Below are 72089 nucleotides of genomic sequence, written 5' to 3' on the forward strand. Positions count from 1 at the left end.
AGACTTATTAGGACTTATTAGATGTAGGTCTAGACTAGGTAAGTCACTAGTAGACTCTTACATTATTTTAGTTAGATCTAGAACTAGAGACAACATCTAGGGTTATTAGAGTGATTAGAGTAGAGCCCTAGAAAAGGATAGATAATCAAGTAGATCTAGAATAATCTAGATCTAGTCAGTAGATTTATATCTAGTAGTAACAAATAAAAATAGATATAGTAACATTTGAGTCTAGGTCATTAGAAAACATTTTAGTTAGAATTCATCATTTAGGAGTTAGAACTATTGATTTCAAACAAAGGACATAATTATGAATTAAAGGTTTTCTTACTTTTAATTATAATATTTACATCTATTTATAAGAAGCATGCTATTGTTGTTTTTAAAGTAATATAATTGAAGTTTTATTTATATTGCGTACAGTATTGCTAACAAACGCGTTTATGTTCCACATTGGGGCCCAAAATTCCACATTTTCAACCTGAGTGTTCCACATTCTGGGTCTTGGGGGTAGGCATGTCTGGTGATGAACGCATGCCAAAGGCGATTTTTTCTGCCGAGCTTAAAGGAGCCCCCTTAAAATGCTATAAAGATCAAATCAGGTCCCATTTTGTCCTCACCAGCAGATGGCCTCTGAAAGAGCAGCGGGAGAGCTCTAGTGAAACAAAGTAGGGCCTTTGCCTTAGACAAATTAAGACCTCCCCCACCCTCCAGGTCTTCGACTTTGCATTAGAGGTGTCAAAATATGTAGGTCGCATCTGGGTTTGCATGGTTTTGTGGAATACTGCACACGTCCTTAATCTTTCAAACCAAAGACCTTATGTCCTGTTGAAGTGAACATAGAGTGGGGCATGAGTTAGGTGACTTTCTGTTTGTGTTACTTTGATGCCAATAATAAATGAACATTTTGACCTGCCAATAATAGGGACTGTCATGACTACTGTACTTGATAGCCTATGCCATGTATTCACCTCTCCTTATAAGATTTCTAACTTAGGTTTAGTCTGTCTTGTAGAGATGCCATGAGTGTGTTTCCCATAGATCTGCTATGTAACTTAGGTTTAGTCTGTCTTGTAGAGATGCCATGAGTGTGTTTCCCATAGAGCTGCTATGTAACTTAGGTTTAGTCTGTCTTGTAGAGATGCCATGAGTGTGTTTCCCATAGAGCTGCTATGTAACTTAGGTTTAGTCTGTCTTGTAGAGATGCCATGAGTGTGTTTCCCATAGAGCTGCTATGTAACTTAGGTTTAGTCTGTCTTGTAGAGATGCCATGAGTGTGTTTCCCATAGAGCTGCTATGTAACTTAGGTTTAGTCTGTCTTGTAGAGATGCCATGAGTGTGTTTCCCATAGATCTGCTATGTCTATGTGCAATCTTTTCACCTCTTTAAAACTGTTTTTTGTTGAAAAAAAGTCACCAGACCAGAACATATTGTACTGAAAATCCAGGTTGTCTTTTTTCCTGTTCCTTTTTTTGTTTGGTGCAAGTTTTTAGTCCACTTGTCAATTTCATTAGAGCTTAAGCACCCATTAGAGCAGGCAACTGTGTTGTGGTTGCCTAGGTTGAGGCTGTAGTTGATCAGTGATGCACAAAGAACTTTTCTATCATGAGGCATCCATACAACAGGCTAATCAAGTTGGACCCATATTGTTGTCTCCCTTGTTGTTTTAGCAGTTTCTTCTCAGAGAAACATTTTCTCTTAGATGAAGGGATCATGAGTTGCCAGGGTGCCATGAAGGGATCATGAGTTGCCAGTGTGCCATGAAGGGATCATGAGTTGCCAGTGTGCCATGAAGGGATCATGAGTTGCCAGGGTGCCATGAAGGGATCATGAGTTGCCAGTGTGCCATGAAGGGATCATGAGTTGCCAGGGTGCCATGAAGGGATCATGAGTTGCCAGTGTGCCATGAAGGGATCATGAGTTGCCAGGGTGCCATGAAGGGATCATGAGTTGCCAGGGTGCCATGAAGGGATCATGAGTTGCCAGGGTGCCATGAAGGGATCATGAGTTGCCAGGGTGCCATGAAGGGATCATGAGTTGCCAGGGTGCCATGAAGGGATCATGAGTTGCCAGGGTGCCATGAAGGGATCATGAGTTGCCAGTGTGCCATGAAGGGATCATGAGTTGCCAGGGTGCCATGAAGGGATCATGAGTTGCCAGGGTGCCATGAAGGGATCATGAGTTGCCAGGGTGCCATGAAGGGATCATGAGTTGCCAGGGTGCCATGAAGGGATCATGAGTTGCCAGGGTGCCATGAAGGGATCATGAGTTGCCAGGGTGCCATGAAGGGATCATGAGTTGCCAGGGTGCCATGAAGGGATCATGAGTTGCCAGTGTGCCATGAAGGGATCATGAGTTGCCAGGGTGCCATGAAGGGATCATGAGTTGCCAGGGTGCCATGGTTTCTCTCTCAACTTTGATGAGGTGAAGGAATCTTACACATTACATTTGGTACCAACTCTATTGCAGTATCATAGTTAATTATCCCAATCTGAATTTTCCTTCAGGGATAAACTTCATCTGCCTCAAACTCCCAATAATTCTCTGTCACTCTAAGAAGTTTCACTCTAATAGGCACAAGTAGATCAGGTGCTAGACTTTGTTGTCAGAGTTGGGGAGTATAATATAGCTAATGGCAGCTTATCTGACACTCCTGGCTTTGACAACATCTGAAAGCCTAAAGCCATCTGTTTAAAAGCACTCTATATGTATGTTTAATGAGACCAATCAAAAAGTGTCTGCTAACTGATGTATAGTGAGGTTCATCTTTGCCTTTGTATTTCACAGTTTCACAAAGGTGTCTATATGTGTATCAACTATTAGCATTTAAAACACATTTTTTTTTTAAATGGAACTAGACCCATTTTATGGTATTTTTATGCTTTTTTTTTTTTAATGTAGGTCTTTACTTATTTAACAAATGTCAAAGTATGTATACATTTCTGTTGAGAAGTTGTGAAACCTACAAAACTAACAACTTATTCATTAAATGTTACTAAATTATACATACTAAATTTCAAGCATCTTTTTTTTTTATTCACTAGTGATATTTCTTTTTTCAGTCTTTAGACTTGGATATAGAAACTATCACATAGAGACTATCACATAGAGACTCACATGGAAACTCACATGGAAACTATCACATAGAGACTATCACATAGAGACTATCACTATTCTAATTCAAATTTCTATTTTAATAAATAAAACAAGAAAAACATAAAAAACACTTATTTTGATAAAAGACAATACCTCTTTAGACAACTTAGAGAGTGAGAACAAATCCTGGTGACATGAATGTATAGATCTACTGCATCTAAACCCAGTAATATTCCAATGATAGGCCTTTAAATTTAGACTTGGACAATGTCCAAAATGTTCCTTGAACATTAATTTATTAAAATATTGAATAAATGTGGATTATCTGAAGACATACGATCCATTCAAGATAAATTGTTTCTAGTTCTCTAGCCAAATTTATTTCTTTTTATATCTGGAAAAAATTATACCAGTCAAAATAGAGTTTTCCCAGTGTGAACACAGAGCTAGTAATTCTTTTCCCAATGATGTAAATCAACTGTCATATTATTAGGACACTCCTTAGGGCTGTTTTCTACAACCATGTTCACGTTTTTCCTAAAAGTTTCGGCAAAGGTACAAGTTGAATAGAGGTATTGCCAAAAAATTGAATACCAAATATTGCCACCAAATTGGTTTTATTTTGTCTTGGCAATTATATACATATAATTTATTTTTTATTTGTATTTTGTATATATGATTTTAAACAGGCTTTTTGTGACATTAGTTAACTAACAAATCTTCTGTGAAAAAACCAACTCACTGTAGATTGTTTCAATACTTTACAAGTTGTTTATCCACTACCTTCTGTCACTAACCTTAGACAAAATATGAAATGAGCTACATTGACAAACTGTCTATAGCCAAGACAAAAAGTATTTAAAGCCTTAGGAATGAAATTGTTCAGTTGGAGATTTTGTACCTGCAGAGGGAAGAGAGATAGCAGAATACAGGAAATGTCCTTGCCATATTTCTATTTATAGCTGATTTGTTTGTTGTGTTCATGCTTATTTTGTATTCTGCAGTTGACAAATAAACAAAACTGTTGATTTCAATGTATTGAATACATGTTTGTTTTTGTAGGGTTTCCTAAACTTTGTTGTGGGCTAATCTAATTTGACTTGACTTCTATAATCCTAATTACTTCACATTAGCCACATAACATTACAAGTTAACAATATACTTAATAACGACTTTCACTGTTATAACATGACACCTTTATTTTTCAATGGGAAATCTGTCCAGTCGTCACTAACGTTGCTATTTCTAACTAACATCCAAAACAGCCTACTTCTATACTATCGCCATGTTGCTCTCTAGTCGCCTAAGTCTGTCTACTACGTCATTAGTCTGTCTTACTACGTCACTGTCGCTAAAAACAATACACACTATATTTGTCTAACAAAACTAACCTACTCTCTAATATAGTACAAAACAATACACACTATATTTGTCTAACAAAACTAACCTACTCTCTAATATAGTACATAACAATACACACTATATTTGTCTAACAAAACGAACCTACTCTCTAAACTAGTACAGAAGTTTTTCAGCAATGGAACACAGATTGGGAAACAGAACACTATTATTTGTTTAGATTCTACAAGTCCCTGAGTGGTTGAACATTCATCAGGTCACTGTTGGAAGGGATAGAGCCTTAGAGGATGCCACTTTGTGTATATAGTTTTGCTTATTTTACTGATTCTTCTGTACCTTGAAGAAGGTAAGGCAAAGTGGCTGATTAGTTAGGTGCTTGACTTCCATACCCAGGGGTCCTGGGTTTGAGTCCTGGTAAAAGATTGGGATTTTTAATTTCGGGATCCTTAAAAATTAAAATTGTGGCTTTTATATAGCGCTACTTTCATGCTTATAGCATGCTCAGAGCGCTTCGGTCAAATCTCAAGTTGTGGAACAGTTGGGGGGGAGGGGGGGTAGTATCTAGAAGGTTTTTCCGTGCTGCCTTCAGGCGCTCAGTAAACACAACTCTGACCCGAGTCGGGTGTCGAACCTCGAGCCCCCTTCATAGGTAGCCAAGCCAAGTGCACTTAGCCTCTCGACCACCCTTTTGGAGTAGTGTGCTTCCAAGTCCACCCAGCTCTAATGGCTACCTGACATTAGTTTGGGAAAAGTCAAGTCAGTTGGTCGTTGGGCTGCCACAGATGAGCTAGGGTTGTAAGGGGAACTTACTCTCTGGACCTTGAAAGTCTTGAATGTTTTCCTGGAAAATCATTATTAAAATTGGCTATGAATCCTTTCTCCCTGCTGATGTCCCCTACTCTGTACCTTCATCAGGTCTGGACATGAAAGTCTCTGGTCCAGTTATAAATCTGTTCCTTACTTGGCTTATCTCTAGGTCTTGTGTCATTCAACAAAGAAGGCGGCCATACTTGATCAATGTTGAAGCTCAATAAAGACTAAATGGAAGCTATAAGATTGGGATTGTGCAAAGTAAATTTGCCTGTGGTACACCATTTACTAAATGAGCAAACTTCAAGCTGTTCTGTTCTCATGATTAATTGTAGATATCTTGGACTTGTACAGGTGTGTTGAGTCTCTTCTAATGGTTTCTATTCTGTCATGTACACACATGGAAAATCAATCAATCAATGCACAAATCTGAGTAAAACAGAACTTGACTTAGCAATGTATCAGGTGTGTGACCACATTTGTTCATCTTTTATCCATGTGCAATACTTCATAGTGTAGCAATAGGACTGTCAAAGAAAACAAACACATAAGGCAATAGGACTGTCAAAGAAAACAAACACATAAGGCAATAGGACTGTCAAAGAAAACAAACACATAAGGCAATAGGACTGTCAAAGAAAACAAACACATAAGGCAATAGGACTGTCAAAGAAAACAAACACATAAGGCAATAGGACTGTCAAAGAAAACAAACACATAAGGCAATAGGACTGTCAAAGAAAACAAACACATAAGGCAATAGGACTGTCAAAGAAAACAAACACATAAGGCAATAGGACTGTCAAAGAAAACAAACACATAAGGCAATAGGACTGTCAAAGAAAACAAACACATAAGGCAATAGGACTGTCAAAGAAAACAAACACATAAGGCAATAGGACTGTCAAAGAAAACAAACACATAAGGCAATAGGACTGTCAAAGAAAACAAACACATAAGGAAGCAGCATTAAAAAAAAACATTTATTTCATAGTGAACTTTTTGTTGTAGGTAAAATGTGGTATGTTAGGACAACAGTTTACAAAAATACATGTCCAGAAGTGAATAAAATTATTTTTTTTTTCCAATTCCGAGACATTGCAAGGAGAGATATCAAAGTAAAACAGCCAAAAGTAAATACAATAAAAGCCATGGTCCTGACACTAAAGGTTTGCCAAAATGTAGCAATCTATTTCTTTTAGTGTTTAATATTAATGTTAACATAAATAGTGAGGCTATTTTACTTTGACTTACAAATACAAGAATACAAAATAAATACAGATATGGTCAAAAGTAGAAGCAATACATTGGAGTGTCTAAGCAAACAAGAAATGGCAAAAATAAAGTGCATAGAGTCAAAGACAAAAGATGACTAACAGAACATCCACTGCTTGATGTCAACTAAAATTGTTTTCTAACAGAATGCTATTCACTAAGACAGGCTGAGTTCCTTTAGCCATGACAGAAACCAAAAGTTGACAGAATAGAATCAGTTAGTGAGCAGATTAGACAAAATCTACTTCATTCTTCTGTTGACTCCAACTGGTTCAAGAGATATGAAATCTCTATTCTATATTTTTTGCAGGGAGCCATGTGGTTTCTCAACAATGACATTGAGATCTTTGGTGGAAATAACACACACACAAATCAATAACAAAAAAAAATGTTCATTAAAAAAATAGAAGAATAAAATGTTGTTTTAAAAAGATTTTAAGAAATGTCTTATTTTTTACTTGAGCAGGTGGCCATTTTGTTTTTTGAGGGGTAAAACTGCAATCTGGTTTAAGTGACTTTCTGGTCATCTGAATGACTTCAAATTTGAACAGGAAAATAACGAACAGCGTTTCTTGAAGTTCTTCCTTCATTTATCACAGAATCAATCTGAGAGTCCCAGCCACTAAGTACTGGTCAAATTCTCTGTACAGACATGAAGGACTCTTTGCTCATTCAACCAATGTGTAGCAAATAGACTGGCCCAGGGTTCACTAAGACAAGAACCAAAGTTGAATACATTTCAAATCTATCCCCCATTCATGGTGAACATCATGAAATCATAGAAATATAAAGAACGGATTCTCCTGTATAATAAAGCTCAAATATTATTTTTAAAAATTTTATTTTGATTCTTGTACTTACAGCTACAAGTTAGCCAATAAGAAAATTTTAAAGCTTTAAATAGTTTTGGTCTCAATGCTATCCCCAAAAATGTTTCATTGAATTTTAACAAATGAAAACAGAAATTAGTTCCATGGATGAGTTCACTTGCATGGAATGGCTTAATCACAGCACGGGAATTATGGCAAAATATGACAAAATATAATTTCTAAATAATTACTGAACTACCACACCACCTGAACATTCAAATCTCAGACCACAGCCACCATTAATGATCAAATAGTGAAAGAAATCAAACAAGGTAAGAGCATTAGAGCCAAAAAAATAAACTCAATGTGAAAGGAAAGCTGGCTAGACTGTACTCTAAACAGTGTCATCGAATCAATTGAATCCAATGAAAGTCAAATAGTGAAAGGAAAGAGGTCCTAAGCTGGCTAGACTGTACTCTAAACAGTGTCATCGAATCAATTGAATCCAATGAAAGTCAAATAGTGAAAGGAAAGAGGTCCTAAGCTGGCTAGACTGTACTCTAAACAGTGTCATCGAATCAATTGAATCCAATGAAAGTCAAATAGTGAAAGGAAAGAGGTCCTAAGCTGGCTAGACTGTACTCTAAACAGTGTCATCGAATCAATTGAATCCAATGAAAGTCAAATAGTGAAAGGAAAGAGGTCCTAAGCTGGCTAGACTGTACTCTAAACAGTGTCATCGAATCAATTGAATCCAATGAAAGTCAAATAGTGAAAGGAAAGAGGTCCTAAGCTGGCTAGACTGTACTCTAAACAGTGTCATCGAATCAATTGAATCCAATGAAAGTCAAATAGTGAAAGGAAAGAGGTCCTAAGCTGGCTAGACTGTACTCTAAACAGTGTCATCGAATCAATTGAATCCAATGAAAGTCAAATAGTGAAAGGAAAGAGGTCCTAAGCTGGCTAGACTGTACTCTAAACAGTGTCATCGAATCAATTGAATCCAATGAAAGTCAAATAGTGAAAGAAAGAAATCAAACAAGGTAAGAGCATTAAAGCCAAAAAAATGCATTCAACTCAATGTGATAGGAAATAGGTCCTAAGCTGGCTAGACTGTGTCAATTAATCAATTTAATCCCTTTTGTCAGAGAAATGAAACAGGAGCAATGGAGTCTAGCAACTAAAATTGATCTCTCCATTGAGCAGATGTGTCTCTTGAAGCTGCATCAAGTTTTGGAATGGTTGAAGAAAACATAAATAAATGTTCAGTCCATACACACACACACACACTTAAACAAACACTCCCACAAAGTGGAACTTTTCTTTCCACCCATTGATTAGAATTTGGCAACACATTTTGAAAACTGAAACTTTGATTTTTGTTTCACAATGAGACTTGAATGTTTTCAAGGTGATTTTGATTTGACCACATGTGGTTTGAATACTATTTTGATTGATCAACATCAACGTTGACTCAATTTGATATTTTTAATTCATTTACAACAATGTTGACCTTAGTTCACAATCAAATGCTGTTCCCAAAGCTAACTAGTGTTCAAGAATCAGTCTATAGAAACTAAAAGCTGGTTCCTTCTACTAGATGTGGTCATTTGAAAGTTACAATGACAAAAAAAATCTCAGTCTAGTTTTATCCTTCTCATGGATACCCTTTCACAGCCAACCTCTTTCTGACTACAGACTTGAGAGGAATGAAGTGAAATACATGAAAAGACATCCAAATGAAGGTGTACCCACAGGGTTTGAACAAGTTTGGACATACAATCTGTGAACAATAAACAGTCAGCAATAAATACCTAGATGGACTCTGTTTTCAAGTGTTGCTTTTTCTTTCCCACCAAAGTTTTGATCAACCTCTGACTCAAGTAGAGCCAATAGTTAAAAAACACATATCTATGAAATAGCATGGCATGTGAACAAATCAAACTAATTGTGTCTCTAAAGCTGTACAACAAACTGTAAGTTCAAGTCTAGTTTGAAAATATAACAGACAGAGAAAACAACTCAATACATTCATTACACAAGCACAAAACAAACTAAGGAATGAGAGTAATGTGTCCAGTTCAAGTCAATCTTCCCACTATTTTAACCCATACAATGAGAACACCCCTTTCCTACAAAATAAATTACATTCTTTCAAAGTCATGTGATGTTGACAGTATTTTGATGGAGAAAAAATAACACAGACTTAAAATGAAACAGTTTTGTAGCTCCAACCTCTTTTGTTTAAAACCCAGCTTCACAAAAGTAAATAACCAAAGAACTAGTTGTGTTGGTGTATAGAGTCAAGTCAAGAAGTTCATGCATTATTGGAAGAAGTCGAGTCAATGTAAAGTTTATGTCTAGTCTACATCATTATTTAGTGCAGTCAAGTCAAGCAAATATCCATGTCTAGTCTCAAATATTTAACAAAGTCTGAAGTGTGTATCATTGTCAAAGCGTTTGCTGAAGTGAAGTTTTGAAGTAGTCAATGTCCAAGTGTTGGCAAGATCAGTTTATGCAATAGTGAAACTGGGTGTGAGCAGACAACACAATATATTTTACATACATTCTGAATATCAATATAATATATCACAAGAGTTACAGTGAAACAAAAAAATAATACAATAATGCTCATTCTTAAGATACAAACATAATAGTTTTTACAGGTGATATGAATTGAACATCTAATTGCATAGGTCAAAGTTCATGTGTTCCACAAAGTGATGACCTAGTGGTGTCAAGACAATGAGTTGAGGAAATAGCACATGAGAAGGAGTTTTAGATTGATATTTGTACAGGACAGTTGCTTCTGTTGCATTGACCACTGCAATGATTGCCCCAAGTTTGTCATGAAATAAATAAACCTCAATGAAATCAAGAGACTGAAATGAAGTTCACACACTGAATGGAACACAAGTCTCTAAATAGCACAGTGTAAGCTTAGGGAAATAGGGTGGACAACTCTGCTGACTTTCTTTATTAAGACTGGACAAATATTGTTTTTTTCTTTGCACTGTCAGGGTATGAATCATTGATTTGTTTCTTTCTTCACACACAACAAACTGCTAGAGATTAAGCACAAATTTAATTTCCATGAAAATCACTCGCGTATGACCAACATTTGGTTTATTTAGTGTCCAAACATCACCCTAAGTGTTAGTTTGAGCAATAGATGACAAGATGAGATGGATTGAATATCATTGGCATTATAACATTCTAAATTGTGCTCAACATCATGAAGTCTCACCCTAGTGCAAGAACACAAAGAGATAATACAATCTAATAGAAAGAACTTAGTGTTGGACTGACTCCTAAAAGACTATAGCTTTCAAGTGATGACTTGCTTATTATGCTAAACATCAGAATAAAATTTGAAATAGTAAGCGCCATAAAACACTTGACTTTTGCTTCATTACCTAGAAGTATTAAAAAAAAAAAAGATTTTGTCAAGCCATGTAAAGCTGTTTTAGTAGCTAAAGGTTGACATTGACTCTAGAAATGTCACAATAAAGTATTAGGCACAAACTGTGTAGAACCCAGTACAGCTACACTACAATAGATAAGCACACGATGACATAAAGTCTGTAACAGTTGCAGTCACTTGGACAGCTCAATCTAGGTGCAAACAATGTTGACATTTTAACATAAGAACTTTGATAAACATTATTTCTCTAGAAACAATATACAAGAATAATTAGTTTACAATTTGAAATGATCAATGTCATGTATCTCAACAGGCAAAGGGAGATAATGTTCTGGTTTTGACAGCACTCTACTACTCTGTGTACACACACACACACACACGTCAATCTAAGGCACAACATTGCAAAAATCGTATCATCAATTCTGTCATAGAGCTTCCACAACGCAATTTGTATTGAATAGAACCATTTAGAATCAACAACAACAAGTGTAAATGAACTTAATTCTCTTTCAAATGTTTCATTTTGAATACAATTTTACTTCCAGAACAAAATGTCTTCTTAAAGTCTGTTTGGGAAACAAGACAAGGTACTGCAGGGAAACTGTACCAGTCACATCCAACTACATTTTCTGGCATTGTCTATTTATTAAATGGAAATCAAATGTTTTACAGCTGCTGATGGACCACAATGAAATATATTATTGAGATCATATTTTTCTGAATGAGACATTTAGAATAATGCCAGAGTGCATCAGGCACATAGAATTAATGTCCACATTTAGTCAACATTCAAGTAGATTCCACATGAAATAGATTCTATTTTTCTATTGAACTTGTTCCTCTTGTTTTTCCAAATAATTTTCAATGTATATGCCAACTCTAAAGAAACTAGTTTATGTCACTGATAGTTATAATAATAATCATTATGATTACTTTTGCATAGCACATTTTCCATGCTCTTATACCATGTTCACTGTGCTTTGGTCCAATCTTAGAACAGAATTTGAGTGATATTGATTTGTAGCACAGGATCTGGCCAACATTGTACTGCACCAAAGTCTAGAGCACAATTTGTGTACAACAATGTACCAGACCAAAGTCTAGAGCACAATTTCTGTGCGAGTCCAAGCTTTCCAGACATTTTTGTACAATTGTTCTCCCCAACTCTTTAGTAACTTGAAATATTCAGAGACTGAAAAACACAAAAATATTTTTTCAATAATAAATTTTTAAAAAAATGGAACAAATACAAAATGTCAACAAACAAATTCTGGACAGTTTTGAGAGATATGTGTCACTTGTAAGTAAATGTCATTCAAGCGTTGACTAAGACTGCACTAGACCAATGGATATACAGCATGTCTCATTACTTCCAAGTTACTTAAGGAGACAAAAATTCTGTTTTGTTCATTTGTTTAATTTTGTCTAAATATTGAAAAAAGTACTTCCGTCTGCACCACAAGTTGGTATCTTGAAAGTATGAAATAGAGAGAGAGAGGCAGAAAGAGAGAAAGAGAGTGAAAGAGAAAAAGATAGCGTGAAAGAGGCAGAAAGAGAGAGAAAGATAAAGAGAGAAAGAAAGATAGTGAAAGAGAGCATGAAGGAGAGGCAGAAAGAGAGATAAAGAGAGATGATGAGTAGTCAGCATTTAGTACTATGAATTTCATAAATATCCAGGGGAATAATTCACTGTCTTTATGAAATCTGCCAATACAATCTAGAGCAGGGGAGATTGTGTTTTGCTTCTTGAGTAAATTAATAGGCTTAAAAGAAACAGGAAAAAACAAAACTTAATTGTCTAATAGTCCTTCAGCAGATGTGACTTGATAGGTCACCATATTGATGTCCGTTCATATAAAGCCATTTGAATCGCTGTTTGACATGACTAAATGTGTAATGTAATATTTCAACAAATAGTATTAACCTCTACAGATGAACATTAGGAAGATGCTCCACTTGGTCTGGAGTTTATATTCAACAAATAGTATTCACCTCTACAGATGAACATTAGGAAGATGCTCCACTTGGTCTGGAGTTTATATTCAACAAATAGTATTCACCTCTACAGATGAACATTAGGAAGATGCTCCACTTGGTCTGAAGTTTATATTCAACAAATAGTATTCACCTCTACAGATGAACATTAGGAAGATGCTCCACTTGGTCTGGAGTTTATATTCAACAAATAGTATTCACCTCTACAGATGAACATTAGGAAGATGCTCCACTTGGTCTGGAGTTTATATTCAACAAATAGTATTCACCTCTACAGATGAACATTAGGAAGATGCTCCACTTGGTCTGGAGTTTATATTCAACAAATAGTATTCACCTCTACAGATGAACATTAGGAAGATGCTCCACTTGGTCTGGAGTTTATATTCAACAAATAGTATTCACCTCTACAGATGAACATTAGGAAGATGCTCCACTTGGTCTGGAGTTTATATTCAACAAACAAACCTTGAAGCAGATTACATGTGGATGTGTAAATATAATTATGATTGGAATAACCTTTGGTTGTCTAAACTTGAAATGATTTGAAAAAGAACTAGAGATCAACCAGGTGTCAAGACAGAATGAATGTTATTAAAGAAAAATATTTGAAAACTAAGCATTACAGAGTGGAAACAGTGAGCAGCAACAAATACAGAAATATGAATTCAAAACCAAAAAGCACTTTCTGACACAACCTACAAGTGAATGAATGGAAAACAAAACATTGCAAAGCATTTCTTGGAAATAGCAAATAAATGGACAAGATCAAGACTGGTCCACCTATGGGTCATCTATTTGGTAATGCAGGTTTCAGCATGACTATCAGAAGCTAGAGCCTGTCACATTCCTAATCCTCCATACAAAACAAATGTGTGTGTGGGTGAAAGTTTTGCCAACATGTTGGAATTGTTTGGCCAGATAACATTGTTATGTATCATTAGTATTCATATTGTAAGTATTATTAGTATTCATAAGTATGGAATCAACTGATTGCTATGAAAATATGGTTCATGTGTGAACCTGGCCTAATAATATTGGAATAAATGAATAATAATCTAATTGATGGTTGATATGAGAACAAAGGGGTTGGTAAATGGCCAAAATCTTATTCATGGCCTTTGCGTTTAGCATGTCTTTTTTAATGCTTACAAGATTACCTCATGGTCTGCTAGAGGCTGGTGTGGACAGTATAGAAGCTCTACTACTGACAGCTGCACTAGGATGGAACCTATCCTGCATGGCGATCTTTTTTAGGTGAGCTTAAAGGAGGAAGGCATAAAAAAGGTGCCCCTAGAAGCACTACAAAGATCAGGCACCATTTTGCTCTCACTGGTATAGAGAAAAGCAGCTAGCAACATATGAGACATATCTCATGAAAGTGGACACTCATTTGAGACCCCAAAAAGGGTTCTTGCCAAAAACAGGCACAGATGACGAAAAGAAAACTTAAAGAATTCAAGAAACTATTGGAATCAAAGTGCTAGACAAAAAAGATTTGTAGACACATTCATCACAGCCCCCTTCCCTCACCTATGTCTGCTGGTTAAGCATTAATGTTTCATTAATGTAAACTGATATCCTCAGATGTGTGGGTAACTCCTCCACCCCCTGAACTGTATAAACAAGACTGTTTAAACCATCTGTTGCCATACGTTGAGTGGTGGTCTTCAGTAAGGCAAACCTGGGGATACAAGAGAAAAGACAACATTAAAGATAAGATCAATTAAACAAATAAGAACATGAACAAAGTAAAAGACTAGTCCAAAGTACTGTGATAGCATGAACAAATTAAAAGACTAGTCCAAAGTACTGTGATAGCATGAACAAATTAAAAGACTAGTCCAAAGTACTGTGATAGCATGAACAAATTAAAAGACTAGTCCAAAGTACTGTGATAGCATGAACAAATTAAAAATCTAGTCCAAAGTACTGTGATAGCATAAACAAATTAAAAGACTAGTCCAAAGTACTGTGATAGCATGAACAAATTAAAAGACTAGTCCAATGTACTGTGATAACATGAACAAAATAAATACGACCAAACAAATGTTTGTTTACTTCAACAGGAACTATTGATGACTTGTAGAAACCCAAAATATGTTTGGAAGATTGGACTTTCATAAGCTCTAAGTCCAAAATTAAAACAAAGTAATATGTATCGAAAAAAAAATTTAAGACAATTTCTTATTTGAAATCTTAACACCTAATTTCAAATCAAAATTATTTGTGACACAAATCTAAACTCAAAGAAATGTATTATGCTTTTCTCATGAGAGTCTCAATCAGTCCAATTATTTCCATTTTTTAAAAAACTCTTTTAAGTCAGTTTCAATACAACGACTTAATTAGCTAAACAGTGTTGACTGTGTTGCCCTCACACAACCTCAACAGTTACATACATGTTATGTACTTGCTTACAATACTGAAACCTAATCCAAGCAATCTGCTCTCTATACATCAAGGTAATTAAATGTATCAATCAATACAATGTTGCTTTGCCAAGATTAATGAGTCCAGCCCTGAGTGTAAGGGGTAGAACATTGCATCAGAAGAAATAAAACAAAACTGTATGATCAATTCTGATCTTGACTTAGATGTGCTTACCAATCAAAAGTTAATGTGCTTACCAATCAAAAGTTAATGTGCTTACCAATACAAAAAAAAAAGAGGGGGGGAGACAAATTCAAAGATGGGTGTATTAAGTATTAAGCCTCAGCAGATACTGGGAATACAAGATTGTTTTCCATCTCATGCCAAACTTCTCAGACAATAACAGTGAGTAGAGGGGTGGGCTGGGTCAACTTGTTTTATGGAGGGCCACATCCAAAACATTTGTTTTTTAACCAGGGAGGTCACACATAAGTTGTAAGTCTTTATTTGGTACAATTGGCATCATAGGAACATACAATAATAATAACTGATGTATTGACTAAAATAATTGTCATTCATTTCTCTATTTGATAGTGTGAAAATGCAGCTAAAGGTTTAAGAAACAAAAATATAAATGCCTTCCACACACATATACACAAAATTGACTCTAACGTAATATAAATACAAAACATGCAAAATAACAATCACAGCCATGATTTGGAATCAAATATTTAAAATAAAATTTCAGAAATCCTACACAACTGGCTTTGATGTAAGGTTAAAACTTGTACATTTTGGTGGCCCTTATTATTTGGCAGGTCACATGGCTGCCCAACCCTTAGCATAGAGTAATTTTCATTTTCAGCCTAAGTGCAGCCAGCCTGTTTCAGCCACGATCACATTTATTCCACACTACAGAAAAGAAATAAAGTACAACAAAAAATCTTTTTGATAATGTACATTTTGCATGTAATTGATTTATTAAGGTCAAAAGTGTGGAGCAAAGACAATCTATAGATGAACTTAGACCTGTAAATAGTCTACCTATAGAAAGACAATTTATAACTGAACTTAGACTTGTAAATGGTCCAACTGTAGAAAGACAATTTATAACTGAACTTAGACCTGTAAATGGTCCAACTGTAGAAAGACAATTTATAACTGAACTTAGACTTGTCTATGGCCATATTACAAGATCTTTGGGGCTCGCAAAGACCTTCCTTTAGGGAACAGTACCAGGAAAAAGAAGTGGCAGACAGAGAAAGCGATGGGAGACAACATAAAAGAATGTACGATCCTGCCATTGAAAGAGGTCCTAACTAAGGCAAAAGACAGAGAGGAATGGAGAAAGACAGTCGAGGAATCTTGCATGGTGCCCCAACGGTCCAACAGATTAAGGGATAGGTAAAGGTAAAAGGTAAAGACTTGTCTATAGTCCACCTTTAGAAAGACAATCTATAACTGAACAAAGGAAAGAAATCCTGCAAGCATCATTTTGTTCGTATGAGAGCATTTTAATTGTATATATCCGTTACTAGGGCTTTTTGTGTTTAGATGAATGCTGATGATTGAGTTTTTTTAGTCATCTATTTTACTAGCTGTATGCATAGAGTCAAAACATGTTTCAAAGATTCAATACAAAATTGACAAGGTACATTTAATACAGACACACCTCCCTTTGTCTTTACCTCCCCTTCCATCCAAGCTGAACTACAAACTTAGAGATTTCACTAACTAAGAAAAAAAAGATTGGGTCAATATGATTGGAGGGACTGTCTCCAAAACAGTTTGAGATGGGGAGGGAAGCAGCTACAAAGTTTAGATAACAGTCATAAAACCTGAAGGGCTATAAATGAATTTCAACTCCCCCCACCCCCGACAGACCAACTTCCCAGATTACATTTGATCTGTTTTGGTGTATTTATTTAATCTGTGTTTACAGTGTAGCCCACCTTGGTTTTATCTACAAAATTTAAAAAAAAAGATAATCCCCCCCCACCCAAATCTCTTTCCTATTTATGTACACCAAGACAAAAAAATGTCATCCTCTCCCACCCCCTTTCATGTGTTTACAACAGTATGCCCTTCCTTTCACATTGACTATGCTTAGAAGCTAATGTTTCCATGACCCTTCCAGCTTTTTATTCTCCAATTGTTCAAAGTAGGTTAGTAAATAAAATAACAAAAACATTGACTAGCAGAAATTTACACAAGTCTTTTGTTTATACCAAAAAGGCAGTTTAGAAAAAAGACAATATGATGTATATTGTGCAACAGCAGTCATAGTAGCTTTATTATAATGGAACATTTCATTGATTTCTATAAGCTCTTTATGATTCAATTTTACATTATTTGGTTGTTGTCTCTAAATCAATGTTGTGTATGTTGTCAATGAACTACACAGTGGCTGGGTGTGGTCCAACATTTCTTAGATATAATATTCACTCTTTCAAACAAGGAAATTACAAGCCACACTTATCCTCGTGTCATTCCAGTTAAAGATTGAAATTCAAGTTTTCCTGATTCAGGCAACCCATTCAATGGTTGACTTGGATTAAACTAGTTCTATATTCATTGGTCCTAGCAACTAGTTAATTAGATTATGTTTTTTTATAGTTGTAAATTATGTGAGCTAAATATTACTGTTTCTCTCTTATCTCAGAGTTTCATTTAATGCTTTGACCAATAGTTGTTTCTCCAGTTAAGGATGAGTATTCAGCCACTGACACCACTCCCATTCAAAGCAGGCCTCATTCAAACTCTTTCTCACCTACACTAACTGATACCATGCAAACAAATTCTGTAGTAGAGTCCAACATGTGAGCAGTACATACAAGTAGTCAAAGCAGGACATAAAAAGCTGAAATTATCTTTAAGTTAACACAATGCAATAGACCCAACCAAAATAAAGAAACATTAAGAAACAACTAAGAAACATTGCCAAGAGCTTTCCCTCTATTCTATTATTAAATGTCTTGGTTTTTGTTATCTGCCTAATATTGTATTGGCTTCCATGAAAGAAATCACTCTTATCTTTCTTATATAATATCCTAGCAAAAAGACAACCATAAGACAAGTGTCACGCCTCGCTGTACATTGTGGGTAGCAGGTCAAGAGAGGGGTAAGTCTTGGCTAGAAGTCAGGAATGCCTTGAAGACTGTTTTTTTTTAATGTGTGCCTCAACAAGTAAAAATAAATATTCCAAAGAAAGTTCAAAGGAAGGGTCAAGAATAAAATTTTTGGGAAACTATAAAACGGAATTGAGTCAAGATATTGGTGACATTGGTTGGTACTAAGTAGTTATTAGTTATCGGTCAACATTCACTGTCGCAGGTCAGTGTTTAATATTGTCAGTCAAATAACCTAAATACTTTTGCAAATTTTTGTTCATTTTTTAAATTTTTCATTTTTTCATTACATTTGATTGAGTGTAAAGATATTAATTTCAACACCATGTTATTCCAGTACGTTACTATGAGACTGCATATGTGTGTGTGTGTGAAATAGGAACGTTAAAAACTTTCAAAAAAAATAGTGCCACTCTCAAATTAAAACTCTATGCCACAAAGATCACATAAATGGAGTTTGAAGCTTTGGGTGCGGAAACAAATGATCAATCAACATGAAATGTAACATAGCAGCACAAAGGTACCAAGGTTAGTCAAAGAAGGTGAAGAAAATATGGTCAAACATAGACAAGCTCCAAAGAGGACTCGAAACACTGACCATGACCAGGCCCCATTGCCTAGCAGTGACCAGGCACCACTCTAACATCCACTTTCGCTATCTCGTTCTCCAAAAAAAAAAAAAAAAAAAAAGTGTTCTAATGAGTAAGGTTATCTGGTCACCCAGGGTCATGTGATTACACGCCCCCACCCATAGCCTGCCCACATTCCTATCCATAAAAGTCCCCACCAACAATTCTATATTTAGGGTCAACACATACTGGACAAACAAAAACCCTACTTTAAATTGCATCTATTTCTCTCTAACAATACAACAAGACGACACTAATACTAAATATATAGATAGCTTCAGAAGTGGTAGTAATGCAACTAATGAAAAATAAATGGAGTTTAAAGCTTTTGGTACCTTAGAGCTGCTATCTTGTCACACAGTGAGTACTTCAAACATGAAAACTTTGTTGTTTAAAAATTACTTTTGTCTAGCACAACTTTCCTGCTATAAGCATGCTCAGTGAGCTCTGGTCCAATCTCTTTTGAGGCTGTAGGAGAAGCTTGAGTCAGGATTTGAACTCAAGCCCACTAAATAGGCAGCCAAGTGATGTATACCCCTCAGCCACCCCCCCCCCCCCCCCCATTAAAACTCATTAACTATGCATCTTTTTCCTATCTATGTCTCCTTCTGTCTCAAAAGATGATGCAACAATGGTGAAGACTGTTTCTTTTTTATTTCTTTTAGTTAAAACATTTCTACATTCATGTGTTTGGGAATATGGTAGCATGTTTCACAATTGTTCATGTTGAAATAATAACTTTACTTTTTCAATTTGGATCTCTCAGATTGTTATGAGACTATTGACCAAAAATCAATCAAGAAATGTATTCCTGTGGTGTAATGTGTAGATGCTGTCAAAACAAAGGGAAAAATCAATTTCTAATCCCTACAATTTAAAATGACTTTGTCTTACCTCTGTGGGTTTTGCTCATTGCCAGAATCCTTGCTGTGTTTTATCATACGATATCTGGCGATCTCCATGGGATACCTGGTGATGGACAGCCCAGCATGTCGTATCCTGAAAAGACCCACTAACTTGTTAGAAATGTATAAATCTGTCTTAGAGTAGTACAAGCTGAAAGACATAGGGAAACAGACTAAAAGTCCATAGAGGAAAGAGAACAATGTCCCTAGAATAGTGTATGAACAAAGGTCATACAACTCTGAACTTATTCAACTCCAAAGCAGAGCAAAGTATTTAACCTTTCCTTTACTTGTATCCTTTCTTTGTGAAGTACAGTCTTCAATGTAGAGCTCCTTAAAGTCAATGGCAGAAACCTACACAATGTTAGAGATTCCTTCAATTTCTTTCAGCCTTTATACTTTTAGTCTCAGAGAGATGCCCATTATTATGTCTGACTTTTGTCTTGATTTTTGTGTTGAAATACATAGCTCTGATACATTGTTTTTTAAATTTCAGCAAATAGGAGTTGTGTTTCCATTATTGTCATGTTTTTGTGACAGTAATAGAAAACACTTTTTAAAAAAGCAAAATATAAAAAAAAACTTTTAAGAAAACAAAGGCTTACATAAGGGTAAGAACAGCACAATTACTGCAATATATCTCAATATTGCACAATTTATTTCCCATTTCTCTATGTAACAAAATAAATTAACTACCACAAATTAACTGGTTAATTTTTTTATTGATTCAAGTGTTGTCATCAACAAAGAATAATTGTGAAAAGTTTTAACTTGATCTAAGAAAGAGAAGTGGGAGAAATAATGTGTACAAGATTTGTGCCAGACAGAGTTTAATATAAGCTTAAAAAAAAAATTGTATTTCACTCATAAACATAATTTAGTGTAAGCTTAGTAAATTTAATCTTGGTCTCAATCTCTAAGAATTAAAAAAAATGATAGAGAGATAAAACAAAGAAATTTCCAGGGACATTTGGGCAGAATGGACTCTATAGCCTTGGTCAGCAGTCAGTCTGGGAGCTGGAAACTCCTAAATAAAAGCTAAGACTAGATCTATCTGTCATACAAGTCTCAGACTTCTGAGCCAGTGTGAATAATATTTAGTCTAATGAGTGGTACAGGCCTGCGCAAACTAATGATCACATTAAAACTACTTAGTGAAGGCTGGAGGAGATGCAGTAATCAACTTCAAAATATCTAACCACCAAGTTGAAAAGTGGATGGCTCTTAACTCTTTTTATCCCAATTGACGATACCATCATTGATTTGAACTTGTTAAATTAAATTATAGTTTGAATTTTTAGCGGCCCCCGAAAGGGGAAAAGACGCTATTAGTTTTGTGCGAAATGTCTGTCCGTCCGTCCCGTTTAGATCTCGTAAACTAGAAAAGATATTGAAAATCCGACATCACAATATTTTAGACCATTCAAAGTTCTGGTGCAACTGCTACTTTTTTTTTTCTGAAAGCGAAAAATCTAAGTTTTAAAATAAGTTATGCAAGCAGTTTTTTAAAGAGAAAAAGCTAATTAGTATGCATTATAAGTTAGACCAAATTTAAAACAAATAGTAATCTTATAAACTTCATTTTCCTAATTTTTTTTTATTGCGGAATTTATTTATTTATTTTTTTTTTTTTTTAAGGATTCGAATAAGAGATTGAGCCTTTTCAAAACAATTAGATCAATTATAACACATCAGTTAGGCCAGGGGAGGCGCGGTGGCTGAGCGGTAAAGCGCTTGACTTCCGAACCGGAGGTCCCGGGTTCGAATTCTGGTGAAGACTGGGATTTTCAACTTTGGAATCTCTGGGCGCCTCTGAGTCCACTCAGCTCTAATGGGTACCTGACATTAGTTGGGGAAAAGTAAAGGCGGTTGGTCGTTGTGCTGGCTACATGACACCCTTGTTAACCGTAGGCCTAAAAAACAGATGAACTTTACATCATCTGCCCTATAGACCACAAGGTCTCAAAGGGGAACTAGTTAGGCCAGGTTCACATCTAACTTTACATTCACTTTCACCCATCCTTTGATCTGCGGGACCGTTGGAGCACTACACAAGATCTGTTAACCTTCTTTCTCCATTCTTATCTCTCATTTGTCTTTGATATAATTTCATTTGGATGTTCTTTCTGAAAATATTGAAGCCTGCCTGGGTGGACCACTTCGGGGGCCGATTTTGAGTTTGTGTGGTTTGTGTTTCCACACAAACTGTCTTTTGTAACCTTGTATAAACTTTACTTTGTCTTATATAAAAAGAGTATGCATTCCTCTTTAAATCTATACCAAATAAAACATTTTCTGATAACAAACAAAAAAATTATTGAAGCTTAATCATAAATGGGTATTGAAATACTACTGAGTGAAATAAAGAATTCTGTCAAAATGTGGAAAATAATTATGGAGAGAAAGAGTTAAAATCCCCTGTTGGAATATCTGTACAATGCAGTCATTGATAAAAGTGAATGCACTGAACAGAGGTCTGCAATGGTGGCCCTGGCTGGACATGGACATAGCTTCCTCTAGTGAGGTGCACTTAGTAAGTCAATTCCTATCTCAAATCACTCACACCCAAGATGATTATCATTGCAGCCTAGCACTCAATTACTACCCTAATTAAACAAATGTTACCCAAATTTCACAAAAACTACCCAAATATTATACAAATTACACAAATACTAGACAAATTAAATAAATACTATCCAAATTACACAAATACCACCCAAATTACACAAATACTAGACATTACACAAATACCACCCAAATTACACAAATACTAGACATTACACAAATACTAGACAAATTAGACAAATATTACTGAAATTGCACAAATACTAGACCAATTACACAAATACTAGAAAAATTACACAAATACTAATGAAATTGCACAAATACTAGACAAATTAGACAAATATTACTGAAATTGCACAAATACTAGACCAATTACACAAATACTAGACATTACACAAATACCACCCAAATTACACAAATACTAGACATTACACAAATACTAAACAAATTACACAAATACTAGACAAATTAGACAAATATTACTGAAATTGCACAAATACTAGACCAATTACACAAATACTAGAAAAATTACACAAATACTAATGAAATTGCACAAATACTAGACAAATTAGACAAATATTACTGAAATTGCACAAATACTAGACCAATTACACAAATACTAGACAAATTACACAAATACTAATGAAATTGCACAAATACTAGACAAATTACACAAATACTAATGAAATTGCACAAATACTAGACAAATTACACAAATACTAGACAAATAATTCACAAGCTCCCTAAAGGCATAGCAATAAAAAAAAAAGGGGTGGGGGGGTGGGGAGGTAAATTACCTGCTAGCCATGTCATCATCCTCACCTCCCCAGCCAAAAAACATGTTAGAGAAGCCATTGATCTTTTCAAAATGTTCTTTGTTGATTGCACTGACACCTCCATAGATCCCATCATAAGGTAACCTGTAGACACAACAGGACCAACTTATAACAATGGCTTTAAATGTTAACAACAAAACTGTTCCCTTTGAAAAAAGAGGCATGAAGAAAAAAAAATGCTTATGTCTTTAAATGGATACTTTCAGATTAACAAAATGATTTCAATCATAACGTGTTCTTGTTTTTGTAAGTTTAGATTTGATACCAATACAAAATCATGAAAAAATAGTAAAAACCAATTGCTTGAAAAAATCATGCACCTTTGCATATTCACAATGTTAAAACCTGATCTGTCTAGTTAAGATTTCCCATAATACCAAAGGATTCCCACCAGCTCTGGACTAGATGCCATTGGCCAATTGGCACTTGTTGATAATTCCTGTGTTATTGACAATTCCACTCAAAATTTTTCTAATGAACAGTTTTTCCAAACTTTTTTCTTAACAGAAATAGTAAAAGCCTTAAATAAAAAGACAAGCACAAGTCAATAGATGATTGAATGCTATGGACATTGCAGGCTTTAAAAGCACTGGCAGCAGATTAACTCTAAACAAAACTCCAAACTGTTCCTGTGACCTCTCAAAACAAAACTCCAAACTGTTCCTGTGACCTCTCAAAACAAAACTCCAAACTGTTCCTGTGAATAAGAAGTGACCTCTCAGAAGGAGGTACACTGGAAGCAAATATTTATGGTCAATGCATGCAGTCAAGAGAAGGCCTATCTTCATATATAATTTAATAACTGATGGTCTGATTCAATGGTAAAAACAGGAAGCAGAAAAAAAGAAAAGAAGTTAGATTTTAAAATAATAAGGAAATCGGAACTTTAAACATTTATGACAAAAAAAAAAAGTTGAATTTTTTCATAACATAACTCAGCAAACATGATTATTTTTATTTCTATTTCTTTTTAATGCCTTTTTTGTTCACCACCTCAAAGTAAATTATACCTAACAGCATAGTTCTTGCATTAGTTCCCCTTCCCAAAGGTGTGAGACAAGCTACAGCTAGATAGACAATTCTGACTAACCTTAATCTTTACATCTGGCAAGGGCCTTCTCAAATTTTTACTGGAAACAGCAGTCAAATAAAAAGATGAAGAAAACTAAAAATAAATCTAACCTGTAGTTAAATTTGTCAATAGCTGCTGATAAATGCCGAGGCTGCTCAGGGCAGGAGTAAATGTTTCTATCATTTTCTGGAATAAGATCCACATCATGAAAAATGGCACACTGGTAGTCATAGCGCTTCATAGCCTCTGCATAGCCTATGTTCATTAACATGGCCCTGTTGAACTTCCCTGGCAATGCCTTCATCAAACCAAAAAAAAAAATATTCAATGCATCATGACATGCAAAATGTGATGTAGATTTATAAACTACTCCAAATTAATTTACATACAAACATAAATATGTAGAATTTATAATTTTGTAGCAAAAGAGTCACCCTACTCATCACCCTGGTAGTTTTCCAGATAATAACAGCGTATTCACGCCTAGGAGTTTGTAATACAAAGTTCCTTTCTTATCTTGTTTAATTAAAACATTCGTACCAAGAAAAAGTCAATTAGTGTGTTCTTCTTAGTCTTGCATTGATCATTTCTTTAAGTTTTTTTCACAATATTTTTTTTAAATATTACTTTGTTTAATAGAAATAATGAAACAGTTAATAAAGAGCCCAACATGGCATCCAAATTAAAATCATGTTCATGAGTAATTAATTCTTTCATCCTTTATATAATAGTCACAATATGATATATTCATCCTGAATGATTAACAACTGAATAAGGCTAAAGTGTTGGGTGCAAAGTTGTATTATTATTTTTCATACTTGATATGAAGTGTGTGTGTGTGTTTATATGGTGACAGTAAGAAGAGGGTAGCAATTGTTTGTGAGTGATGCAATATAGGTGGCATTTTTGTCACTTGGTTTTAGTTAGGAGAGACAACTCCAGTATGTGAAACTGAAAGGTTGCTTTATTGCAGTGAGATTTTGTTAATGAATATTATTACTAAAGTCTAGTACATTTATTTGATTTCATATTAAATTGATTTTGTGTATATTATAAATAAAGTGGTATTTACTTTGTTCACAAAAGGAAGTTATTTAAAGTTTTATGAGTTAAGATACACTACACCTACAATGGTTTAGGTGTCTACCAGCAGTTTGGTGCTACAAGTTAACAACTGGTAACAACAATACTCGTATCAAATTATTTTCCAGATGGCTTTTGGAGCCAATAGAAGGAAGGAGTGGAGTAGACATGTTAATAAGTTTCTTCATCAATGACCCAGAAAGGTTTATTTGGGCCAGATCTATAAAGCTACATCTTAACCTCACATTTGCATAATTCAAGGGAGCTTAACATTCAGTTCAAGCCTTCCGAATTGAATCTTAAAGATAGAAGTGAAAATGGAAATTTGGGAAATTAATACAAAATGTTTTATTCCAAACTGAAAAAATAAGTCTTCTTCCTCAGATAAAAGAAACTCTAGGCCTTATTTCTGATTTGTATGTTCATTCATAACAAGTATGTCAACCATGTTGTGAACATTAGCCTAGTTATGTGAAGAGGATGATTTTTTTGATTATTTTTTTTTTGCTGTTTTAAATCCCAGTTTGTAAAATGTTTGACATGTTTCAGATGTTCTTTCAGAGTTGAAGATAATTTACTCCTAATCCAAACCTCCCGCAGGACGACGGGTGATAGGAGGAGGCAGGGTTTGAACTCGGGGCCAGCAATAAGTCTGAATGTCAGTCCATCGCGCAAACCGCACATCCAGTTAAGCTCAAAGTCAAAGAAATTTTTATTTAGTTCTACCAAGCTCAGTTAATTATAAAAACATTTTTTTCCCAGCTCATGTGTTGACATCTTTCATTGGAATTAGGTGAATATATGTGTCATAACTCATGAGGCTGAATAAATCAAAGGCTGCATATGAACACTAATGAAATCCCTCCTGATGATCAAAGAGTATCAAAATCATGTCAGTACTGCAAAACAGTAGATACACTACTAGCTGTGAGTTAATTGGAATGCAATTAAAATCTGTCATAAAATAAGTTTTAATCCTAATTTACTCTTGACAGATCTGTTAGAAGTGTGTTTTAGAAGCTGTCAAGTGTTCAGTGGGAGACCTGAGAGGCACATAACAAATGGTACACTATAGTGAAGTCTAATAACAAATTGTACCTGATCAATAACATAGATCCCATAATCCAACTGCTGCCTGCCTAGAATGGGATGTAAATTTTTTAATAATATCTTGAGGTGCTCTGGTCTGTTTCTGTATGGAATGATAATGGCCACCCTGTGTCTGGCAGTGCAGTCAGGAGGTTTAAATCTTCCACCTCGCTGAAGACCCGCATTCTCAGCAGCTATATCTTCCAGGTTAGAGGCTTCACTATAAGTAGCTAAGGGACCATCTGTCAGACAAACACAAAAAATAACACTTTGTTAGCATGTTGCTTCCTGGAAGATAATTTATAAAATGTTTTATTCAAACTTGCAAGGATTGTGATTCTGTTAAATTCACAATGATTACACATCAAGGTGTAGATCAGCGTCCAGTCTTGTCAAACTTCATGTCACTTCAATTTGAAAATCAGTGCCCAGTCAATCACAGTTAAGTCTTGTCAAACTTGAGGCCACTTCAGTCAGTCAATCACTGATTGTCAAACTTGAGGCCACTTCAGTCAGTCAATCCCTGATTGTAAAACTTGAGGCCACTTTAGTCAGTCAATCACTGATTGTAAAACTTGAGACCACTTCAGTCAGTTAATCAATGATTGTCAAACTTGAGGCCACTTCAGTCAGTCAATCACTGATAGTTAAACTTGAGGACACTTCAGTCAGTCAATAACTGATTGTCAAACTTGAGGCCACTTCAGTCAGTCAATAACTGATTGTCAAACTTGAGGCCACTTCAGTCAGTCAATCACTGATTGTTAAACTTGAGGAGAACTAAAACAGTTCTTGTGACTGACAGAATGTGAAAGTAAATTAAAAAAAAGCATGTAGTACAGTAGTCCACTATTGTTTCCCCATGAAATCAATTTCTTGACAATAAATTTAATTACCTCAACACTAACCACTAACTTTTACAATAAATCTTAAGGTTGATTTTTCTCCCTACAAAACATCTTAATCTTTTATCACATATGTAGCAATAAATTGTGACCTAGCGAGTCCATTAAATAGTCCTATATTGAGATGAACTATACAGTGCTATAAAGAGAAGGCAGAACAAAAAATCACTTCTAGTTCCTACCTCTTCATCTGAGTACATAAGAAGCTATAGGAAAACAATTCTCAATGCTCTCACAGTATAAGCTGTTGTATTTATTACCTCGACATCTCCACAGAAAATAAATCCAATTCCCCCCCCCCCCCAAACAAACTTTCCAACATAGCAACTGTTGAAGAGATAAATGTCTTTTAGACATCAATAATGAAGTATATATATGTGTTGAATCACTTTCCCTATCTTAAGTTATAAATGAATATTCCTTACAGACATCTCTATGGAAGTTGTAAATGGATAATTCCTTCTGGTCGTGTTTAAACAGAGGGGATGATCCCTTTTCACTATCTCTATTGAGATCATAAATAAGTTTCTAGCCATCTGAGCTGGTCAATAGATCCACTAATAGGAATCCCAGATGGTTGTGATAATAAAACAAACTTCTGTGCCTTCAGCCCTTTGTCTACAATCTGTTGTATTCATCCATTAAATTGAACCCACAAGAATCATGTCTTCAACCAATAGAGACTTGCAATGAACAAATAAATATCCATCTTTCTGTCCTCAATCCCCAAGACTTATAGTAAATGAAGTAATGAACAAATAAATATCCATCTTTCTGTCCTCACTCCCCAAGACTTATAGTAAATGAAGCAATGAACAAATAAATATCCATCTTCCTGTCCTCACTCCCCAAGACTTATAGTAAATGAAGCAATGAACAAATAAATATCCATCTTTCTGTCCTCACTCCCCAAGACTTATAGTAAATGAAGCAATGAACAAATAAATATCCATCTTCCTGTCCTCACTCCCCAAGACTTAAAGTAAATGAAGCAATGAACAAATAAATATCCATCTTCCAGGGGTAGGCAACCCAACCAAATGTCTTCTCGTGTACAAAAAATGCCTAACTACTTTGTGAAATAAAATTGTTTAGTGCAAAAAAACAAACAACTGTCAATGTGCTTAATCGTTATGATAATTAATAATCAGACAGTCCATCAATGTTACAAAATATAAATAGATCTAATTATTTAATGCTTATAAATTGCCCAGATAATGCTTAGAACAGTGATGCCCAAAGTACGGCCGTGAGTCTATCCGGACGTCAAAAAGTCAGCATAAAGTGTAGAAAATCACACCTTTCTACAAAAGAAAATGTACAAATTTATCTTTACTTACGTTAGGAGCTTAAAGCCCTAAATTTTTCTCCTAATTGATTGGTACCATGACATTTAACATTTTTGCATTTATGAAATAGGTATCTGAGAGTAGAATGTACGTTTTCAACCAGGAAAAGTGAACGGTTCTTTACTTTTTTTTGTGGAACATGATAATAAGCCAACATATTTGTTTTATAAAGAGAGTGTGACTATTTTAAAAAACAAAAACATATAAACAACATTATGAAACAAATATGACAGCATTTTTTATTTGAGCCACGAATAAAAGATTGTTAAACTAAGCCTAGAAATTGGAGGATTGATGGGAACATTTACCAAAAAAGAGACAGGAAAATGTCTCGGTTGTAAAGATAGCTACAATGTTGCTCATATTCTAAGTACAGGAATGAAGCCCAATGGCAATGTTGCTGATATTATAAGTATAGAAATGAAAACATCTTCTGAGGCGGGGAAAAAAGCAATGAGCTTGCTGTGCTTTGAACCGATCGCGGTTTTTAAGAGTAGAATTTCAAGCAATGTGCTTGCTGTGCTTTGAACCGATCGCGTTTTTAAGAGTAGAATTTCAGACACTACAAAACGAAGACTCCTGATTTCTGAAGAAACCTCACAAATGTAGAAATTTTTTAAAAGCCAGTAGTTAATAAATTGACGAAACAGTAAACAGTTTTGACCAAACAATCACCATTACAAGAAGCTGCAAACAAAGTTAGTTGGTGCTGTGCCACAAGATTGTCAAACGGAAAAAGCTCTTGTCAGATGTTGAATTTATTCAAGAATGCTTTTTAGAGGCAGCCAATACTCTTTCCAGAACAAACAAAATCTGATAGCATTACTCTGCCAAGACGAAGTGTAGTTAGGCGTGCTGATATGATAATATGATAACCGATAATTTGATGCACTAACTTCACAATACAACAACGCTTTTCTGTGGTACTCGCTGGCATTGGAGGAAAGTACTGAGGTACAGGACACACAAAAATTACTGATATTCATCTGGGGAGTAGGTTTCAGCTCACGAAAGAGTTACTCAGTGTTTAATCACTCAAAGATGCAACTTCAGGCCGAGATTCATTAATTGCTATAAAGAACTCTTTCGAGAGAGTTGGGTTGGCATGGAACAAGAAGGCAAGTGAAGAGTTGGGTTGGCATGGAACAAGAAGGCAAGTGAAGAGTTGGGTAGGCATGGAACAAGAAGGCAAGTGAAACAAGTGTTGGTGCCTGTTCTTTGACTGGGAAAACCATTAAAAGCAATATTCTGTCCTCTCCTAAGTGTCATGCATCAGCAATGTTTGTGCAAAGTTGCATTGAATAGCAAACATGTTATTGATCCAATAGTCTCAGTGATCACAGGGCTAAGCCTTAACCACAATGCAGTGCAAAGAACTAATTGAAGATCTGGAAACTGAACATTCATATACATTCACATGCGCGCGCACACACACACATAAAAAATATGCAGCCTGTCACCACCTCAAAGTTGGTGCCATAGAGTAGATACCCCATTTAATGTTGTGAATGTTATTCAAAACTCAAGGTTTAACAAGGTGAACTCTTTTAACCTTGAGTTAGTTGGAGACAGTCACTTGATAGAGTCACTTGATAGCAGTCAGTTAGAGTCAGTAAAGGAGTTACTTTTGGACAATTCTATTGCATTGTGTAAAGTGTTATTGAGTATCACTATGAAATGTATTGGATGTTGAATTTCACAAATAGTTCCGGAAGTTATTGTTTATTCATTCATTGAGCCAGATGGCTGGATTGCCTACATATATATATTATTTAGTCTTGGCTGCTGATAGGTGTTTGTCTGTGATCTCTATGTTCATCATCATTTATAGGACTCAGAACACAGGCACAAGAATCCAAAGCAACATCTAATAACATGAACCCAATGTCACCACGCCTACATCTATAAACTAACCCAGTGACATTTATGGTGTCAGAAAACACATCAGTGACACGGCCCCATACAAAAAAATTGTATGCAGCCCTCCATACAAAAATGTTGCCCACCCCTGATGTAAAGCATTCAATTTTACAAGAGTTACACACTTAAACCAATGACCCATAGCAATCTCATTTGAATTGGGAGCAACTCAACTTTAGGGTTAAAACAAATCGTCCATTGAGTTTCATACTAAAAAGAAATGCAAAGCTGGGTAGAGAAAGTTCTGACAGAAGTAGCATTACATTTTGGAACTAAGTACGGAGTTTTGACAGCAGAAGTAGCATTACAGCCTCTTGGAATTTACACACGAAAGCTGGATACAACAGAATCAGAGAATGAACTAAAAATTTCCCTTCAAACCCATGTAGTGTGATTACCTTATCTAAATATAATTTTGGACCGAGTTTCTAATGAGACTCTAATGCCACACCTTCAATTAATCCGCCCCTGGATACAATCTTGCATAAATTTAGAACTTAAACTTCTGAAGTGTGTTCCTTGAAACCAAAGCGATGGCGTCTCTTAATCTAGCTCTCAATGTGCAGTGTCTCTTGCCATCTGTTCAATCTAGCTCTCAATGTGCAGTGTCTCTAGCCATCTGTTCAATCTAGCTCTCAATTTGCAGTGTCTCTAGCCATCTGTTCAATCTAGCTCTCAATGTGCAGTGTCTCTAGCCATCTGTTCAATCTAGCTCTCAATGTGCAGTGTCTCTTGCCATCTGTTCAATCTAGCTCTCAATGTGCAGTGTCTCTAGCCATCTGTTCAATCTAGAGGACACTTAGTGAACGTTGGGAAGTGGGAGCTTGTCTCTCCATTGGAATCAAGTCTGCTCTAGCAAAGAGGAAGAGAGAGAGAAAGAGCAAAGAGGAAGAGAGAGAGACACACACACACACAGACAATCAAAGAATGCAGCAGACGTTTTGTTGGTAGACACACTCACGTGTTAGATTGTCCCCGAGTTTATTTGTGTGTGTGCCACATCAGCAAGTAGTTAGTAGAAAGCAAGGCTTTTATTTCAAAGATAATTAGATCTATGCTGCGTGAGTGAATCAATGTGTCACATTTGAAATGGGTTGGTGTTACACAAACCACTTGGCGGCCCAGTCGTCTTCCCACATTACACAGAGAACATCAAATCTAAATAGCAATCACAAAAGCGTTTGACGCGAGCTACTCTGACTCTAATTTAAGTAACATTTAACTTTTATAATAAAATTGATTTCACTATACAATATTGTTGTATGTATAGTCCCACTGACCGAATTGTATTTTGACAAAGGTTTTGATTGGTTCATGAATGAATATGTAATAAGTCAGATTCCTACCTGAGACCAGGTAATAACATGCTTCCCTCTTCCCCAATAAATTATATGTGAGCTCTGCCAAGCGTATTGGATTACATCCATTGATTTCTAAAAGCATTTAAAAAAAAGTATTGACATTAGTTGAATGTCTGCACAATTGAAGAAACTTGAGTGATAACTTAATTTGAATAAAATATTTCGGGTAAGGATGCTTTGGTTGAAACATCTCCTATTGAAGCAGATAAAGACAAACAACTGAAGTCAATACCTACACCGAGCACATTTTAAATATATAGCTGGAGATACCATAAATATTTTAAATTAACCATTTTTGTGTGTAAACGAAAAATTGCATCGATTTTTTAAATCATATTTTCACTTAGTTTACGTTTGTTAATTAGCTTGATAACAATTTTTAGAAAGCTTCTATCAACTTTTAGTGGCGTCACTAGGGTTGGTGTCCCCCGGTGCGGCAAGCTCAGGGTGTCAAACCTCATATTTAAGAAACATTGAGATTATTATTAGAAATGATAAAAGAGCTCCTTACGGAAAAAGTTTTAAATGATACTAGTGTTTCTCAGTTGCTTCCTAAAAGGCAACTCAAGCACTGACCAGGTTTACGTCCTGCGACACATCGTCGAGTAAAGCCTGGACTACCAACACAGGATGTGGAGCAGTTTTGTGGATTAAAAAAAGTTTGATAGCTTTGGAAAATAGCAAGAGAATAAGGCGTCTCGCAACAATTTGTCCAGATTCAGCGACATGTCTAAAGAAAATCAAGCTGTTGTGTCACAACAGACACTGGAACTCTTCAACACCGAGACGGAAATGAAATCCGGGTTTATCTTATCCCCATTTCTAGCAGCCGTCGACGATGTGATAGAAATACATTAAACAGGCTGCATTCGAGTTCCCATGGCGTTTAGCAAACCGAGTCGGATTTGGCAGCATTGCTTTCAAATACAATAAAATGTATACACGAGATGACGGATAAAGACGCCCTCAAAGTTATGCACATTGGGTGCAGGTTATCCAAAATCCACATCAACATCGGTCATACAGATCTTGAACAAATATAACTAATAACGTTATCAGAAGCAATGAAGTTGCATATCATGGTGTTGCATGTCGGATTTGAAGCATGAGCCGTCTTTCATAAAGCACGGCTTATCTGAACAAACAAATCAGTTAGCCTGGAGATAAAAATTCACCTACTCAATACAATTATTGTCCCAACGGCCACCCAACTTCGAGACATCGAAGGCTGAAAGGTTGAAAAGAGGCTGAGCAGTGATGGCAGAGATGGATCCTACGAATAACATACTGAGATAATGTTACCGATAGGGAAATCTTTCCCGGTCATTCGCCGTCTAAGGAACGTGGCGCCTGATCGTCGATTGACATTTGTGAGACATATTAGACAAGATGAAACACGTTGACCAAAGTCAGCCTTTACATGAAAGCCGAATAGAGGAACGCAAAAACATGGCCGTCCAGGTTTAATCATGGCGTCAGTCCTTTTTAGAAGAAAAGTAGCTGTGAAAGTCCCTTAAGACTGATTTCTGTGGAGAGAGCTTGCGGCCATATGCGTCGAATTTTTCTCAGGAAGTTTACAAGTCGAAAGTTTGAACAGCTTGTTTAGTGGATAAAGGGCAGACACTTGAACAGCTTGTTTAGTGGATAAAGGGCAGACACTTGAACAGCTTGTTTAGTGGATAAAGGGCAGACACTTGAACAGCTTGTTTAGTGGATAAAGGGCAGACACTTGAACAGCTTGTTTAGTGGATAAAGGGCAGACACTTGAACAGCTTGTTTAGTGGATAAAGGGCAGACACTTGAACAGCTTGTTTAGTGGATAAAGGGCAGACACTTGAACAGCTTGTTTAGTGGATAAAGGGCAGACACTTGAACAGCTTGTTTAGTGGATAAAGGGCAGACACTTGAACAGCTTGTTTCTAATTGAAACAAGACGAGTGTCTAATTCGGAAAGTTGAGACAAGGGGAGAGATTTCAACCCAAGCCTTTGTCCTAAGCTAACTGGAGTGACAAATTGTAGGTACAAAACAAATGTATGTTTCCATCTCGGCGTGTAGGTTTCAATGAATTCGCCTGTGTGTAATGCAAGTGGAGGGACATTGAGCTGCAATGAAACAGAACAATATGACACTGGAGTACACACAGCGCTGCCTTCAGACGGAGACATTAGCTCATTCAATTTGAGAGAAAGAAACATTGAAGACACAGTCCTATGGTAGAAAACCAGTTCTATGTCTACCACCAGTTCTACTAGTAGGCCTAGAAACAAACAACATTGGTATTGAAACAAAAATCCAGTCGAAAAAAAACAAAAACTCCTCAATCTCGATATAAAAAATAAAAAAAAGGTCCTATTTATTTCAGTCCCAGCGTGTTGTCAGTCTATAACTATTATAAAACTTGCAATGATTTGATTTATTTGCAATTCGCCAAGCTTTCTCGTGTCTATTGCCTTTCATTTGTCTACAAGTGATAGTCCATTCTGTACAGGACCACGTGACACTAGCCGGGGAGTCCTGTTCACCACAAGATTCTAATCAAGACAGCACGATTCTCGATGTTTGGATAGATGACTTTTCAAACTTGTTTAGGTTTCTAGGCGTCGTTTCAGGGGCAGAGTGAGCGTGGCTTTTGCAGGTTTTCTTATCCCCCCCCCCTTCCGGTAAGTTCCATAGCAAATCAATTGGGTTGGGGGGAGGTGAACTGAGATGAAAGCGTTGGAAAAAAAAACAGTCCTATGTAAATGAAAGCCAGAAAAAAAAAAAACACCTTTGGTGATAATCCATAATATACATCTAACTGTACCATGCACATGTTTTTTAACAACAATGCTCTAAGTCAGCGATGCCCAAAATACGGCCCGCCCGCAACGTGGTTCCACCCAGCCCGCCGAAATGTTGGCACAAAGTGTAGAAAATGCCCATCCAAAAAGAAATGGTTGACAAATGTTTACCTAAGTTAGGGCCCTCAATTTTTCTTTAATTAATTGGTACAATGACCTTTAATATTTGGACGGTTAGTGAATGGAACTCTAAATGTAGAATCTACCAGAAAAAATGAACGGATCTTTAGTTTTTGTGGAATATGATAATAAGCCAACATATTTAATTTGTACAGAAAGACTGTTTTAAGAAGAAAAACATATAAACGACATTATCAAACAAATAAGGCGGCAATCTTGATTGAAGCGCCTACTGATTGGAGGATCGATAAGGCGGCAATCTTGATTGAAGCGCCTACTGATTGGAGGATCGATAAGGCGGCAATCTTGATTGAAGCGCCTACTGATTGGAGGATCGATGGGAATATTTACTCAAAAGAGAAAATGAGTTTTTGTAAAGCTAGCTACAACGTTGCTCATATTTTTAGGAAGTAATCATCATCTTTTTTTGAACTAACCTCTGTAGTATATAAGATAAGATATACAACTATTTTCTGGCGCGTGAAAAAAAAAAGATAAGTTCAAATATCCAATTCATTAATGTAAGGGTTTCAAATCAAATAGCTTCAAATTCAAGGCCCGCGACACGAATGTCGTAAATTAAAATGGCCCGCAGGTCGAATTAGGCTGAGCATCACTGCTCTAAGTGAAACGGGATAGTGGATAGCTGCCTGCTCGTGTGGTATGTGCACATACTCTCGTCGGATGGTCTCGATGGTCCCTGGTTCATACCCTGGCAGTTGTCACCCCCCCCCCCCTCGTCCTGTTGGAGGTTTGAACTAGGGTGAAATTACCTTCAAAACTGATGGAACATTCAAAACAACATTTGTACAAGTGCCCATGACAATCAAGAGATATATTTACAATAAATAGCTAGGCTTGTGTCAGCGTGGGACTGGTATTGACAAAGATAAGAAATAAACTCTTAACCGTGGTGATATGAAAAACGTTTAAAAAAAACAACAACTGAGCAATAATTCTCGTGGTGGGATTACACAACTCAATACTAGGTCAATCCCTAGGACGTCACTGATCGCTTCAGGATGTAGATCAAACACAAACACAAAATGGTCGATTTGTTTTAAAAAAAAAAGAGAGATTTATACTAACGATGTAGGCAGTAGACATGGGAAGATCTAGATTTAAACAGAAATATTGCTTAACAAGAAGAACATAAAAAATAATATAAAAAAAAGCTTATTTTAAGCGTAGTGGTATCTATTTGGATCAGTCATTTAAAGTTGTAAAAGATCTAGACCAACAACAATAAATCTGTTCGATTAGAAATATCTTTACCAATTGTTTTTGCTTAGAGCAATTTCATGTCTTTAGCTTTCTAAATAGGCTATGATCGTATCACTGGTTTGGACCAGTTGGAAAGGGGATATCTAGGTGATCGTTTTGTAAATGCATTTATTTTTTTATAAAAAATGACCTGAATTCGAAATCGAAGGTTAAAGCCTCCTGAAGCCACTACAATAGACACTCTACCGGCGAATAGGGATGAAAAACAAAAAGCAGGATTTATAGTTATCTATTGTTAGCTTTAGCTTCAAACTTTAAAGCGGTGACCTACAAAGTATAAAGGGGGCTAATTCGCCTAATTCAACTTACACCACCACATTAGTCAAGTACAATTTCTTTCCCTTGATCGAGATACCAAACAAAATAATTAATGACAAATAAATAATGAATGAATTGGTTCATTCTGCTTTATTGATTCTTGTTTAGTCAGGTCAAAGAAATCATTGTGCTAAATGTCAGCTTGATCTGAAACTGGGTGTGAGAGAGAACGTGGACAAACGTTGGACCAGACTCGTACAAAGGATCCAAATAAGCCAAAGTGTCACAGAGATCCAGTGATTTCACGGGGACGTGGACAAAGGGTAATCCAGCCAATCCTCAGCCACGGTGCACAATAGTTGTTGTTTTTTTTAACATACCAGCAAACTACAAGTTCAATAAGTGTTTGGAAATAGTTCAATACAAAGTTGTGTCCCCAGCAAGTAAACACAGAAACAGACTTGAAGAGTTATCATCTACAAGTTCAATAAGTGTTTGGAAATAGTTCAATACAAAGTTGTGTCCCCAGCAAGTAAACACAGAAACAGACTTGAAGAGTTATCATCTACAAGTTCAATAAGTGTTTGGAAATAGTTCAATACAAAGTTGTGTCCCCAGCAAGTAAACACAGAAACAGACTTGAAGAGTTATCATCTACAAGTTCAATAAGTGTTTGGAAATAGTTCAATACAAAGTTGTGTCCCCAGCAAGTAAACACAGAAACAGACTTGAAGAGTTATCATCTACAAGTTCAATAAGTGTTTGGAAATTAGTTCAATACAAAGTTGTGTCCCCAGCAAGTAAACACAGAAACAGACTTGAAGAGTTATCATCTACAAGTTCAATAAGTGTTTGGAAATTAGTTCAATACAAAGTTGTGTCCCCAGCAAGTAAACACAGAAACAGACTTGAAGAGTTATCATCTACAAGTTCAATAAGTGTTTGGAAATTAGTTCAATACAAAGTTGTGTCCCCAGCAAGTAAACACAGAAACAGACTTGAAGAGTTATCATCTACAAGTTCAATAAGTGTTTGGAAATTAGTTCAATACAAAGTTGTGTCCCCAGCAAGTAAACACAGAAACAGACTTGAAGAGTTATCATCTACAAGTTCAATAAGTGTTTGGAAATTAGTTCAATACAAAGTTGTGTCCCCAGCAAGTAAACACAGAAACAGACTTGAAGAGTTATCATCTACAAGTTCATTGATTGTTTGGAAATTAGTTCAATACAAAGTTGTGTCCCCAGCAAGTAAACACAGAAACAGACTTGAAGAGTTATCATCTACAAGTTCATTGATTGTTTGGAAATAGTTCAATACAAAGTTGTGTTCCCCAGCAAGTAAACACAGAAACAGACTTGAAGAGTTATCATCTACAAGTTCATTGATTGTTTGGAAATAGTTCAATACAAAGTCCCCCCCCCTTTTTTATTTTTTAATGAATACATACAGACTTGAACAAAGTCAAAACTGTATCTGGAGGTCAGGGTGGCACATCTTGCTTACATACGATTGGGGTCTTCCAATCTGCTTGGTATGGTAGATTTTTTGGGGGGAGAAGGTTGATCTTACAACATACCAAGGAGTGATCTGTGTCACAGTCTTAACTGTGATAGGACACACAGTCTGCACTGTGATAGGACCTGGTAAGCTTGACAAATTTTAAGCACTTTTTGTCTTACCATGATTAGGTCTAGTTGGTGCCAGTGTTTGGAGCGAGGGTGCCGCCAAGATATTCTGTGCTGCGGTTTAGTCTTAAAATAGGTGTTAGTGACACAGAGGGAGTGTAGTGAGCAAACCTCGAGGAGCCTTGGTCCATTTTCATTTACTTTTCCGACACCAAAACGCCCAATACAGTTGTCCCATTCAGAGTTGTCAGATCCAACGCGTGCATTGAGGTCGCCGAGGATGATAACCTGTTCCATAGTTGGGATCTCGCTAAGAGCAGACGAAAGGTTGTCATAAAACATGTCTTTGGCCTCTGGTGTGGAACTCAGAGTAGGAGCGTAGGCACTTATCAAAGTCACGTGTCCAATGGATGTGTTAAGGCGTAGTGATAGGAGTCTTTCTGAACCGTTGCACTTCAGCTCTAGTGTATTCAGCAGTGTGTTCTAAACTGCGAAACCAACGCCATGTTCCCTTACTTCACTTTCGGCTTTGCCTTGCCAGAAGAAGTAGTAGTCTTTTTCTTTGATCGAACCAGAGTCAGCTAAACGAGTTTCCTGTAGGACAGCAATTTCCACTTTGAGCCTGGACAGTTCATCATTTATTAATGCGGATTTTCTGACATCTTCTATGTATGGTAAGTTTTCATTAAGTCCAGTTTGTAGAGTACGCACATTCCACGTGCCCAGTTTAAGAGTGGAGCTCCTCTTTGTTTTCTTTATGTCGACTGGTACATTGGCTTTGTGCTTTTCAGATTTTGTCCTATTCTCGTGTACCCAAACGAGGAAGACAGGCATGACGGGACAGCACCTTAGTGGCTGGGGGATGCCCAGCTTGAGGCGGGCGGTAGCTGTCCATTGGAATCATAGGATCCCTCCCACCGACGAAAGTGGCCCCTGGAGCCCTGCTCTACGTCCATTGAGCATTTGAGCTTATAACCGGAGACTGCCACTTCCCGTGTTTGGCCGACGCCTAAGGCGAAGCTGGAGTGTCCTCTCCAGTTTTTGGGGTTAGAGCTTTGAAAAAGTGAGATGAAAGCCTGGGCATTGTTTATGGTCGGAACAATATCGTCCACACAGCAGTTCCCCCCTCACCGCGCAACTGATGTGACCAAAGGAACGGAATATCCAATACAGTTTGGGATCAGTAGCGCCGCAGGATCTGCCATATTGTGGCACGGTGTTCCACAATCCACAATTTTTCCTCAGGGTTGTCTCCCGAAGCCTTCCCGTGTTTGGGTATAGCCGCAAGGCAGCGGAGGTTTGGATTCAGAGTTTTCCTTCTCCTAGATGGGTAGCCAACCAAGGCTAACTAGCCGCACCTGCCCGAAGCTTACTGGTTTAGGCGCCAGTAGCTCGCCTATTATATTTGCCCCTTCTGTCTGTGCTAACGGTTCCGCCAGGCTCAGTAACTAAACCACACGTTAAGACCAGGAGTTGGACTGGTTGTCAGAGGCTATTTGAGACGCATACCAGTGGAAGCATTTTATAGGTAATGATGGGCTTAAGACCATTACCACTTCCGGAGTTAACAACCTAGTAAACCTATACAATCGCTTTACTAAGAACCTGTGTCGGGGGAAAGGGGAGGGAGGGGGGAATGTTCTATTGCTTTCTAATCTAACATCCATTAGTAATTAAGAGAAAAACAATCCCTCTATAAGTGTCTTTTTAAAAAGTATTTTTAATGGTATTTTTCTTGTTTAAGAGTATAAGTAGGTTAAAAAAAAAACTGTATTGACACTATTCCTATGATTAATTTCAAAGTCTGTAGAATGTGTTGACATTGTAATGAAACAATGACCATACACAGCGCAAGATGCATGAGTTTCTTGTACCCATACAAAACAAACATAACATGTGCGTGTTGCCATGACAAGTGGCCGTGGGACCACTACAAAGTTACTCAGAAAGACAAGCTACAAGCTTTTTTTTTTTCAAGATGCGTAGACATATGTAGACAAATGCACTAGATAAATTGGACAATCACTCACACACTGGGGCAGTCCTCACCACCTGTCGCTCACATCTAGTGATACTTCATAGGGCGATGGCTGCCTGGTCTTGTGCTATGCGCCACGGACTGTCACCGCGATGGTCCAGAGTTCGAGCCCTGTCCTGGTTCTAATGTTTATTTACAGTGAAACATGGACATTGTAAAAGCCCGCCAGTAGCCGCTACCTGTCACTCAGTCAGTCAGTGTCACCGTATGAACAAGCCAAGCGATAAAATGTCAATACTTGTTACAGTATTGTTATAGCGTGCTAGTCTTTGTAATCAAAGTGATAGGCATTTTCACTGTAATACCAAGCCTGAACGGACCTCATTCACCAATCGTAAAAAAACAATATCGAGTCACGTGCTTCTCTATCTCTTCTATACAAATTACGATCTAATTTTAATCCACAATGGTTATCGCGTGAGGTTTTTTTTTTCGTTGTTTTATCAATATTATCACGTGACGGTTTGTTTTTTGGTGAATAAGGTCCATTGTCACAGTAATAAAATGCCAGTCATTGCTACTACAAATTCAAATGGCATAAAGTACCGCAGAGATTCTCAGTAAAAAAAAAAGGCACACTTCGAGTCAGACGGGGGACCATTCCTATGTCTTTGTTCCGCTTCAGTTCCCTCTACACAGCAGACCAAGGTCACGCCAACCTAATATTGCCAGCGAGGGGAAGGGAAAGAGAGAGGAGGAGGAACTCATGTGTCGAGTGTTTTGAAATTAGATGTACATTTATCTACCAGTCAGAGGTCACTGGTGTTGACATATTGACAAGAAACACAATCTCTTACAGAAGTGCAGACCTTTCTCTCACGCCGAGTTCGTGGAAACATATTCACTAGGTCTGAACATTGAGGTCTTCGTAAGTCAAGAAAGATGGTTAGACACACAACCAAATCACCACTTTGTAAATAGAGCTAGAGCTCTCTCTGTTGTCTAATTGTGACGGTCAGGCCCACGGACCTTAGTTTGCGCGTCACTGGCGTTGAGAACTATTTTTTGTAGTCGTGTGAGACCTGGGTTCAACAGTTTCAGATCCTAACAGGGAACACATTTCATTGAAGTCTAAACAGCTCGACTCTTGGGTCTAGGCAGGTCAGCCGCTCTATCAATAGCTTTTGGAACTCAAGTGACCTCAAGCTTAATAGTGAGTTCAAGTTCCCCCAATTAGTCTAAATATCAGAAGCCGGTCGTATACTAGATAGATATGTGGCCATCAAAAAAACCAGTTGAGCTCTCACTGACCAATCACAAGTTGTATGTTGTCATTTATATGACCAATTGAAATCACACTGATCAGAAAACCACAAGTGCGAGTTGTGACAACCACAACGCGATAGAGTTGATAGCCAGATTTTCAGTAACAGTTTTGAAACCTTCAAGCTTTAGTCATGGATTTCAACCTGTAGAAAATATACACTGGGGCATAGTTTCAATCTATAAATCTACTCTAGGGCATAGTTTCAATCTATAAATCAACTCTAGGGCATAGTTTTAATCTATAAATCTACTCTAGGGCATAGTTTTAATCTATAAATCTACTCTAGGGCATAGTTTCAATCTATAAATCTACTCTAGGGCATAGTTTTAATCTATAAATCTACTCTAGGGCATAGTTTGAAACTATAAATCTATTCTAGGGCATAGTTTCAATCTATGAATCTAAACTAGGGCTTAGATGAAATATAGATCTTTAAAATAACATAGTAAATCTATAAGAATGACATAATTTCTACTGGTAAAATGAGTTTAAACAAAAAACGGGGAGCTAATTACAGACCGATCATATTTCTGCTGGCCGTAATGTTAAATACAGGTCAATATTTGGAAAGCACGTATTGATATTTACTCTGATGATCACAAAACATGAAGACAAAGCAGGGAACATGAATACAGCTATCCAGGTGAATCTACTGACAGGGCGTTCCTTGGCCCTGAACATACAGAAAGTCCCTAACCATTGTTCAGACCACGCCCATGCCAAGCAATGACGTTAATGAAGAAAGTTATATTGACTAACCTAAAATATTTGACACATATGCATTGAATTCTAAAACCACACACTACCATCTTAAAGCTACCATCTCTACCATCTTAACACTACCATCTTAATGCTACCATCTCTACCATCTTAATGCTACCATCTCTACCATCTTAATGCTACCATCTCTACCATCTTAACACTACCATCTTAATGCTACCATCTCTACCATCTTAATGCTACCATCTCTACCATCTTAACACTACCATCTTAATGCTACCATCTCTACCATCTTAATGCTACCATCTCTACCATCTTACACTACCATCTTAATGCTACCATCTCTACCATCTTAACACTACCATCTTAATGCTACCATCTCTACCATCTTAATGCTACCATCTCTACCATCTTAACACTACCATCTTTACCATCTTAACGTTACTATATCTATCATCTTAACAAGATCATTTGTCTCCTTTTTCCATTAATAGTTTCTTTTAATTTTTGGTCAAAATTACCTTTATCTATGGTTCACTTTGTGTCCAAACTCAGGGAAAGATTTTGTCATGTAAAGAAATGCTTAAGTATGGCGTATGGCAATCTGAAGTTTACAAACCCTGTATTTTTTAAAAATTGTTTTTGTATGGGGCATAAGGTACTTCATTAAAAGTCACTTTCTCAATTATTTTATACATATTGGATGTCACCAACTTCTTGTACATTCATTATCTGATAAAGTCTAGCTGTTTGTGATAAAGTACATTCCTGACAGGGACAGAGAGAAAGTGACTAGAACTCCAGCTCAAGGACAAGCCACCACCAAGTTAGTTCGTATATCTCAAAGACCTAGGGATGCTGATAAACTAACAAGATGAGTTTTATCTTGGCTGTCACAGTGTAAGTCTCCTCAGTGTGCTTAATGAAATTTGCCCCCCCCCCCCCATTGTTGCTGTTTTGTTTAACATGTTTTTAAGTTGAGATTTGGTGTAGGAGACAAGGTCAGTACATTCTGAGTGGCCAGTCTTAGTTCAACCTTTATGACCGTATGGTAGTCTAGGTTAGTTGGTCCTAGTTAACTCAGTGTCAGCATCCATTCTTTAGGAAATAGCAACTACAAAATGAAATGATGGTTTCTAAATGAACATGTCAAGAACCATTCAAAACTATTATAAACAAAAGAAATGATTTGCTTTGACAATGTACTTACTGAGTCTAGGAGGCACTAATGGACACAGGGGTAAAGTCATGCTGCTCACAAAAGAAGATTCCTCCTCTGGTTTGTTACTCTCATTTTTACTAGTTATCAGGGGTTCTAAAACATTGCTGGAGTTGTGTACACTTGGAAGCTTCACAATTGCTATATCTGGACTCGGCTGATTCCTTTGGAGACTCGAGTTCTTTGGATTGTTGTAGAGCCTGTTGCTGTTTGGGGTAACTGACGCCTGAATGGTGGCAGGCTGGTTGAAGTATCGGTACAGGAGAAAGTTGGCCACACACAGGAGAAGCAGGCAGTTGAAGACCTTGAACTTGGTGCACCTGTCCATGACAGCGATGCACAGTCACCAGCTGTTATGACCAGATAGCAAGCAGCGATACTTTTAAATTTGACATCTCCAAGAGTGTGGCTAAAATAAAAAAAAAAGATCTCTAATTATCAAACAATTTTTCATGAGAAAGTTTATATAATTACTGGATGAATAGTGAGGTTTTGAGTTATCGTCTGTCTGTAATTTACTTAATCCATCCATTTACTAGCACCCTATAAGTATTTTCCTCCTTAACTATGCACCCCCTATCTCGAGCCAGGCAACTGTTTGGTAACACTTTTTTTTTGCTACCATAAATCTATTTCTTGAAAACAAAAATAATACAAAAAAAAAAATTTTAATAGAGTACTAAAGCACAGATGTGAACTTAAAGGTTAGTCCATTCATTATTATTATTATTATAGCTTTTATATAGCGCTACTTTCATGCTTATAGCATGCTCAGAGCTCTTTGGTCCAATCTCATTTGTGGACCAGTGGGCGGGAGGGGGTATCTATAAGTTGGTTTTCCGTGCTTCCTTTAGGCGCTCAGTAAACGCAACTCTGCCCGAGTCAGGTGTCGAACCTCGAGCCCCCTTCTAGGTAGCCAAGTCAAGCCAAGTTCAACCGCACTTAGCCTCTTGACCACGCTTCCCACGCTTATATCATTATTTTATTCATTTTTGGGGGTCAAAGTAGAAAAATAATAATAATTTTATCAAACATGTACTGCCGAGTTAAAAAAACAACTTCTCAGTAGCAAGACAATGTAAAATCTAAAACAGCACTTAATTTTGTGTTGCACATTAAACATATATCACTGTGTTTTAACACATAACTTAACAGTTTACAAGAAAACAAAATTCTTCAATGCTTTGGTATCAAGCAATCTGTGACCAGGTCCATCATACAGTGACATTTATTCATAAGAGCTTTAAGTCCACATAAATTATCTTTTTGCTTCCTCCCAAATGATGAAATCTCCCAGATTTAGACCATCTGTATCTGTGCTATAGTATATCATATTAGTCTGTGACAAGTAATACAGCCAAATCAGAATGCGCGAGGGGGGGGGGGGGGGGGAAATTCACTAATGACAACTGCGAACGCATTCAAAAAAGTGGATAGGAGTTATTTCCCCCAACAACCATCCCATCAAACAGTAAAATCAATACAAAATCAATACAGTGTATATTGTCAATTACCTTGCTAATGCCTTAACCATCAACCATTGTTATCTTTAATAATAAATATAAATAAATTGAATAATAGAAACAATATTTGGAAGGCATGGAAACTGTAAATAGAAAAGCTGTTGCAAATAAATACAATTCACACACTGATAAGAATGTAGACAAGTCTGCACCACAGGAAAACAAAGTTTTGAACTATTTGAAAATCATCTAATTTAAATAAAATAGAATAATAAGTAGAATTCCAATGAAATTGGTGTTCATGACAACCTAAATTTGGCCATCATCACCAAGCCATTGTTTTTTTTCAAACATTGTAGCAATTTAATATTAAACCATTACAGTACCAGTAGTAGAACAATTGTGAGCTAATTATCCATAGTTTGTAAATAAAGATGTTTGACTGCTGTCAGCATTAAATCATAGTATTACTAAGCAACTAAACCTAATGTTCATAAACAAATATTTATAAGGATAAACACCATAAAAAGTAGTCAGAAAAGAGTTTATACCAAAGTAACTGTGTTCAAATAACATTGGGTTACAATGTTACACTATGTAATGAAATAAATTTACTCATATTTATAGTACAAACAAAAATATATAAATATAGATATTTATATAATATTTAAACAAATGAAACCTATTTACTAACATATGTACACATGTATTTAATGTAACAGAAAAAGAGCAAAGAACTCACGAACTATGATACAGTATGCTCTATAGAACTCACGAACGATGATACAGTATGCTCTATCTGCATTTTAATGTTTAAAAATATGTAGCAGAAAAAAAAATCAATGGTCTACTCATAAAGTTATAAATTTGTGTTTTTATTGTTTTTTAACTGCTAACCTAGATGGCAACAAACGTTTCTGAGTTCATATATCAACACAGGCAAACTTGAAGGGAAGTGAGAGGTTTAAAAAAAAAAAAAAAAAAAAAAAAGGTGTCAAAGGGTGACTACAATAGTGGAGCTCATTCAAAAGAAAATGTTGATCATTATCATCAACTTGCAAGGGTCAAATGGTTTGAAGCTGAGACATGTTGAGGGGCTAGTGGGCTTAGACTAGCACAAGAGATGGAAATAAATAAGAATTATTTCATCAATTCTCAGTTGCATGAGACTAGCACAAGAGATGGAAATAAATGAGAATTATTTCATCAATTCTCAGTTGCATGAGACTAGCACAAGAGATGAACATGACTGAGAATTATTTTATGATTTCTACAGTTGCATGAGAATTGTTACTCACTGGAGTCTGTAAGTAAAGTCCAGATAATCTGAACAAGCATACATATCAAACAATATGCACTATGTTGTAATCACTATTCCTTGCCATACATTAACATATTAGTAAATGTTTTAGCCTATCCTCTCAGTGTTTTAGTACAATTGACATTAAAATGGCATTGCTGGACAATGGGCTTCCAGATACAGTTACTTTTTAAACTTATGTATCCATCCATCCCAGTGGCGCTACAGCCCATGGAGGGCTCTGGCCTGCTTTAACACATCCTTCCATTCAGATCTCTCCTGGGCCTTTCGTCTCCACGCCCTAACCCCAAGCTGCTTCAGATCTGCTTCCACGTCATCTATCTTATGTATGATCAGTCAAAATATGATTAATGACATTTTTTTATAAGTGTCTGATGTTTACACCATGATGTAGATCTAGAGATCTAGTCATCCTTTATTTTTCTGTTATTTCTTAATATTACATTTTTTGTAGTTTTGTGTTATTTTCATTCTTTTGGCAATTCAAAGAAGATAAACAACAGTCATAGTTACACCAGTTAACTCCATGTGAATGAGGACTGCTCTTTCAAAACCCTGGACAAAACTCTGCTTTTGTTAGGTTGTTCCCATAACAGTTGTACTGGCAGGCCCTAAACTGATGGTAACAAAAAAGGTCTGCCTTACTCCATATTCAAGGATTAACTCTGCCCAAACAAGTGAGTGGCTGAGTCACCCAGCTAAAGACAGTGCCAAAGTCTGTCCAGGAATAACATCTGGATCATTTTCATTTATCCTTGCCCAAGAAGAATCTCAAAAACAAGAAAAAACTTTTTTAAAAAATACTTTTAAAAGAAAACAAAAGCTTATACGATTGGTTTTAACAATTAGTATGGATCAGTCATGTAATTAAATTTGTAAAAGATCTAGACCAACAACAATAAATCTGTGTGATTAATAATATTTTTACCAATTGTTTAGTACTATTTCATTCTTTTAGCTTTTTCAATACAACATGATCCTATCACTTATCTGGACCAGTTGGAAAATAGAAGGGGAAGGGGGAGAAAGAAAGGAATATCTGGGTGGATTATACCGTAATTGGTTTTTAAAAACATTTACAGAAAAAAAAAGGGGGGAAAAAAACTGAATTTGAACTCGTGGCTAACGTCTCTTTGAGCAGACGTGCTAAACTCAGCTATTGAGGTACTTATGACTAGAGAAGTTGGTATAGTTATATATTGTTGTTTCAATTTAGAGAGGTGACCTAAAAAAGGGGACTAATTCAGCTGATACCACAACTTCAGTCAAGTACAATTTCTTTCCCTTGTTCGACATACCAAACAAAATAATTAATTACCAAAAGTTAATTAACTAATATTTTTTTTTTTTTAATTATTGATTCTTGTGTTGGCATGTAAAAGAAATAATTGTAAAAAATTTCAGCTTGATCCGAGATTGGGTGTGTGAGAAACAATGTGTACAAACTTTTTACCAGACATACAGACAGACTGAGCTGATATAAGCTTTGTAAATAAAAAATTTAATTAGCAACAGTCAATCATGCCAGATGTATCTCAATGATTGTCTTCAACTGCCAATGACTTGGCTAGTTAGTAAGTTAGTTTAGCCCTACACTAAATTGAAGAATTTTTAATTTTAAACACAAGAAATTAAAAAGTATCTATACCATTAGCCAATGGGACATTTGAAAACACTTTTAAACTTTCTAGTACTGATAAACTATAAAACATCAAGCTTCACTTTTTTCACAGTGTTGTAAATCTATATGTGTACATTATATATTGTGAAGTAGCTTGAAAGGGTGCCACTTACTTTATAAATGCTTGAACAGCTACATAAGTTCACATGCCTAGGCAACATCATTTCAAGTTATAAGGATGTCTATCTTAATAAAGAAAGCATTGAAGCATGCAAAATAGGCAAGGCAAGGGCCATTTTCTAAAGGTTACAGCCAATTTGGGTAAGCCAAGTTTTTGAGACAAAATTCTAAACAGCTAGATAAATACCAGAGACATGGAAGTCATCTGTGAAAATTGAGAGAATGCTAAAAGGGGCTAAGTAGAAGTGGCAAACAGAGGTGGCCTTAGCAGTGCCCTGGGCGAGTGTCATGTGTGGGGCCCTGAGCCGTAAGGGTAGACTATATAAACTGTACCACATCACCCTAACGGGCTCGTCCACCATTACACTTATTTATATTACAAACATAGTACCTTGCGTAAGTACTGTACTATTGGCCATTTCACTACATTACATAGTGTATTGTAATTGTTCTGCATGAAAGATTTTGCCTTTAAAGTTAGCGAACGTAACTAATGATTCAGAAACTATTGTATGATGAGAAATCAACAAACTAGTTACAAATAATTTCTTCCAAACCTGCTGGAGTCGTAAAGCAACTATTAATTACAAAGTAGAGCCCTAACACTTTCAATAAAACTTTTACCAAGTTTAACAAATCCTAGTTTATGAGATCGGATCTAGTTTTCAAAGCAGACGGTGACAAGGAATCTCCAATCGCGGGCCCACTCAGACGCGGGGCCTGGGGGCGGTTGCCCCACTCGCCACGCCCTATGGCCACTACTAGTGACTAATATGGATTTTAAGAGTCACAGACAAAGAATCATCTGCCACACTGGCACTGGACCACTTAATGAGCTTGTGACCGAGCATCACATTTGTAAGGTTTGCAGGACATGTCCTCTAAAAGAATCTATTGCATGTTCCAGGGATAGCAATAACATGGAGGCCCATATGAGGAGGAAAAATGCAAACATGGACGTCCACACTCCTGGCGCCATATATTCATAGAGAACCTAGAGCAGTGGACATCAGCTGGGAAGAGCCAGTAGACATTACTGAAGTCCAAATTCTATGTTCTGGAGACAGCTTGCTGCCCAATCCCCCAAACTGAGCAGGAGGACCTTAGTCTAAATAAGTAAGGTACATTTAGTTGTAATGTGACTATTAGATGCTCATAGATACTTACTGACAGTTCACTACTACATTGACAGATATTACTTAATTTTAAAAGACTCTTATATATATATATCTGAGTAGATTTTGATATACTGACAAATAATATCTAGATCTAGTTATGTTGCAGATCTAGTCTCTAGTCCATAATTATAATATATGTAGTCCCACTTAGTCTTAGACTTTCATAATAGAGAGATCTAGATTTAATTGTAGAATCCAGATTTATCTAGAGACTAGACTCTAAAACAAGGCCTATGGTTCACAGATATATATTTTTTCTCCCAAAAGAGAGAGAAAGTGAGAGTCTATATTAGAGTTATCTGTGAACTAGAATTAGATTTAGATATATATTAGACATATTTCTAAATATTTTTTGTCATGGAAACATCAATAAATATACTATATTATGTATATCGATTAGATCCAAATATATATTCAGATATTGTAGAATATTTGTGTTCATATAAATAACAAGTGTTTAAGAGGGAAGACAAATTATATTAGAAACTCCATTTATTACATAAACACAAGTCGGTGCTACACTGATCTCTGTTCTTTAATTCAGAAAATCTATTTATAAGAATAACTAACTAACTATTCAAAAATTAAAGTCAATTCAGTGAATCACAAATCAAGTCTCTTGGGTTTGTTAACTACTTTGCCTGTTCATGTGGTCTAGAAGTGTTAGAAGAAATCATGTGTAATGGTGGTTCTACATATCTATTGTAGTTTGTAATCATGGACTCTCTAGATCTTGTGGTTGTGGTTGCTCTGAAATGTCATCTGGAAAGTCATAATTATTGTCAAATCTATAAAATTTGCTTTCTTATATATAAGACATTCTGATGTGTTTCCTATTTCTTCTGTAGAGATCTGATTTCCACTTTTGATATTATTTAATAAGATCTTTGCTTAGAATGTTTTGAAACTACTGTTCCTGGTTCCCCTTTAGAATTAAATTAAGTTGCATTCTGACTGCCATTCCATCTTGTAGTGGATTATGACGCTTAACTCCTTTCCTCTAGTCAAAATAATTTTTGTGAGACTGTTTCTCAGAGTCAAAGTGTTTCTTCACCACCTAAAGATCTGGTGTCTTAGGTGTGAGTATTTTCTCGCTCAAAGCTAACAAATTTCTGGGTCGGCATCCCATGAGTAATTGTGATGGCGACACATTTCTGACACCATGTAGAAGAATATTTGTGTTTATACAAATAGCAAACTAGTGTTTAAGAGGGAAGACATATTAGGAACTCCATTTATAACGTAAACACAAGCTGTGCTACACTGACGTGCTAGTGTGCAAATTTACATCATGTATATATATAATTATAATAAATATATACCAAATACATTACAGATGTATTTATATAAACAAATATTTGAAATATAGATATAGAATAGATCATATAGGCATATGTATAATCTATAACTATATTTCTGAATATATATGCATTGCTTTACTACTATTAAGTAACTATTAAGTCTAGATTCTATCTATATAATACTATATATATATACTGACTATATATAGAGATACTCTCTATATACTATATAAAAATATATAGATCTATTATAATCATATATATCATATAATCATATCTAGAGTCTAGCTAGATCTAGATATGATGACATATTATAAATATAATATATATGATGATTATTTTTATTTATTAAATAGTCTAGAATCACTCTATAGTACTCTAGACAGTCTATAGTCTATAGTGACTATTACTATAGTGACTATCTAGATCTAGATTAGATCTAAATCTAGAAAATCTATCTAGATTAAAACCAAACAGTAACAGTCCAAACTAACCTTATCAACCTTTTCCTTGCAGCTTTATTTTCAATTATAATTTTTTTTTTTTTAGTGAAGTGAAGCTGATGAAAATCAATATTTATAATCAACAATTTGAACAATCATTTAACAATGAGTTACAATGATCATTCATGTTCAACGCCCGAACGGGAACGGCTAAGCCGGCAATTAAAAAGATAAAATGATAAATCCAAGTCCAAGGCATAATAATAAGTAAAAAATGAGATCTAGAGTCTTCTATATTCTAGTATATCTACTCTAATCATACAATCTAACTACATAGATCTAGATCTAGTATAATTATATTATAATATAGTCTAGATCTAGAATCTGTAGTGATAGTAATACTGATAGAGATAATTTCCGCTTTTAGCTGGCGTATTTACGTCTCTAGGCAGCACCTGGCAACCACTGGCCAGATTTTTGCGATGTCCCAGCGTTGAATCGATGCTAAAAAAATTATTTTCAGGGGGAGATAACCTAGTTGATTTTTAATATCGCCAGCTGAAACCATACTCGAAGAGAGAGGAAATAAAAACATATAGAAATAATAGAATTAATAGCGCTGTAGAGCCGACTCACAGACCTATATAAATATCGCCAGCTTATAGCGGATTGCAAGAGAGAGAAAATAAAACTAATAGAAATAATAGGAATATTTACTATTGTAGTAGAAGTAGTACTTTAAAAAACGGAATATGGGGGGGGGGGGGGGGGGGGAGTAAAATATTATTTAAAATTGGAATGACATTAATAAAGCGTAAATTTAGGTACCTATTTTTTTTTCATAGAAATTGAATTTAAATAGATTTAGGCCTATATTGCCCTATATATGATGGGATTATTGTATAGATCTATGAAGTTATATTTTAAATGATTTGATGAAGATTTAAGGTGCTGACAGCTTGTAACATTTTTCAATAAAGCTGAAATGAATGTTGAATTTAAATAGATCTAAGCCTAAATCTAGTGCCCTAGTGGACTAGTCTAGTGTAATGTTGTGTGTTATGAGCTGTTGCATTGTATCTAGAATGTTCTTGAGGATACATGCAATAAACAACTGATGTCCTTATAGAAAAGAATTTCATATATAAATATTTATTCATTTAATAGAAATATCCCAGGTAAAATGACTGTCTTCTCTAATCTATCCTCAAGAGTCAAGGAATGTGGCTAGGTAACCAAGGTCACTGAAACTGACTGACTGGCTCAAGAAATTGTTGAAACTTTGGGAGCGGGCTGGGAGGGGTCAGGGGTGGGGTTAAACAGCGGGAGCGGACTGAGAGGGTGGTCAGGAGGTGGGGTGAAAATGCGGGAGCGGGCAGGGAGGGGTCAGGGGAGGGGTGAAACTGCGGCATGGGGCTGGTAGGGGAGGGGTGGGTGTGTATAGCTGGATCCTTTGATCGGGAAACAACAGATTGACCAGAGAATGATGAAGTCCAGGTCTTACTGTAATAGGGCGTGTCGAAGGTGCCGAATAGGGCCAGATGCATTGCGCAATCCTGTCACTGTAGGCCAATGAAAGTAACTATCAGTGCTTGCTTACAGGGAACTTCTACTGTCAAAAACAGTCTTTAGATCTCTATATTTTTAGGATATTTCTCAGGCATCTGTTGATGAAGGTCTGTACTATTTTTGTTGTCACTTCAGTTGTTCTCCATGTTTCCGAATCATTCAATAGGACAGCCTTGACAATAGAGTTAAAGATTCTTAGTTTAGTCTTGTTTGAGAAGTGAGGAGATTTACAGTCAGGTTGGTTTTAGCTGTGTAAATCAGTAAATGTCTGACGCGCTAGATTTATACCACGTTTAATGTCTTCAGGGTTAGGGTTAGTAATTTTTTTGTTAGATTTATCTGAATTTGACAAATTTATCATTCTGTTCTGCCTTCCCTTCCACAAGCACATCTTAAAGGTTAAGGTAGTTGGGGATAAGGCGATTATATTTATCGTCATCACACCCGATCTGACTCTGCATCTATCATCGGAATCTTTTGCTTTATCGTTTAAAGGGGGGGGGGGGCTGAAATGGTAAAATTCAATACTCCACCCTCAAACTTGACTTTGCATTTACTACTGACTTATGAGTGGCTTAATTTTACATTAGAGAGAGGTAGCGACATAATATATATTAAAAAAATAATAATATGAACAATTAATCTAAAGGGTTGGTGGTAGATGTGAAGCATTAAGCGGGGAATCATCTCTACCTCCCCTCCACAGAATCCTTTGATATGCAGGCTTTAATTATATAATGTGATTTTCCCCCGCATTCTTGTGATTGTAGGCCTACTTTTTTCCGTTTGTCAGCTTTTCTTTTGATTCATGAACATTCTGTTGAAAATTAGTTATTGTTGGTATTTTCGGAATAAAACATGCGCTAAAAAAAATCAATTATCTTCTAAATTAAGTCTCTATTGAAAAGTGCCTAATTTTCTGCCTTGTCAAAAAGTGCCCGATTTCCCGGTCCCGGGTGCTTAAATTACTGGGAGCTTAAATATTTCCAGACACCAGTCGATTGTGAGTCAGAAAGAATAAAATCATATGTTAATAGCAGAGCTGAGTTTGTCACCCAGTCCATCTACTGTACATACACACACACCGTTTTCCATTCATTGGACCAAGGCAGACTCAGCTTCGGGTCACAGAGGTCGTTTAGCTTCCCTCCCCTTATCACTGTTAAAGCAAAGAGGGACACCCATGAGCCGCTAGCCGAAAACGCCATCGTCTGGATGTTATGTCATCCTGGATGTCTTGCTAACTTCTGTTCCCCCCCCCCCCCCAGTAAGACTTAGTTTTCTTTCGCCACTTTCTCTTCCCTCCCCTCTTCTTGACATTCTTTCATTTTCCATATATGACTCCCCTCCCCTCGTGTGAATGGTAATTGGTGTGCGTGTGAGGCGTATTGTATGAGTGTGACTTATATAACGCACCTGTGGTGTATTGCTCCAGTGGTCAAATATGGGACGTCTAGTAAGTGAGGTATGTCTTTGATGGTTGTGAGGTATGAACAATATAAAATATAGGTATTTGGCGCAGTGAAAGTGGGCGCTGTTTTCTTTTGAACTTCCAGACCGCCGAGCAGCAACTTTAGAACAGAATTAGAATACGACTAATTTCGTATTTATCACCAACTACCAGGATCCACTTGTCCGGGTATTACGTTATGTTGTAATTATCTTTGACTCAACTCTTTTGACACACAAAATAATCAGCTCTGCAAAGGTTTATAGTGCTTTGTTAACAGCGTTTAATAAATTAAATTATTATTTTGTAGTTATTTGCAGGAGCTTGCATACCTAGATAAACCTAACTCTATCCTAACCCTAACATTAACGGTACCTAAACAGTTAATATGAACAGTAGGCCTATATCTAGAGGGAAATTGTCGATTTTTGCACATTAACGTAACCTGTAGCTAATCAGTTAATGAGCAGATTAGCTAGCTTAAATATATGGCTCCTCCTTCGTAGCTGAAGATGAGATTATTTCCCATTTTCTATGAATTTGAAGATGGCTTTGGAGTCCATTTTTTTCTTTTAAAAAGCCGACAACATAGATGGCATGGGTTGCTGCAGATATACCTGCTTCATTTCTCACCTTCCTTTTTTTTTTAATCTTAGATCTACGTTCTTTGTTGATTACCAAGCTCCTTGCGTTATATCATGAAACACGACACTCACGGCCGCAGTCAATAAGAAAGGACCCAGAGCTATAGCGTTTCCCTCACACTCCTTGAGAGAACTCTTAAGGGTGTCTTTGTAACGTTTGTGTTGACCCTCCCACGCAATTGTTGCTGTGGCATGGATACTGTTTATCCGTAACAACGTCTGTTATGTGGTCAAGCCAATAAACCAAATGGATTATTCTTTAATGCAACTCTAATGTCCAACTCAAACCAAAGACTAGCTAAGTAATGTGCACTTTGACAGGTTTTAAGCTTTAGCGGTACTGTGTCAGTGTGCACTTGTCTCCTCTACCGCCTTAAAATCGTTTTCTAAACTAAAATGTACTAAAATGATGGTACTGATAAATCTACCTTAGTCTAGTCCCCTGCCAAGAATGAGAAAGGAGGGGATGGTGGAATTAATATGTCTCATTAATTGTTTTACCATTAATAAGATACTTGATAAGCTAAGTATTTTTTAACTCTCAATAATTTCATATAAAATACACGCGCAAGTACGTACGCACACACATACACATATATACACACATATGTACATACACACACATAATGAAATAAAGCATCATCAAATTAAAAAAAAAAAAGAACATCTATGTGAAAAACAAAAAAAATTACCGATTTTTTATATTTTATTATTTTTTTTTCAGATTCAATAGAACACAAAAACATGTATCCTTAACAAACTCAATCTACACCAACACATACAAAATAAAATATTGAGAAATAATATAGATTCACACTAGTGAAATGTACATCTATTTCCTGTTTAAATAAATAGGTCTACATTCCATCTTATCTAAATGTATTCAGATTTTATTTATGTAATAGTTGGCAGCACACTATAACTCATTTTATTTATTTTAACCAACAAAATCCATCTGGCAACAATTGGTTGCCTGGGAGCTGTTGCTATCAACATTTTTAATATGGCGGCCGCCCGCTAAAACATGATCATACCCTTGATTAGACTTAGCGACTTGGTCTTAGCTTAGGGTTAGACTTCATTAGAGTTTAGAAAGAGTAAATAGTTTATACTAGATCTAAATCTAGTCTAAAGTCTAGTCTAGATCTAGATCTAGTAATCTAGTCATAGATCTAATAATAAATAATAAGTCATGTCATAGCATGATGATCATTGATGATGATAATAATTCTATCTACACTCTAGACTCTAGATGTTAATAAAATTAAAGGTCAATTATAAGTTCCGCTATAATTCTAGATCTAAAATCCTCAACATTTTAAAATCATAACGATATGTATTGAACTTCAGAGAAGAAAAAACTAGCCCTATATTTTTTTTCTTTAGGATGATCGATAGTTCCTGTTTGTTTCTAAAAGAAGCAACAGTGCCAGGGTTGTATGCATGACTGTAAAATACGACCAAAACTAAATATAGATCTACTAGATCTTGATGTAGATCTATAATATTTGTTCAAATGTAATGCTCAGATCTAGATCTACAGTTAAAACTACATTTATATACTAGATCTATCTTATAAATTTATTACATCAATTATCACCAATATTTTTAAAGATAGATCTAGATCGACTCGTTTCGTTCTTCACATTCATTTTTTGTCAGAAATATAAAGATAGATCTATACATAGCATTAGATAGATTTAGTTCAAATATCTTTTTCCAGCCATGGTTAAATCACCAACACTGTCTAGGGATAATCCGATAATATTATCGAAAAGCGGTGAAGATAAATATCACGGTTATGGCAATGAGGATGGCGAGGTATAAGCCTATAAGGAGAGTATCGCGGATCTTGCCCAGGGCGCTAGTTGAAAAGGGTCGCCTCACTCGGAGCAGTGGCGTCCTTAGGGTCAGTGTCACCTGGTGCGGTAACTCAGGGTTCAGGGAGTCACCCCCCCCCCCAAACTTTCCATAAAAATTTCCCACTAAAAATATATTTTGTTTGTTCTTTTTTGTATAGAGCCATAAATAGCTCATGTTTTGTGATCAAAGATGAGAATCATCTCATTTCCTGTTATCTCGAAGAAAAGTTTAGAGTCTAACCATCGCTTTGAAAATCCAGCTGCACACTGCATGTCTGTTGTAGAGTTTCCCGATTTGATTCTTAACCTTTTTTGTGATCTGCCTTCTTTTTCTGATGTTCTTTTCTTGTATCTCAAAACACTGCATTCACAGCTTCACGTGATGAAGAGCTCATAAGAATGCCTTTATTATGCTTGTGCTGACCTCATTGAGAGTGCTTTCTAACACATATTTTCCTTTAAAAAAAAAAATTCGGGAAGGTCTTTTTCAGGCATACAGATTGCATGCCCAGCCCATGTAGTTGAAACCTTTTAACTGTGGCGTGAATACTGTTCATCTGTGACTACCAAAGATTTAATTAACAGAGGGAAAAAACAAAAGGACAGAATGGGAGTATGGGAATCAAACATCCCCACCAACGCGTCTCCACATGACATAAACCTGGTGAGAGCAGTTACTTACAATGACTCTAGGTGAAAACACGTGTTAATGTTTTGAAGTTAAAATAAAGATTGATATGACGTTTAGGATATTTTAAGGAAAATTTTTAATTTTTTAACATTTTTTTTTTTTACAAAAATGCAGTGTAGGGAAGGCCACAATTGGTCATTAGTCATTTGACAAGGCGCGATATGAGATCCCCACGCGTCATGCAGTATGTAGAGTTGAAAAGGCCTTCAGCTATCTGAGTTATGAGACCCCCACGCGTCATGCAGTATGTAGAGTTGAAAAGGCCTTTAGCTATTTGAGTTATGAGACTCCCACGCGCCATGCAGTATGTAGGGTTGAAAAGGCCTTCAGCTATTTGAGTTATGAGACTCCCACGCGCCATGCAGTATGTAGAGTTTATAAGGCCTTAAGCTATTTGAGATATGAGACCCCAAATAAGTCCAGAAATTAAACGTAACTATTAAATATTTATTGGAGGCCCTAAGGTAGAGCTTATGTTGCATAGAGGGGACGTGGCCTCATGGTTGTTTCACCATCGGGTGCGGGCCCCTAAATGGTCGTGGGCCCTGGTTCATCAAACCCCTTCGCGCTATGGATGCTACGCCACTGAGGAAATCCCCCCATCCCCGAAAAAAAATCCTGGCTACGCCCATGATATATCTTGGTTCCTCTTCTCTCCACACTCGGGATGTCTATTTTGTTTTCTATAAGTAGGTACTGTTTTCAGAGGCATCAGAAAAGACATCTAGTGCATTGAGCAAACATGGAGTTGGTTTCATCAAATGGAAGAAACCTGAGAGACTGAAATAACATGAAGAAGGAGTCCACCACAGACAAGCTTTTTTGAAGAGGAATTCAGATGAAGAAACGCTTAAGACAGAACCAGATGAACTGTCACATATGTTTCATGCGAAAATTTTGAAAAATCAGCAGTATTAGAGAGATATTCTAAAGCGTGTAGCAGCAGCTATTAAGTACTTAGCAAAAACAAACTCAAGCTTACGTGGTCACAACGAAAAACTGAATTCACCCAATCCTGGGAACTTCGTAGCATCTTTGAAATTTCTTGCAGAATTTGATGAAGTTACGAAACACCACTTACATAGAATCGAATATGGGAAGAAACATTATTTGTCACCAGAAATTCAAAATGAGTTCATAAACTTGATGGGCAATAAAGTTAGGGAATCAATTGTTGGGAAAGTCAATCAAGTTAGTTACTTTTCTCTTACGCTTGATTCCACTCCAGATGTTTCTCATCAAGAACATGTATCCCTAATAGTTCGTTACTTGGATGTTGATAATTTCGAAATAAAAGAGTCATTCATTGGTTACTCTAAATTTTGAAACCTGATGGACAACATTATGAAGTTCTGAAAACTGTTAAAGACATTGGACTGGACTTTGATCTGTGCAAAGGTCAAACCTATGATAACGCAGACATAATGAGTGGCCGTCTGTCTGGCCTGCAGAAACGCCTCTTAGACATAAATCCAAAGGCAACATTTCTGAACTGTGATAATTACTCTCTGAACCTGGCAGCTCTCCATTCTGCTGAGACAGATCCAGCAATTTTGAATTATTTTTTTTTTGTTGCTTATCTGGAATTCCGGTCAAATCTCCTCCGCCCAATTAATATAGTTCAGAAGAAACTACAAACGTCTGGACTGCACATAGGGAAGCTGCTGAAGAAATTAAAACGCTTTCATCCTTTCTGCAAAATGATGAGAAACAGACGAAACAGATCACCCAAGGCTCAAGGCGCTGTAATAACATTACAAACACAAACTGGGCAGTTTAATTGACAATTAATCTAGAAATTTTTTAAATAGATAGGTGTCACCACCTCAAAGTTGGTGCCATAGAGTAGAAACCCTAATTCTGTATTGTGTATGTTAATTCCATATTGTGAATCTTATTCACAACCCATGTTGCACTAAGGTGAACACTTTTGACCTTAGGTGAACCAGAGAGTTAAAGGCAGTCAGTCCACATAGAGATCTCGTAGCAAGCACTTGTATTGAGTCACTTAAGATATAAGCAGTAGAGTTAGATGTTTAAAGTAGTTGGTTATAGAATAAGTACTAAGTTGTGATATTCGTATATTACTGTTGGATTAATACTGACCATCCCTGGGTCGAATTGTATGGTGTATTCACTATGTGGTGTTATATTAAACTTATTGTGTCTGCTACACCCAGCGTCATTTCATTATTCTGTGATCTGTAACAAGAACCCAATGTCACCACCACGCCTACATTGATAACCACAGCCACATTCATAACATATAAAATCATACGGTGACATTCTTGGTGTCAGAAGTGTCCAAAGTGCAAGTCATTTATTGTCAGAAAATGACATCTTTGGTGTCAGAATAGTGTCAGAAGTGTCAGCAAACGATATTTTATGATATCAGAAGTGTCAGATCTACTAACTTAAAGGATTTATGAGCACCAGAGGAACAAGTCAAGAATTTTTTCTATTGCTGTCAGAAGTATTTTAATACTACAGTTACTTACAGTAACATTTATACGGATATTTTTGAAGTTGGCAAGTGAACTATTTAGTTAACACATAAAAAAGTAACTCTAAAAAATATTTGTTTACACAAATCATGACGCCACTCAACGAGCAAGAAAGCTAAAACCTGATTATTACAGACTCTACTATTTTTCTCATTTGGTCGTTCAGCGACACATTCAACATTATAGAGATGACCTAGATCTACATTTATTGAGACCAGCACACAATTTTTCAAGTGAGATTCACGTGATCCAAGAGTGACATTATTATTATCTTCAGCTAGTCTAACACTACTAACAGAAAACAGAGCTGAAATTGAAAGTTAACTGTGCCTACTTGTACTTCAAGATTGAACTTTACATGAATTGCAACTAATCCAGAATTTATTAAATTTTTTGACTACACACCTGGTATCTAGACCTACTACTACATGTCATGTTGACCTGCCATGACACAGTTACAGTTAGCGAGCTATTTTTTTCATCTGTGATGAAATGAACAATTTGAACTGTTCCTGTGTGAGCTGTATTTTCAACTTTTCCAGTTGACTACTGTCCTAAGTGTCATTTATCTGGAAGCCCGATTTATGTGGTTGTATTTTTTTGTACACCAGTTGAGATAGCTTTAGGAGCACAGCATTGTTCAAAGTTACTTTTTAACATCCTAAGCGAAAGAGATCAAACAAAGAGATCAAACATGATACGAAAGAGATCAAACATGATACGCTGAGACAACCTGGATACTACAGCCTGTGTGGGTGAAACTAGACAACCGTGATACTACAACCGGTGTGGGTGAAAATCTAGTACTACAAGTCATTCAAGTCATCGTTTGAAGACAGCTGATATATGGTCAGTCGAAGTAGCTGACATATTCAAGAATCATCTACATCGAGTGCTCGTCATAATTCTAATGACACACTCCTATTGTCGCTGTCTAACAGCACATTTAATAAGAGAGCGCTCTTACTCTTAGACCTCTCTTGTCGTCACTACCTAAGGTCATTTTTAGTTATGTATATTTGTTTCAGCAACTGTATGAAAATGGATTACCTGTCAAACATCTGAAGTATTTATTGGATTACTTATGAACTGTACCATTGTGCTGTGGATTTAGCAAGTGGATTACTTATGAACTGTACCATTGTGCTGTGGATTTAACAAGTGGATTACTTATGAACTGTAACATTGTACTGTGGATTTAACAAGTGGATTACTTATGAACTGTACCATTGTGCTGTGGATTTAACAAGTGGATTACTTATGAACTGTAACATTGTACTGTGGATTTAACAAGTGGATTACTTATGAACTGTACCATTGTGCTGTGGATTTAACAAGTGGATTACTTATGAACTGTACCGTTGTGCTGCGGATTTAGCAAGTGGATTACTTATGAACTGTACTGTGGACATATTTTATGTGGAGCATCACCGGAACTTTATGTACAAGTCAAGCATCAAGTGAATATTTAAGGGAAGTAACTTTAATTACCCTTTAGTATTAATGAATATTGATTAGTTCTCTCTGAACTACACCACAATTTTTTTCATTGTTTACATTTGTATTTATATATACATTTGACTTTAGGGACTAAATTTAATTATCTATTGAGTCTGAGCATTTATATTTTTTTTCAAGTAAGCATCCAGGTATTGGTAGGGACTCTTTAGATAAAGTAAATACTTGATCGTATAGCTGTATTAGTTAAGTTTGTATTTGTCAAGTATCTATCATATTGTTAAACTCTTGTATTGATATTGTCTTGTTTACATTTGTTGAATTTTCTTTTGCGTCATTGTTATTTCTCATTGTAATTCTTTTGTCTACTATTTCTACTATCTTGTAATGTCTCTTTAAAGCAGACTGTTTAGTATCTATAGTGTATTTATGTTTGTCTAATTACTTATTAATATATATATATTTATTTTACTTCTTATTTCAACCTATTTTTTATTATTATCAACACTACACTACACACTTGATACACTATGTGATATATTTTGATTTGAGATTGTGACAAGATTGATTGTATATAATATATACTTTGAGCACATTGAACTATTTTGATGCTATTGATACATTGATCACTATTTATCAGACTAATAAGGCTCACATAATTGTGAATTATTTGTTGCAATAAACTTTTACATTGCAAGGGGAGATACTAAAAATACATAATCACATAATTGATCAGTAAAGTATTACATTACGAACTAGACAAAGTACCAAGAATAACTTAAGATACCTCATAACCTCAATTGTTTCGCACAAAATATATATCTACTATTACCTGTAATTACTATTTGAGCAATAATAAGTATTTATTGTACAATATTCATTTACAACTACCTTTTTGTGTACACATATCTATTAATAAACTATATTACTAATTTGAATCTTTGAAAATGGCTGAGTATGAAAAACTAATAGAGATAGTGGATAAACTAAAGTTAAAAGAAGATGATAGAGCTGCATTCATAAAAATTGAAATAGATAGAATTAGAGTAGAAAAAGACAAGCAACGGGAAGAAAGGCTACATGAAAGAAGACTGAGAGAGAAAGAACAAGAAAACTTAGAGAAAGAAAAAGAACGCCAGCATGAAATAAAATTAAAAGAACATGAAGAAAAAATGGCCAAGCTAGCAAAAGAAAATAAAGACAATTCAGCAAGTCAAACTTCATCTCATCATCAGTATCATAGCAAATTTAGGAACTTTGACCCAAAAGAAGACACATTAGAAAATTTCATTATTCAATTTGAATATATCTGTCAAACAGCAAATATGAATAGTGCACAAATGGCTCAACAACTGCTAGCTAACCTAAGAGGTGAACCACTAAACATCATCGACACACTAACTATGGAGCAAAGAAAAGACTACAACACAGTAAAGCAAAGACTTATTGAACATTTTGGCAAGACAGAGGAACACTATCGAAAACTTTTTAGGGAAATAAAACTAGCAAAGAATACAGATTTAAAAAGAACAATACATGACATGCGCCAGAACATGACAAAGTGGCTACAACTCGCAAACTGCAACTTAGATGACCCCAAACAGATCTTAGATTTTTTTCTCATTGAGAATGTGCTAATTAATGTTACAGATGCAGCATTCTCATTCCTGAAGGAGAGAAAAATAAAAAATGAAGCTGAATTGATATCAAACTTAACAACATACAAAGACTCACACCCAAACATCACCATTGACAAAAGGGAATTGTACAATGTAGCTGCAACAGTGACAGAAAACCATCCAAGAACTACAAATAAATTTAAATATGCCAAGAGCATACAATGTTTTTTCTGTGGCATATTGGGTCACACCAAAGCAGAGTGCAGAAAGAGAATGGCATCAGAAAAACAGCAATATGTAAATAGAAACCATAGATATGGAAGAGATAACAGAACTTTCCAGAGCTTCAGTCCTAACTATAATAGATCCTATCAACAACAATATAACAGAAGAACATGGCAAAGCTACAGTCCAACTAACAGTAGATCACATCAAACAAACAGAACCAAAGCAGCAAACAAAACAAATAATTATACACATCATATAGTTAAAGTTGAAAATCTTTCAAGAAATACTAGATGGCAAACTATTATGAATTATTTCAACAACACAGCTTTTGTAAAATGGGTAGACATCAAAATAAGTGAAGACAAATCAAACAAAATAGCTTTAGTCTATTTGAAAACACAAAGAGATTGTAACAAAATTGTCAATTCATTTGATAATACTTTATTTCAAGGAAGATATATTAGAGTAATGCACTTTAAAGCTAGCATAAATTCAAGGTCATAGAATTAAAGTCACAATTGCTAAAGTTCAAAGATTTAAGATTCACACCTTAAAGTAAAAAATTATTTTTACAACCAACTATGAGCATTATTCTGTAAACATTGAGCATTATTCTGTAAACATTGAGCATTATTTTGTAAACATTGAGTACTATTTGTAAACATTGAACTAGAACTAAGACTTCATTTTTTAAAAAAAAACTCTATTTGTAAACAAACTTTGGAATTTGATTACTACATTGTAACCAACAATTTTTTTTTCACATTCTTTTGTCAACAAGAATAACATTTTTGTACTCAACAATGTAAACAAACATTGAATTTTTTCCAAACTTATTCAGTACCTAGCTTAATTTTTTTTCCATACAATGTAAACATTATTTTTCTCATTGTATTGAGAACAACTGTGACAAAATTTTTTTTCTACAGCTATTGTAAACAAGATTGGAATTTTTTTACTATGTCATTTATCACAACTATATAACTTAGTCACATTTTTCAATACTATTGAAAAAAGGAGATTGATTCATAATGTAACTTATTTATTTAATGTCAATTAGTGTAATCAAATATTGACATACACTTGTATTTTTTTGAAAACATTTTTGTCAAACTATTCTTATGGACTATATTTTTGTAACAATCATTGATGTAAACAAGAAGATTGTTGTACAAACTTTTTGATATTTCAAGTACTGAAAGAGACACTTGATATTATTCTTTTAAATTGGACTTACACATTTTTTCACAACAGATTAAAATGAATACAACTAAACCATTATGATGTTATGCTTGTATATATATGCTTGAACAAATTAATGTAAACTCAAAGATTGTATCACAACTGACACATTTTCTCAGTTGAATCTTTTTTTGACAAAAGAGTTTTTTGAACTTTGTACACAATACTTATTTGATAAACAATGTAACATTAAACTTTTGCCATTACTAGCTACAAATTATTTGAACTGTCATATGGAGAAATACTTAATTGAAACATAAGGTGCATGCAACAAGCACTATGAAAGATATTTATTTTGATTTCATGTTCATACTTTTGATCCAATATTTTGATACTTGAATTATACATATTTACTTGTGTAATATTAATGCACAACAATTTTTTATGGAGATGTCAAACCTCATATTGAAGTAAATGGATACATTGAATTTGTAACAATGCTCATTAAGCAATTTAATCTTGAATTTTGACACATATTTTGAATTTTTCTATACTTATCACTTACATATTGAGACTTACTTGTAACATTTTCTACATGATTTATACATATTGTATTATTGGTGTCAAAAACCAGACTTCTAACATTTCTATAGTGTCAAAGATTTTTTTATAAATAGATATTGTGAATTAAAACTTATATTAATTTTTCACATTGTGACATAGGAGATTGTCATTGAAATTTTTGTCACACTTTGCACATATTATTATGAAAAAGACTTGTAAATATTGAACTTTGAACATTGATGTATATATTAGAACTACATGTAAAGAATTATTTGAGATGTAAAGTATTTGACTCAGAGAATTATTTGAATTGCCTTACAAGAACATGATGAATTAGAGAATTTTGCCCTTGTATGAATTTTTTTGATTCAGCAAATATTTTGTGTAACACTGTCATATTATATATTTTATTTAAAGTTTGTAGTTCTATTTGAACTCTGCAATTGTACATTTTATAGACCCCAAGAATTCCAATCGATCCTACTTATGATAATTATGTCGTCAAGCTGAAAAAAATTTCTTCAAAATTTTTTTCAAAAGGGGGGTGATAGGTAATGTCACCACCTCAAAGTTGGTGCCATAGAGTAGAAACCCTAATTCTGTATTGTGTATGTTAATTCCATATTGTGAATCTTATTCACAACCCATGTTGCACTAAGGTGAACACTTTTGACCTTAGGTGAACCAGAGAGTTAAAGGCAGTCAGTCCACATAGAGATCTCGTAGCAAGCACTTGTATTGAGTCACTTAAGATATAAGCAGTAGAGTTAGATGTTTAAAGTAGTTGGTTATAGAATAAGTACTAAGTTGTGATATTCGTATATTACTGTTGGATTAATACTGACCATCCCTGGGTCGAATTGTATGGTGTATTCACTATGTGGTGTTATATTAAACTTATTGTGTCTGCTACACCCAGCGTCATTTCATTATTCTGTGATCTGTAACAAGAACCCAATGTCACCACCACGCCTACATTGATAACCACAGCCACATTCATAACATATAAAATAACGCAGTGACAATAGGTCTTAATGTTCTTCTTAAAAGTCGTGTAGCATGTTGTCTGTCTGAGATCAATGGGGAGTGAGTTCCAAACCTATCAAAAACTATCTCAGGAGCTCAGTGACGCAAGAAAGGCTTAGCAGCATGGCTTTAATGTCAATGAAGACACAAATACTAGACAGTATCGATGTAGATGATGTAATAGATTCCTTTGCTGCACAGAAAGCACGACGTGAAGCGATATGAATTGAGATTTGTCACTTGTGCATTATTTCGACAATAAACAACGGTATTATTCATTAAAAGATTTATTTCTTGTTAATTTTACTGATATACTGTACCAATTTGAATGTAGGCTTATGTATTTATTAAGTACATTATCTCATGTCATGATGTCAAAATTCAAGGGGCCCCTCATCCAAAAATTATCCAATCAGTTAATGCTATTTAATTATTTTTTTTTAATGTAGCAGAAAGGGACACAACCCCCGTAATTTTCAGATAAATGACAGTACTTAGCGGTACCTTCCCTTAGATAAACTTTTATTTTTTTATAGTATTATTTTTCTTTTGCTTATAGCTAGGGATTTCGGGCCCCCCGGTGTGGGGGGGGGGGTTGACTTCTTTGGGGCTATGGAATATGCTATTCTTTCCTATGTTAAGGAATCTAAATTGTACTTCAAAGTTGCCAACTAAATAAGAGAGAGATTAAAAAATTAATTCGGCAGTGCTAAAATGTACTAATGTGTAAACCATATAGCTTAACATCATTACTTTTATTTATTGTGGGAAGCGTGGTCTAGAGGTAGTGTGTGTACATTTTAGCTACCTAGATGGGGGCTCGAGGTTCGACACCCGACTCGGGCAGAGTTGTGTACTGAGCGCCTAAAGGCAGCACGGAAAAACTCCTAGATATAATACCCCCTTCCCCCCACTGGTTCAAAAATGAGATTGGACCAAAGCGCTCTGAGCATGCTATGAGCATGAAAGTAGCGCTATATAAAAGCTATAATAATAATTGTACACCGAAAGGTTTCTTCAGGGAACAGTGCCAGGCAAAAGAAGAAGAGGCAGACAGAAAAAGCGATGGGAGGACAACATTAAAGAATGGACGGGCCTGCCATTGAGAGAGGTTCTAAACATGGCAAAAAAAAAAGGGAAGAATGGAGAATGACTGTCGAGTGTCTTGCCTTGTGCCCCAACGGTCAAACAGACTAAGGGATAGGTCAAGGTAAAAAGGTACACCGAAAAGCTTGCTATATATACAGTTCTATTTTCATCATGCATGAAAATCTAATGCAAAAAAAAAAAAAAAAGTTTGGAGAAATTTTAGCCCTATCAATAATTGACCAAACTTCATGATTTGTGTGTGAGTGACAGTTTTTTTTTGTTTGTTTTTTTTCTTAAGACTGGCATATTTTTTTTACAAAACTCATAAACCCATTTTAGTACCTATGCTCAGGGCCGGCCTTAGGGCAACCAATGCTGCCCTAACCATTATAACTTATAACAGGGTTTCCATGGCATCCTCGATCGTTCCATATGCTAGGACAAATTTGTACAAACGCTCCTTCTTCCCTAGTGCTACTAGAGCATCGAATGGGTTGCCTTAGCTAGCCAGGAAAACCAGTGACTTGGCATGACGCGTAGCACGTAATCAGTTTCTTTTTTTTTCAAGTTATGTCTAAATATTATATAAGAAGAGGAAGAAGAAGAAATTGCAAAGTATACGAAACAAAAGTCATGAGATAAGCGCACCCTGTGGCGATTACTGCTCAAACTTCCAAGACCAGCATTGATGCTAGCTTTGAAAGCCGATCCGTCTGTATAAATATGGATAGCTGTGTTTTGATAGCTTTCAATTGTTTCAAGCGTGCCTATTTTGAGCTCCTGTGGATTTGATTCTTTTGTTAAGGTGTTATTTAATAAATGTGTTTTGATGGTTGGTTGTTTGTAGTTTAGTCCGGGTGTAATGTTCAAAAACCTGGTAATTTTTTCTCTGTTGTTGGGTAGGTGGTGTTTTAGGGCTAGTTCGTCAGTAAGTTGGATCAGAGTCCTTTGCTTTTTTTGGTTGTTTTTCCTATTTCTCTGTGTTAGTAATTTATTTGGATGATCATCCTCCAACCTTCTGTATCTCTCAATAGCTTCTAATGCTGCTCTGTTGCGCCTTAACTTAAGAGGTTCAATATTGGAGTCTATTTCACAGGCTGTTGTGGGAGTAGTTCTCATACCTCCACTAATTAACCGCAAGGCTTGGTTTTGGATTGTATCTAATGATGATTGATATGTATTGTTGGCAGCTACTTGTATGGAGAGACAGTTATCCATTACAGATCTGACATATCCAGTGTATAACTGTCTTAAGGTTTTCTTTTCAGCTCCCCAGGATGTTCCTGCTAGGTGTTTTATTATGTTTAATCTTTGTGATGCCTTTTCTTTTAAATCTGCCGTAAAGTGTTTTAGAGACAGTCTTTGGTCTAGTTTTACACCAAGATATGTTGGATTTTCTTCTTTATTTATTGGCTGAGAGTCTATTTTTAGGATGTAGTTTCTTTTTGCTGTTTTGTTGCTGTGGCTAAAGATTGAATAAACTGACTTTTCTTTGTTTATTTCCATTTTCCATAATTTTGAATATGTGGAGATAGTTGTGAGGGCTCTATTTAGTTTGGATCTAGTCAGCACTGGATATTTCTCTGTAGTCCAAATTAAAATGTCGTCTGCATAAAGTGCCTTATTGACCGAAAAGAGGTCCGGGAGGTCATTCATGAAGATTAGAAAGAGAGTGCAGCTAAGGGCTGAACCTTGTGGTAGTCCTTCTTCCAAACTTTATTTTACTAGAGATGGCACCTTCGAATCGGGTTAGGATGGTTCTGTTTTTTAAGAAGGCCCTGATCCAGCTGTACATTTTTCCATGGTTGCCCATTTTTTTCATCTTCAAAAATAGACCTTTTCTCCACACTCTATCATAGGCTTGCTGCAAATCTATAAATACTGCTGTAGTGTGCTTGTTTTCATGAAACCCTGGATAAACGAAAGAGGTGGTCTACTGTTCTACTTGCTTTCCTGAAGCCAGCTTGTGCATTGTGGAGTGAGCAAGTACTTTCTAGCCACCAATAAAGTCGGTTATTGATTATTTTTTCTGCCATTTTGCCAATGTTGGATGTTAGAGATATTGGTCTATAACTTTTTGGGTCTCCAGGTGGTTTATTTTTCTTTAAAATGGGTATTATGTTTGTGGTTCTCCATTCCTGTGGTATGTCTCCAGTTATCCATATATGGTTGATAAAGTTAAGTATACAGTTTTGGGCCTGTGCTCCTAGTCCCAGAATCATTTCATTTGTTATTTTATCAGGTCCAGGGGATTTTCTTGACTTGAGGCTTTTTAGGGCAGTGTTGAGCTCATGAAGAGTGAAGGGAGTGTCAAAGATCTGACAGTTGACTGTTGGAGCTTTTTCTTCTTTCTTTAAGATATTACTGAAGGCCTGGTCCAGTTGTTTTCTTGGCTTTGACTTGTTAATGCTGGCAAAAAATTTATTGAAGGTTTCAGCCTTTTTAAGGTTTTCTGTTATTATGTCGTCAGTGCCTTTTATAGGTTGGGGGTTTGTTATTTGTTTCTTTCCTGCTAGCCGGTGCAGAAGGGTCCAGGCCTTTCCACCATTCTTGTTTAGATCTAGTTGTTCGCATGTTGTGGTCCACTTTTTCTTTTTTTCTGTTTTAATTTTGTATCTTATAAGCCCTGTCAATTTGTTGTACTTTGTCTTGTTCTCTCTAGTAGGTTTTTTTTCTATAGTCTTCCTGGCCATGTTTCTTTCTTTTACTAATTTATCTAATTCAGGTGTCCAAAAAGGTTTGTATTTCTTAACTTGGCCTCGAGGGATGTATTTTTTTGCTGCTTGTAAGATGTTGGAGACTATAGTTGTGTAGGTTGAATTGACGTCTGTCTCCATTATGCTTGGTCTTGTGTCTGTTTCTTGTGAAAAAGCTGCCCAGTTAGCTTTTTTATAGTTCCATCTAGTTGTTTTGCTGGATTGGTATCTACCTGGCGTTCCAATATTGAGGAGTATAGGCCTGTGGTCACTACCTATGTCTTCAAGTACTGTTATTTTAGAAGAGTCGGTAATGTCTGTAGAGATAAAAGTTAGGTCAGGTCTGCTAGTTGTGTTGTGTGCTCTGTGGAGGAAAGTTGGAGGTGAAGTTTTGTTTTGCAGAAGTTGTAGGTTAGAGGCATTTGTTACATCCTCTATTTCTTTGCCACGCTTGTTGTAGTGTGGGTAGCCTAGGGAAGGTGTGTGTGCATTGAAGTCGTCAGCTATTATTGTCCTTGTGTAGTGTGGTAGTTGTATGTCTATTTCTGCTGTTGATGATGGTGGGCAATAGTAGTTTTTGATGGTGTACTTTGTTCCTCCTCTCCAAAGAAGTATTTCCTGCGTGTCGATGTCTGTATTTGTTTTACTGTGGCTTGTGTGTCGTTTCTTATGAGGGTCATAATTCCCTGGCATTTGATGCAGAGGCATCTGTACTGTGTGTAGCCTGTGATGTTTATTTTTTTCTTGGGCAGTAGTGTTTCTTGCAATAGCGCTATGTGTATATCATGCTTCTTGAGTATGTGTTGGAGTTCTGTTGTCTTGTTTTGTAGGCCTAAGATGTTGAGTTGTAAAAGGTTTAGATGTTTGCTGCTAGTCTGTTTTTTATTTCCAGTAGCTGACTTATCACAGGTAGTCCTGGAAGAAACTGCCATGCGCAGACCTTTTACGAGGCGACGTCTGAGCTCGTGTGGATTTTTCGTTAAATTCCTTGGCATTTAGTGTAGGCTGGGTGTTTCCTCAGGCTTTTTTACAATATATAAATATATAGTCCCCGCATTTTAAGGGAGTTTTCGGTCTTGGCAATTTTCTCCAATACTGACATAAAATGAAACATCTAGGTCTGAAGACTGTAACCGGAATATCCATGGGACAAGGTGGGGTTGGCCAATGGTCCATTCTCCGCCATCCATAGAGCTCTCCAAATGGAACTATTCTGCAGTAGAAAGCTTAAAGTGGACTGTGCCCTGGGTATGCCCTGTGGAATCGTCACATCCTGGATCCAGGCCCCTTCACGATATCACATTCACCAGATCCAGAAAAAAACACTTCATGAGGGATTTATATCTAGTATTAGAATGTAGTGAGACAAGGACCTCCGTCTGGTGTAGTGCAATCCAGACCTCCGTCAAAAAGCACCTGGGGGGGGGGGGGGGGGAAGGTCCACTATTATTCACTTAGTGAAATGCAAGTGGAAAGGCAAAGGGGTTATTTATTTCTCTTGGTCATTTCCGAGCCCCGATACCCACACGGGGGAGTATCGCCACAGAGTGGAGGTTTTCTTCTCCTAGATGGGTTGCGTTATTTAGGCTGACGTGCCCCATCAACACGAAGCTAAACTGGTTTTGAGGCGCCAGTGTTCCGCCTTTCATCCCTTCTCCTGTCAGTTTGTAAGAACAGGTTCCGCCGGATTTTTGAGAAAATCACACGTGAAGGCCAGGAGCTGGATTTGACTGTCAGAGGCATTTAGAGACGCAAGCCATGGGAGCATTTCTTGGAAAGTGGGTGCTTATCCCCACTTTCACCCCCGGCATTGACAGTCCTTTGGAACCCTGGAAGTGAGATAGGACAAGACTAAGTTTACATAGACGACACTCATACAGCCAATAACATTGTACAGTCTGTGATATACATGGTGGATCACCTTACAATACGTTGTTATGAGATGCATTATTCCAAAACGAAATAAATGTATCTGTAACAACAACAACAACACAATCAGAAGTAACAAACAAAAAGTCATCAAGGGGATAGCATTTAGAATTCATTTATTGAATATATTTATATACTTTTGTCATAGCGGAACTTTGAATCCCAAACATTTAGGCCTACAACAAGCATCTATTAAATAACCTCATAGAGACGTTCTATAACAATACGGGACAACTCTTACTTTCTATGAGCAAACCCTCAGTTATTTCCCATGTCCAACACCACTGGTTCTTCAACTAAAGCAAAATATAACAAGCATCAAACTAATCACGGCCTTCCAGTCACCTATTACGGCAAAATAAAAATAAATCCATTTTGTTTTCTCAGGAACCCACATCACACGTTAGTGGTCAACTTGTTGCTATTCAAATAATCTCATTATTATCTGTAGTGTACAATTTATAAAAGGGAAATAATTCTGGAAAAGACCTACACATGTATAAAAGCTTAATGGAGTATCGTTCTAGGGGCACTGCAATAAGATTGTTTTGTACCAGGTATTATAATATAAAGTGACACCAGTTAGGATTCAGTAACACTAGAAAGAATGAACTATTTAGAAGGGTGATACTCATATGTGCTCACAAACCAGAACATAGAAACCAGGTGAACAAGTTTTAAGTAGTCTCAACACAGAGTTAAGTTTCAGCAA

General features: G+C 36.1%; 2 protein-coding genes and 1 long non-coding RNA gene across 6 annotated transcripts in view; 1 reads left to right on the forward strand and 2 right to left on the reverse strand.

Moving 5' to 3' along the window:
- The first annotated feature begins 526 nt into the window (after positions 1–526).
- Positions 527–4134, forward strand: LOC129926999 (uncharacterized). The gene is made up of 2 exons (XR_008778708.1): positions 527–997; positions 1308–4134. It is a non-coding gene; the product is annotated as an uncharacterized LOC129926999 (long non-coding RNA).
- A 6640-nt stretch (positions 4135–10774) lies between these two features.
- On the reverse strand, positions 10775–56345 carry LOC106060405 (beta-1,4-N-acetylgalactosaminyltransferase bre-4-like). 4 transcript variants are annotated; one of them, XM_056034071.1, is made up of 9 exons: positions 56118–56345; positions 50918–50982; positions 43351–43768; positions 26458–26690; positions 24387–24574; positions 23166–23288; positions 19793–19897; positions 14302–14452; positions 10775–11965 (listed from the first exon to the last, which is right to left on the reverse strand). In XM_056034071.1, the coding sequence occupies exons 3-8, from the start codon at positions 43685–43687 to the stop codon at positions 14302–14304; spliced, it is 1137 nt and encodes a 378-aa protein (XP_055890046.1). In that variant the 5' UTR covers positions 43688–43768; positions 50918–50982; positions 56118–56345; the 3' UTR covers positions 10775–11965. The 4 variants fall into 4 exon arrangements, with proteins under 4 accessions (XP_055890046.1, XP_055890045.1, XP_013073727.1 ...); XM_056034070.1 differs by lacking the exon at positions 56118–56345 and adding an exon at positions 55845–56048; XM_013218273.2 differs by lacking the exon at positions 56118–56345 and having other exon boundaries at positions 50918–51244.
- Positions 56346–71476: 15131 nt separating this feature from the next.
- The window catches only part of LOC106070865 (dehydrodolichyl diphosphate synthase complex subunit nus1-like), an 8455-nt gene continuing 7842 nt past the window's right edge, over positions 71477–72089 (reverse strand). Inside the window, exon 5 of the mRNA XM_013230847.2 lies at positions 71477–72089. This exon is cut by the window's right edge and continues 2542 nt beyond it. The gene's annotated coding sequence lies outside the window, so the exon portion shown is untranslated.

This window comes from Biomphalaria glabrata, chromosome 6 (genome assembly GCF_947242115.1).
Source record: "Biomphalaria glabrata chromosome 6, xgBioGlab47.1, whole genome shotgun sequence".
In the NCBI taxonomy this organism is placed as follows: Eukaryota; Metazoa; Mollusca; class Gastropoda; family Planorbidae; genus Biomphalaria; species Biomphalaria glabrata.

Excerpts from the sequence above, each read along its gene's own strand:
- LOC106060405 (XM_056034071.1), bottom strand. The coding sequence starts at position 43,687 with ATGGACAGGTGCACCAAGTTCAAGGTCTTCAACTGCCTGCTTCTCCTG. Across the intron at positions 19,898-23,165 it reads GATGATGACATGGCTAGCAG|GATACGACATGCTGGGCTGT; the intron begins GTAATTTACCTC and ends GGGTCTTTTCAG. Across the intron at positions 14,453-19,792 it reads AATGAGCAAAACCCACAGAG|GTTTGCCTTACTGAAGACCA; the intron begins GTAAGACAAAGT and ends TTGTATCCCCAG.